Source organism: Phoenix dactylifera, chromosome 14 (genome assembly GCF_009389715.1).
Source record: "Phoenix dactylifera cultivar Barhee BC4 chromosome 14, palm_55x_up_171113_PBpolish2nd_filt_p, whole genome shotgun sequence".
NCBI classification, from domain to species: domain Eukaryota; kingdom Viridiplantae; phylum Streptophyta; class Magnoliopsida; order Arecales; family Arecaceae; genus Phoenix; species Phoenix dactylifera.
In genome coordinates, this window is record NC_052405.1 from 12,278,721 (window position 1) to 12,350,809 (window position 72,089).

At 40.6% G+C, this 72,089-nt stretch overlaps 3 protein-coding genes, 1 long non-coding RNA gene and 1 other non-coding gene across 6 annotated transcripts in view; 2 read left to right on the forward strand and 3 right to left on the reverse strand.

Moving 5' to 3' along the window:
- Positions 1-2,864, forward strand: part of LOC103717531 (thioredoxin-like protein 4B) — a 10,273-nt gene extending 7,409 nt beyond the window's left edge. The window contains 1 exon segment of the mRNA XM_039133745.1: positions 2,470-2,864. Within this exon segment, the coding sequence (XP_038989673.1) occupies positions 2,470-2,568 (99 nt within the window). The 3' untranslated portion in view covers positions 2,569-2,864.
- Positions 2,865-10,443: 7,579 nt separating this feature from the next.
- On the reverse strand, positions 10,444-14,963 carry LOC103717533 (AP2-like ethylene-responsive transcription factor BBM). The gene is made up of 9 exons (XM_008805970.4): positions 14,460-14,963; positions 13,674-14,367; positions 12,808-12,890; positions 12,642-12,650; positions 12,398-12,486; positions 12,190-12,263; positions 12,057-12,107; positions 11,827-11,903; positions 10,444-11,680 (listed from the first exon to the last, which is right to left on the reverse strand). Exons 1-9 carry the CDS (start codon positions 14,686-14,688, stop codon positions 10,788-10,790), a joined length of 2,199 nt encoding a protein of 732 aa, XP_008804192.3. The 5' UTR covers positions 14,689-14,963; the 3' UTR covers positions 10,444-10,787.
- Positions 14,964-31,292: 16,329 nt separating this feature from the next.
- Positions 31,293-32,963, forward strand: LOC120113136. The gene has a single exon (XM_039133957.1). It carries the CDS (start codon positions 31,293-31,295, stop codon positions 32,961-32,963), a length of 1,671 nt encoding a protein of 556 aa, XP_038989885.1.
- A 5,509-nt stretch (positions 32,964-38,472) lies between these two features.
- LOC113463414 lies at positions 38,473-38,574 on the reverse strand. Its single transcript, XR_003387596.2, has one exon. It is a non-coding gene; the product is annotated as a U6 spliceosomal RNA (small nuclear RNA).
- Positions 38,575-40,654: 2,080 nt separating this feature from the next.
- On the reverse strand, positions 40,655-52,370 carry LOC103717535. Of its 2 annotated transcripts, XR_605682.4 has the most exons (5): positions 51,970-52,370; positions 49,444-49,504; positions 41,463-41,518; positions 41,318-41,371; positions 40,655-41,033 (listed from the first exon to the last, which is right to left on the reverse strand). It is a non-coding gene; the product is annotated as an uncharacterized LOC103717535 (long non-coding RNA). The 2 variants fall into 2 exon arrangements; XR_005514892.1 differs by having other exon boundaries at positions 40,675-41,371; positions 51,970-52,362.
- Between the last annotated feature and the right edge of the window lie 19,719 nt (positions 52,371-72,089).

A 72,089-nucleotide genomic window follows, 5' to 3' on the forward strand; every position in this document is an offset into this window, starting at 1 on the left:
TTGTGCAATTGTTTTCTGGCTTCTAGTTTTTCTTCTCTATCCATATTGGTTTGTGATCAGAAGGCAAATATCAGATCTCAATATAAGTGGTCAAATGTGATGATTCAGTGCAAACCCAAATTTAACAGGGTATTGGGTGATCAGATATAAATGAAGCCAGTTAGTTTACTTTCTGAGACTGGAACTGCTGGACAAAGTGATTCAAGAATTTGGAGGTTCACCACGTCACCTATTGTGTTATCTTTACTGTTTAAAATCTTTTTATAGATCGTTCAATAATGATGGTGTGCTATGCGGTTTTGCTAAGTTATTGTGTGTTTCCAGGTGAGTTGAAAGCAAGAATATTTAATTGCTTAACAATAGATGATAGAGTTCTGACTTTAGACAATTTACATAGGAGAGGTCCCATTGGGAGGTACCCACTGTTTCTTTTGAAGGCAGGCCAAAGAAACTGAAGTCACCTATTTCTCCACAGCGATTTTGCCTATATGTGTTTGGAACTTTTACGAGTAGATTTTTGGGATAAAGGGAAGACCTGCAACTCTCCTTCTGTTATGGACAAAATGTCAGGGATAAGAAAGTTGGATCAGTTTTTTAAAGGAAGGATTGGGCCTTTTTAGCTTTTTATTTTATGAAAGTTGAGGTTATAGATGAATTATTCTAATAATGCGACTAGTCATCAGCAATTTACTATATTTGGGGATCAGTGGGCGATTGATATTTGTTATGCTAAAAGTCTACTAAAAAGTCAATTCTTCCAGATCTTGAAGATGCTGGCTACTGGGAACAACTCCTGCCGGTTTCCTACTTCTGATCAGCATGATTAAGGGAAGCTGGTGTTCTCTTTTTTTGTTATGTAATTTGTGTTTTGCTGTGTTAGAGAGCTGATTTCTTTGCATCGTTCCGGTTGGTTTTCCTTGTCTTTCTGTTTCTTTAGGCAGGATTTCTGTTTTTTTCTCTCTTTTTAGTTTTTTTCCTCCTCCCTCCATGCTTGGTTGAGTTAAACTCTTGTACCGCTAGCCTCTTTTTCTGAATGCTGTACCGATCCAACCAAACCCCTCATCCCCTGTTGGATGGCTTTCTCACAAGTCTGGGAAGTAACTTCCACCATGCTTTCCATATACTGTCTGTGAGGATCCGTGCGGGCGTGTATTTAGTCCCACATCGGTTTATTCGCTGGGTAGATCTTGGGTACTTATACAGGATCAAGGAATCCAAATAATACCTTCCGGTTAGCCATTTTGGGTGAGGTCCTGAGTTGTAATAAATGGTATCAGAGCGGACCCGACCTATAACCTCTATGGACAAGGGAACACTGCCAGCACGGATCCATTGGGGCTGAGGCCCGCAGTAGAGAGGGAAGCAGTGACTGTAAGCTAAAAGTGTCCAACTTGCTTCAGTCAAATCTAAGTCAGTATCAAGACGCTAAAAGATAGAAAAGATTCTACACAAAGTCGTCCACCAGGGGATGCTGTCATCAGCGGCATCGGAATCGGATAAAGAGCGCTTCGTGATTTCGTGATTAGGTGGTTAACGCTCTATACGCCTAAGCAGTCTTTGGTTACCAGTCCCCCTACAGATCAATCGTGGTATTTGTGATTAGATTTGATGGATTTGAATCCTTAGCCTGACGAGGACGTGAGAGCTTGAACGGGGGAGTATGTGAGAACTCGTGCGGGCATGTGTTTAGTCCCACATCGGTTATTTGCTGGGTAGATCTTGGGTACTTATACAGGATCAAGAAACCCAAATAATACCTTCTGGCTAGCCATTTTGGGTAAGGTCCTGGATTATTACAAATGGTATCAGAGCAGACCCGGCCAATAACCTATGTGGACTAGGGGACACTGCAGCACGGATCCATTGGAGCTGACCATGGGCCGATCATGGTATTTTTTATTAGATTTGAATAGATTTAAACCCTTAGCCTGACGACGACGTCAGAGCTTAAACGGGGGGAGTATGTGAGGATCCGTGCGGGCGTGTGTTTAGTCCCACATCAGTTATTCGCTGGGTAGATCTTGGGTATTTATACAGGATCAAAGAATCTAAATAAATACCTTCCGGCTAGCCATTTTGGGTGAGGTCCTGGGTTGTTACACTGTCAGTATTTTATATTCTTTTTTGCTGTGTGATGTGTTTGCTTCCACTTTATTGTTGTCGGGCATTCCTTCAGGTAAAATTATGTCTCCAAAAGCAGTTATCTTGCAAATATAATTTATATTATAAATCTTTGCATATCTCAAATATGAGACTTACAGCTGATAATGTTTAACCACGTGGTGTATTGAGTCAGTTATTGCTTTTTTATTTTATTTCTTTTACTGAATGTTTGTTTGCTTTTGGAATTAATCTTTGTTACAATGTAATTTTATTCTGTTTCCTTTTATTTATTTATTTATATATTTCGTATGTGAGGTATTCTATGGAAAGGATTTCAAACTTTGCATTCTGTTATTCTGTTTGCAGGCCATATTTAGAGGGGCGATGAAGGGTAAGCTGATCGTGACCTGTCCACTTCCACCAGAGAGGATACCCAGATTCCAGCTACTCTTTAAGGACTTGTGATACAAACAAGCAGTGTATATATTGCGAAGGGCAATGGTATGAAACTTACCACTCGATGGACTGCCATTAGTTTGGATGAGCAAGTGTATGGCAGATTACAGCCGGTGACTAGTAATATTTCTATAACTATTCCATAACTAATATTTCTATAACCATTCCATAACCATGTTGGCTTGTGTTATCATATAGATATGTATATATTAAATATTAGAAATATCCAAATATTCCATAGACTTTCTTGTTTATGTATGTGGATGCCTATATTGCAAGTGTATGATAAACAGCTGGATGGTTTGCCACCAAGGTGGTTGAGGCGATGATGATGATGATGTTGGCAATGTGACTGATGGTGATGCCGAATGGTGGTGTTGATTAGCAGTTCAATGGTTGGGCCATCGGCCAGCTGCGGTGATGGTGATGCCGAATGGTGGTTTCCATTAATTTGTCATGCAGGTTGCAGAATTCGTGCACTTCAGTTAGTTGGACAGTTAGATGAGGAAATGGAACACAAGCCAAGGATTGTTTCCCTGTAGCTTGGATGTGCAGTGATGGATTAAGATGTTTCAGAAGACCTTGATAGGGTTGTGGTGCTCGTCAGTTTAACCTTGTTGTCAAGTCTGGATGCGGAGACACTGATGTAAAGTTTAGATGAGGATGAGAACATTGATGACAAAATGATATGTACATGGAGATGGAGGATATGAGTCTCGGGTATTGGTCCTGCTGCACCTCCTAAGGAGTTTCAGGTACAAACCCAAATATACAACTCTTGGATAAGTTTTAAAGGAAGGTAAGATGGGGTCATCCTTAGACTGGAGTTGATAATATGACAAATCTCAACTTTATTTCTGATAAGGTTCATTTTGGTTTTTTTGAACAGGATACCAGCCGTAGAGCTGCCATTGAACTCTTGTTCTTGCGATTAAAGGTTATACTCTGCTTTTTTCATCTTAATTCAGATACTTTTAGACAATCATAAGTGATGCATAGAATCTTGACGCATAGGCTGGTCTGGAGTAATAATTACTGTGTAAAGATTGTGATTAAGGGATCTCCTTTGAACCTTCTGCTGACAGGACTTGCATGAAGTTACTACCTCTCAGTCACTGCTGAATCTTATTTTCTTTAGGGATTTATGCTGGTACCCAAAACAAGGAGAACAAGAACCTCTTGACCCAGTTGGGACGATCCCCAACATATCATGTTCCTGACGTTGGTGACTTGGAAGTTGTTCCACGTAGCGTAGTAGTTTTTCTCATAAAAATTGTAGCTCTCTCTTTTCCCAGATCAAATGGGCCGATGGCACGTACATCCAGAGCCAGATCGTTCATACCACCAAATTTTGAGCTTGTCACACCAGGACAACTCAACTGTGCCATTTTTTAATGAGCTTTGCGCAGGGAAAGCCATTAATAAATTGCACACAACATGCTTTCAACTCATGGCATTCAAAGGAGAGCAAGGCAGCAACCAACCCTGTATTAGAAACAGTGTTATCTGCACAAGTATCTAGGAAAGGTCAGGCCAATGGTTATTGGCTTATCTACACAGCTTTAAGGCTGTCCATTTATGAATTAGTGCTGATTGCTTTTCCGTTGTTAGAATCAAGCCATAACTTTATTTACATCATTGGTTGCTCTGTAAAGCAATATTCAGGAGATAATTGATTACCCGTCCACCGTTTCTCGAAGAAAATGGCAGTCTAGCTTAATATGCTATGTTTGAGCATGAAATATTGGATTTAAGGCTGCGTTGGGTTGTGGCAATGGAAATAAATTTTGGGAATAAGAAAAGGTTATTTGGATAGTATAGAGGTTTGAAACTTATTCCATGGAATAAGGATTTGTCCTTTAAAGAAGACAAAGTGCAAGGAATGCAATGTATTTGATATGCGTTGGATTTTGAAATGATTTGGATGTCATCACAAGAATAAAATTAGTGTCCCACTTTTTTGTATATTCGAAGAGTGCATAGGGGCTGGAGAATAACTGGAGGACAATATGGTCCTTATTCTGCCTAATTTAGGGGAATAAGTCTGTCTGAGCTCAGAGCTGGAATAAGGCTTAACGCAAGTGAGAGGGATATTCCTCGTGGCGGTATAGGGATGGTATAAGACTATTTTGTAGGCATCAAATATTGTTTGGCAGATTGAATAGGAGAAGCGCCAGGGTTACCCCCATTTATTCTGCAACCAAAAATTACCTAAGACAATTTTTTTGTACTTGATTGTCACACTGAATAACAACATGGGGTATGGGTAATACAAGTTCAAAATGAAGATGTCTATGCCAAGTTAATTCACAAGATGTGGATTTTGTAGCATGATGATTGGTAATTTATTTTGCTTCATCGATATCCGACCTGGTCTGACCCTACCCTAATAGGGAGGGCTTTGCTTGACCCGTAGCGGATTCGAGATAGGTACAGGTAATGATAAAATTCTCTTAGAATCTGATCCAAATATATATTACTCTTCACAAATTCCCTCCTTTAAGGCAAAAAAAAAAAAAGTATAAACAAAATTAATTTTTGTAGTAATGGGTCCGTGCAGCCTACCTTATCTAACTCACCCCATCTTGCCTCGAGGCTCTACCCATCTTGAGCCAAATATGAGTCAGGTATAGATAATGGCCTACCTGATCCATACCCGACCCATTACTAACCCTACATATTGACTGATCTTTTCTATAGCAATAAATAAGAAAGCCTCAAAAGAGTTTCAATGCCTCTTGCTCAGGTTCCATCTAAATAGGCATCTTGTTCAAGGGATTCGAGCCCATAGCATAAAATAGTACTCTAGTTATTCAGTTTGAATATGATGTGAGCCAAATTCGAGTCAAATTTCAAGCTGAATACAATCTCTTCACGTTCAGTTTGCTCGTTTGATCGATCTTCTACGTTACCCAGAACGTTGTCACAAATTTAAAATTCCCCACTAGTGATTATTTAAGGGGAACTTCAGCACACCCGGCCTCTCGAGTAAGGTCCAAAGCCTCAGGGGACCACCCCAAACAACCAAATATATACATTCGTCTATCACATCAGTCTAGAATCCCTGCACAACAAAAATATTTTGACTTGTTCTTCTTGTACACTTTAAACATCTTGGACAACTGGGACCAGAACTTAGACAAAGCTCATGGGGTCCTGTCATAACTGGGCAACCAGCTCCATGAGATCTTCCAAACTAGTCCATGCACACGATTGAAAATGACTTTTAGCCCCCAGAGAGTCTGCCATAGGGGCTTGGGTCATGGTCTGCTGTGCCTCACCATACCACTCGGTACGGAGCATACAATACTATACCGAAAGAAAATCGGTACGTAATTTAGCTTTAAGTCGGTACAAGCCCTATATTGTCTGTATCGAGATGTACTAATATCTCATTCCAAGATATACTGACCTGTACCAAAAACATACCGAGCTATGTACCGGTTCGAAGGCATACAGACTTGTATCGAAGTGTACCGAGATGAAAAATTTAAAAAATGGCTTGAGAAATATTTTAGTGCAAGAATGTATCATGCCATATGAAACTAATATGGTATCTGGTACCAAGATTGCGGATCTTGGTTTGGGTTGTATCTTTCGTGCAAAAAGAATGATTTATCATCAATCGTTGGATCGCACAATAGCCACTTCAAGATCTATACAGATGAACGAAAGTAAGAGTTCAGAATGCTTTGAGAGCTATGCGAGTTGCGATCCAACGATTGACATTGCGAAAGAAAATCAATCATTCTTTCGTGCGAAAGTTACAACCCAATCCCCACCATGAAGTCAAACACTGAAGGCGTATTAAATCTAAAGTCCCTGGCAGCCAGGTGCAAAGAGATCAGTAAAATTTGAGAGAAAGATTGATCTAAGAACCCAAGCGATTTTACTAGAAATAGGAAGATTAAATTGAATAAGAATAATAAGAAACTACAAGGAAACATTAACATACAAGGTTTAAAATGACAGATGCTGTAATCTTATTATTCTCATTTTAACTGTTCTTGGGGCCGATTTTATGTTATATACATGCATAAGATATATGTACATAATGGGAAATATTTATCTATTAATTGTTATCATATAATGAGAATAATGACTTAAACCACCCGGAAACTTTAGCACAAGGCTTAAAATAACAGATTCTATAATGTTATAACTCAATCTGATGGTCTATAGGGCCCACATTATGTTATATACATCTCTAATAACAACTTATATATGGCGTGGTTGACATTAAGCCATTAATGGATACAATATATAGTGACAATAATGACTATTGTTTTACTTTTACACTATGGATCGAAAAATTATTATTTTAGACTCAAATCTGCAGTCATTTTATAAACCAATACTATATTTTGTTACAGTGATATATCAAATATGCTGTTATATTTATTGGTTTGGGCCGTTTGGCTTACTTTTTGTCTCTTCTAATTATTAATAAGGGATGTTATAATAATAGCTGTTCTTTGACTACAAAGACCTTATTGGTGCTAACAGTGCTATAGCTCAATGTTTCCATCCAAAGGAGGCTCTCCAACATTTTGCAAGTATACTTCCGAATGTTTGATATGTGTATCATATCCTTTATATATATATATATCCTTTTTTTTGCCAAAAGAAAGGTGTCAAACGACTTCATTGAGCTAATATAATTGTTATTTCTGTTATTATTAATAACTATTAACAATCGAACAAGAGGTTCATCCAAAGGTCTTATGTCAGCCGGTTGCATTGGCACCCCTCTCTTCAAAGAATCTCGAGTTTAATAAGATAGCGACGCTCCAATAATGTTTCTCAGAAGAATTAAAAATATAAATATAAATAATTTTAGCTGATCACCATGTAAAAACTCCTAAAGACTAGTTTATTTTGTGATTAGCCTACCTGGTTTTCTTCTCATTTCCCAGCAGTTTCGTCCAGTTCTGGTAGCACTCCTTTTCACACTATTTTCTTTTGCCGCTCTCCTCCCTTCACTTATTTATTTTTTCCTATTCCATAGCATCTCATATGAACAACTTGAGATGCGTCCCTTAGATACCAAACACTTCCCCAAAAAAAATAATAAAAGCGTGGGCCAGGAAATGGAAAGTGTCTCATCAGCTAGATCAGATCAAATCAAATCAATCAACCACCATGCGACATGCAATAGAAAAACTACATATATAACGCAAAAAAACAATCACATCTCACTACCAACCTCTGGCTCCTGCTGCCGCAGAGCCAGTGCTCCTACTAAAATCTAATGTCTGCCACGCAGTTGCCGGCAGTCAGGCCTCCCAATTGGGAGCCCAAGCGGTGCATGGCTGTTCTCTTTCTGCACCAAAAAGCTACAGGGAGAGAGGGAGGGTGGTGGTGGTGGGGTCCAGGGCTGTCTTTTGGTGTCAGAGATGGGGCCGACACAGCTCTGCACGGCCGAGGAATTCTCGTCGTTTTCCCCGGGACACCCCGCGCCACCCTCGAGGTTAATTCATGTCTGGCGTTCCCGAGGCGGGCGTGGCCGAGAATAGAATACCACAAGGTGGCAGGGAGATAGATGGACACAGGAATTCCGTATTATTTATGTAATTATAACCTCTACTGCTACTTCCTACCACTGCTATAGAATTAGGATAGATAGACGTCTACGTGCTCTGAAAACCCTAAAAAGCTAGCTAGTTTTAGAATATTTAAGGTTTTATGCATATAGAGTTTTGTTATTTGGGGTGGGTGCTGCTTCCATGGAATCAGCTTCGTTGGCCGCGACTCCAATTCTTCTCTTCACTCGGTACCCTCGTTTGCTGCAAGGGTTGAGGTGGCATGTCTAAAGAAGTACAGTAGACTCATTGTTGGGCTGCAACAATTGGTATTCCCTAAAGATGATCGTGTTTATATATACACACAAACACGCGCGCGCGAGCAAACATGCATGCACAACTGAGCCAGGGGCTCAAATCTCTTTATAGTTTAGGCTGAGAATAAGCGACATTAATTTCACACTAACAAAGTTTTCGTTTTGTTTGAAAACCACCTGGTTGTTTTGGATGACGCGCAGCAAACTATGACCTATCAGGCAAGCTCGGAAAAGCAGATTTGGTTATGCTCTTGGTAGTTCTCAACCTTGAAATCTTTCTCGATTACGAGGGCTTAGGGACAAGAGATGGAAGTGTTTTTTTAGTGAAAACCTCGATAAGTATATGTTCTTTTCTCTGCTACTTTAGTGATTAAACCGCGCCTCCAGTTAAGGTTATGGATGTGGGGTGGAAAACTCAAGCTACACTAATAGGTGAACTACAAGTAGAAGAACTTCCAAATATGAGCACCGAGACCGAGGTAATAAATAGTTCCCTGGAAGTTGGTTGTTTCTAAAGATTATTTTTATGAAATCAAGTCACAAGTTGTGGATCGTCGTACTATGTTATGGAAGAAACTATTAATCAAGCGTTGATTAGCAGGTAAAGCTCTAGAATAGAGCAGCAGGAGCTTCCCCCAGTCAAGACCAGCACATTACTTTTGCTAGGGACTGGAAGGACTTGCACTCTTCTTGACTGGGAAAAAGCTTGCATAGTCTGGGCAACACAAAAAGACATGGACCAAGATAAAAGCTTTTTATTGAAGCAGATGATTTCTAGTTCTACTGTGGTTATAGAAATTGAAATCATACTTCCAAAGTATCTGCATGAGACTAGAATCGTATTGTATAACTTGGCATGAACAGAGAGTAAGACGAGGTATGCAAGACACTATGTAAGTTAAATATCTCGGGGATCCTTTTAGCTCAGGTGTTCTTTTGTGGGAGTTATAGCGATATGCAAACAAAAAATGAGTTGCACCCATTTTAATGTACGTGAACAGGTCATCCTACATGAGGCCTTGAAAGTATCCTCTTCTTATACCATACAAAGTTCATCGATGCATCAGATTTGTTCTTTGTAACACATGTCAATTCCTCAACGATATAGAAAGAATCAACCTGCCACCCTCGTGTCTCAATCTACGAATATACGTTCACTATATTGTACTCTTCCCTAAGGAATTAATTCTAAGTTGGTGTGGGGGACCTCGATCTGTGTCTGCTCCCTTCTTTAGCATCTCTACTTCTAATACTGTCACCACTGTAGTGACAGTCAAAAACTTTCTGAATTGGATCATTAGCTCCTATATAAATTTGTAAAAGGTAGCTATCGTTCAAGGAATAATATCATATATATGTACGCAATGTGAATGGGATGCAAGTTCAAAAGAAAAAAATATGGATGACAGTGACTATCTTAATTAACTCTGAAGTCATTGCATGAAAAATAAGGGACAGAGATTCAGTCCAAGTCAATGATCCAAAGGTCTCTGCTACATATAATACAGAATTCGTGATTTAAACGTAAAGGTTGACTTGAATGACTGATCACATGCATGGGAAGAGAAAATTAAAAATGTGAAAGGGTACATGGGAAGCAATCTATCTAGCAACAATTAACTGCATGAGCATGCAGGCTCTTGAGCTTTAACTTCTAGGCTACTTCAATCTCCGAATAGTTTTCCAAAAATATTGCAAATATAAATGAACATTTAGAAAGTTTTTATCAAATAAATATCACTCGTCATATCAATAAGGTTTCTTCATAGAATTCCATCGAAGTGATTACTCGTGGCATGTAGTATAATTAAAACAAGGGGTGTAATTCAGATCGGTCAATACATTGTAACGGTGTTGAGTATGCGATCCCTCACTCTTATCATTTCAAAATCATGGAAAATATATAACAATTAGACAACCTACCATTATCATACCAAATCTCAGAAATCAGCATCCACGAGCACATGAACAATAGTAAATTTCTTCAAGATAAAATGGTAATCATGCACGAGAGGCTTGTAAGAAGAGAATCATCCACCTTTGAATGTGAGAAGAGATAAATCATGTTTCATTTCATGCAGTCATAATATTATTTGAATTTACAAAGCTCCTTGGTAAGGATTCATCCACCTGAAGTTCCCAAAATCAACAGCTAGTGAGAAATCATGATCACATCCACCAACTCTCAAAAGCCATCACCAATACTTCAGCAGAATCCTTGTGTTAGAAGAAGAGTTCATTGAAGTTCCTAAAGGAAAAACCATACAGAAAAAAAATTCAAAACTAGGAGCTAAGTTGCATGTGTGTTTCTTTTTTTTCTTTTTTCTCTATGACCACCATCCCTCCTGTTCATCACTCCTACCACTGCGCAGACCTTCTTATCTAACATCTAATCATCATTCCACACAGTGAAAAGAGGAGCTCCATGGCAAACACCCACATTGTTCGCCCTAGGTGCAATCGCCTGGACTGTAGGTTGCATCCAAGTGTTGCACCCACTACTCTGATCATACCCGTTCTCCTTCACAACCCCACCGGACGGCTGCTGCGAGAGGTAATACACACTCCTACTACCATAAGGATCGGTGGAGCCCAACATGTTCCCATAACCCATTGCCTTCACCTCATTGTCTCCAAAACTGCTGCTCCCTTGATTGTTCTGGCTTTGATCCACCACCATTGTGCTTATAGGCATCACATACCCGTCACTCACCCCAACAACACCTTGATAGCTTCCGCTACTCCCACCCATGCTCCCGTTGTAAATCACTGAGTTAGACCCCGTACTATGTTCCATCGGGGAGGAATCCATGCTCATGAGGTTGTGGATCCCAGATGGTTGGAAGAAGTTGTGAGTGTTGCTCCCCAAGTGGAGCTGCTGGAGATTCTGCAAGCTTTGGGCGGTGGCCACAATGCTGTCTTGTTCTTGCTTGCACCATCCACGCTGCTGACCGTAAGGGCAGTGCATGGCAAGAGGCTGTGCCTGCTGGAAGGCGAGGGGGGGCCAGCCGTGGTGGTGAGCATGGGCTCCATAGCTGCTGCTGATACCATCAGTGAGTTGGGAGGTGAGGTTGTCATCATCAGTCCTGCGCCCATCCACACTTGCCTCTGTGTGCTCGGAGACATCTTTAAGTCGCTTGGCAGCCCCGCCTATGGGGAGTGTACTGCTCTCGAGGATGCTCTTAACATCATATCGGCTCATGTCGAAGTTAGTAACGGCATTCAGGCCTCGGAATTTTATCGCAGCAATGTCATAGGCCTCTGCTGCTTCCTCTTGGGTACCTATATAAAAATGACAAAAGAAATGATAAAATGGGTACTTGCTGTCATTGGTTCCGATATTCTCATCAGTGATACTGAGCAATTCAAATGATCTTAAACTTTGAAAACATCTTCGGAGCAGTTAAATTAAAATCATAAAGACTTACTGAACGTGCCCAAGTAGAGATCCTTATTCCCTGCTACCCTTCCTATCCGTGCTTGCCACCTTCCATGTTGATGATGCCTGTCGAGATTATTAACCAAATATATAAACTTGTGCGGTTATAGTTGTTATTCTTATGAAAAAGCCGTTTGTTACAATATTTTGAATCTTCGAATATTCAGTGAAGAAATTTTTTCAGTCTATTTATGTGACAAAATTAGCATACTAACATACCTAGTCACTCCACGATAAATAGAGGCACCACGAGAAAATCCGCTGCTCTTTCTGCATTGAAAGTTATATCTTAATTCAAACGATAGTCTATTGTGTAACACTAAAGTACATAACATTAGAGATCAAAGGTTACCTTCTTAGTGATGCAACATACTCTTGCCTCGTCATGTGTTTCATCTCCTCTAACTCTTTTTCATAGTTACTAATCTGAGTATGTGCAGACACGAACATACATTTGAGCATTAATTGTAAAAGAAAGACATAGGAGAAATTGATGTCCGTAATGTATGATTATTAGTCATAATATCATCAAAAAGAAACGATCGAGAAAATTAGCTCACGGGAAAATTGGTTGTTGTAGTTGTACCCCAGTACTTGAGAGCAGCCAAATCATAAGCCCTAGCAGCCTTTTCTTCTTTGTCATATCCACCTGTTAAAATTTAAAAAGATGAAGAGAGAACAAGAGAACGAATTCATGATTCTCTGAGCCCATCAGTTGAATTATGCTGAAGGAAAGAGAAGCCTGTTATTGATCAAAAGATCTATATACTGAACAATGGTGAAAGGACAGCATGTTTTGCTTACCCAAATAGACTGTGCATGCAATTGAAACAAGACCGATTTCCACAACACGACAATGCCCCAAAGGAAAAGAGAGAACGAAGAGAGTCAGAACAAATGCAAAAATTAGGAGTAGTAAAGCAAGTGTCAGAAAGAATATGAAACATATAGATAACGCAGCTTAATGTACCTTGTCTACCCTTTCGAGTTTGACCTTCTCTTCTGCAACTGTTATCCCATAGATGCGCCTCATACCTTCCAGTCCATCTATGTCTGTTCGGAAAAAAAAAATCAGAAGAATTAGACCTTCAAAAAAAAAGAGAAAAGAACGAAGTTAAACAAAGAAGAACAAAGGCAAATAAAATCTCGATCCATTTGCATATGACAATTATACATATGGGTATGTTTTTATATGCTATGCAAACAAATCTCAATGTGCACACATTCAAGATTGGCCATTTAGATTCTGCTTCACCACAGTTTCCTATCTGAAGATGATGAATATAGCCGATCTTTTCTAAAAGCTAAAATGTCATTTTATGAGATCTATCCGACAAACTAAGAAAAAATAATTATAACAATCAATAAGTATTTTTTAGATTTGTAACCACAAACATCCCACAAATGATCACTTTGGCCAGTGCTTAGAGAAGGAAATCATATTTAAAAACGTTTGCTTGAAATGGTAAAAGCGATCTTCACAGTTCCAATCTTATAAGAACTAGAAAAGAAATAAGAACAGAACATGCTCCGGCGTCAACATTCTCTACAATAATTAATCATTATGTAAATTCTATTTGCTTTGATAACTTGAACTGCATGTTATGAATATAATCCCTGGGCGATTTAGGCTTTTCAAAGAAAGAACATCCGCATAAATCAACAGAACCATTATAAGGACTCCAACATATCATCAATCTCTCAAATGGTCCTTTAGGGTTTTGGTTTGCATACGGGTTGATGGAAAAAGTATCTGTGGATCATCGAAATGTGATGATATCATCGATAACAAACACAATGTTAGAAATAAAATATTCTTTAGAGGAGACGTCGAACCTGGTCACGCCCCGGTAAATGGAGGTCCTTTGCCCAAACGTATCGATCGACTTCCTCGGCACTGCTTCTATTGCACCACTCTGCCCATCAAGACCACTCCCAATACCCTTCTGCTTGTTCTCCGAAGATGAGCTCTCCCCTCCCCCACTAGCAGCTGTTGCCAATAGTGGCAGCGCGGAGTTCGACTGTGAACCCGTGCTCATGGAGAGCGACAAGCTCTGCGTACTAGACATCGGCCCCCCAACACTTCCCACCAATGCGCCACCACCGCGGTTACTAGTCCCAGCTGAGTCGTTGTTGTTGTTGTTGCCGCCTTCTGGCTGCTGTGGTGGGGCAGGCTGGTTGCGCAGCCAAGTCTTGATCATCGAAAGCCCGATGGTGTTACTGCTACTGCCGGCGCCATTGTTGCTCACCAGCCCACCATTATTCCCATCATTGGAGGCCATCGCCGCTGCTGCCGGGAGCTGGAGGGAGCAGTTGGAGAATATGTAGTCACCCGAATTATCGTACGGCCCGGGAATCGAGCTGCACCCCGGTGGGAGCTTCTGATCATGATCAGCAAACGAGTGTCCACCAAGAAAGTCTTCGAGCTTTGGCTCGTGATCATCCATGTTGTTCTGATTGCTACTCGATCCCACCAGTATAGATAGCTCTGAAGAGCTTCCTTTGAAGTCCAAACTCTTCATGCTCCAATCTTTAGATGGAATAAAAAAAAAGAGAAATATAAGAAATACAAAGTGAATAGGATTATCGAATCCAAAATGCGCAAATAAAAAGCAACCTGACCTTGGGTCTGAGTGTTAGGTCGGTTGAGGGCCTCCAAAATGCCAAAAGAGCCATCTGGCCTTAGGGTTGGTATGCCAAGGGGCGGAGCCGATGTGGAGTCGGCGGAGAGACCATAGCAATCGGCGGAGACCTCGTCGCCAGAGATAAGGGTGGGGGGCTGGTGAGGCTGTGAATGTGGAAGCTCTTGGGGAGAGAGAGAGAAGCCTAACCAGTTGTTCATAGAGGCCATTAAATGGGTGGGATGAGGACACACTGGCTATTATAGATTGGAGAGAGGAAGAGCCGGGAGGTGGGGTTTGTCGTTTTGTGGACAGTCTTTTCTCTATGGAAGGAGGGGGAGGGGGGGTTGAGGGGTCAGAGGCTTGGGAGGGTGCAAGGAGAGAGAGGTGCCATCAGGGAAGAGAGAGAGAGGGGAAGGAGAAGAAGAGAAGAAGGGGATCGTGTTCTGATATGGGAGTCACAGAAGAGGCAGTGCCTTGGGGTTTGGAAGAGAAGAGGAAAGGTCAGAAGAACCTGAAAGAAAGTAACATTTCAAACATAAGCAAACAGAGTTGCTTTATATATCTCTGCAACCGAACAATGCCAGGTTGTTGATGGTAGCCTGGTAGATGGCAGGCTTGCTAAATAGCTAGGAAAAGCGGATAATAATAACTATGTAAAATATAATGATGATAAGTTACTATTTGTCAGTTCGCTAAGCTTTGGAGATATGGTTACACTGCATCCGTGCCAAGAATATTAGCATATATCCATAAGGCTGCTAGGTACTTTGGTTGGCTTTTGCTAACTTTTTTGACCAGTGCGTTAACCCATGTGAACAAGAAAAGTAAGTAGTTTAACTCTTTATGGAGTCCATAGAAATATGACCTTTGCGACGGTTCATTCCTTTTATTTCAAAGGTAAAAGTTGAACGACTCCTGAGTCCCAACCTTCAGAGTTAATTTTCTCTCTATTCACACCTGCAGAAGTTGATCTCTGGCAAAGTGTAACAGGAATACACACACACACACACACACACACACACACATATATACATATATACATATATATATATATACATACATATATATATATATATATATATATATATATATATATATATATATATATATATATATATTGATATAAACGGTCTCCTCGCAACCCCTCATCTACACTCATTTATTCAAGTCCAGTTGGCCATGTCGTAGCGTGCCAGCATATCTCTCTCTTGCTCACACAGAAATGCCGTCAAAGCCCATCACTTCATTTCTATATCCTTCATCCAGACTATTATTTTTGGAACTACCCCCTTGTCCTAATCATCTGACTCTCTCTCTCTCTCCCGCACTATTCGGGCCCTCCCACTCTACCCATTTCGCTCAAGAAGAGGAACCATCGCCCCTTAAAAATAAGAAAGTTGAACAATAAAAGGAAAATAAGACCGGAGAGTGAGGGGAGAGGTAAAAGAGATGGGTTAGAACTGTACCCAATGCGAGGATGCGAACCCTTGTCTTCCGGGCCTTGATCTTATTTCATTCTCAAAACCTTTCAAACCAAATTTGAAGGTTAGACCACTACCCCAATGTCACCAGAGGAATTTGATCACTTGCTCAAACCCAACTCCACTTCTCTCCCTCCCCCCCTCGTTATTTATTACAGTACGGCCAAGAGTAAACAACTTTGTTTTCTCTCCCACCGGGAAACAGAAGAGAGAGAAAAGGAGGGGGAGGGGGCTAAGATAAGTGTAGTTTTTATCTCGGTGGATGCACAGCTTGTTGAAAGTTTGACCGTGAAGAAAGGAATCGAATATGGTAAAACACATGGCTTCACATACTCTCTCTCCCCTATATTATTATACAAAGCCTGCTCTGTAAAAATAAATGCCTCTCGGTAATCTAATCATAATCATACCCCAACCAAGAGAGAGAGAGAAAGAGAAAGAGGAGTACTTACTAAGAAGGCTCCAAGAAGCCAAAACCAAAAAATGGAGGCCGCTCTGATCTCTGCGCTTCCACCATAGACTTTTGTACGGGGGCGCGGCACACGCGCACACTGTTCCCACGTGGGCACGTGCCATGGTACTTGTCTTGTGTCTCTGTGCCTGCGTGTACCAACCTCCTACCATTTCCTGTTCCATCTACGGAACCACCCTCCACGGTAGTGCACTCATGAAAAGCATGAATCCATGGATCCATTCCCCACCCCATTTTTTGTCCCCATCGCACGTGTATAGCCCATCACCATTCCAGGAAAAGGCGTGCATGTGCGACTCACACGTGCATCGGCTTTCACGTAGGTACATGCATGCACGAGCCATGCATGCATGCATGCATGCATGGTCGCTGATCCGCGTTAAGCTGCGTGCTTCCTCATGGATATCTTTTCTAGACATTTATATTCATGAATCTTTCGGTAACAAAGTATAAATGCGCATTTGTTTCCACTCAAAAAGAAAAAAAAATTACAAGTGGGAACAAGGGGTTAACGGGAAGTTGACCTCCATGTTGGTAGAGCACCATCATCCTTCTCCCTGCCGTTTGATGCAATGGGACCCATAATTCTTTAGCTAGATATTAAGGTATGGTCGTATTGGAGATCAAATCATGGTTGAGAGAGAGAGAGAGAGAGGGCGGGGTGTAGAGGAAAGGCCGCGGTGTTTCATGGAGGGGACGCATCCATTGGTGGCGGAGGGAGGTTGGGGTGGGCGACCACGGACACGTGCCCGTTGGTCGGGCCCACCCAAACCAGTACCTCGAGAAGGAATGGTCATTATTAAAAAAAAAAAAAAAAGCCCTCTACCGCGAGTGGCCAGGAGATAACAACGTCCCTCCCAGGGAGAGTAAAACGCAAGCCTATATATATATATATATATATATATATATATACAAAGAACACTGATCTAAACTATTAAACTTTAGGCTGCATACGAACAAAAAGAAACAAAAATATTTAGATAAACCAGCACAACTAAGACATCCCATCCTTCCTGTCAAATATAATAATCCAAACTCTCAAGTCTTAAGATATATTAATTGGTAAACAGTGATAATGTAATTGGGGACGGTAAGGGAGGTAATTGGGGGCACGGGGTCCGAGAAGGAGGGGGTGGTGGTGGGGAACTATTCAAAAGCCCTAGGAACTGGCTCAGCCTGGGAGAAATCGGCGGAGGGCCCGTGCCTCCTCGGAATGAATACGTGAATATGGCCATGCACGAAAGCCAAGGAGAGAGAGAGAAGAAGCTTAAATACTCAAAAGAAGTAAAGGAGTTGGTGTTGGAGCGGAGGGAAGAGGCAAAAAGATCGTAACTCATGCAGCAACCATCGCTTTCCTTAGCCCGGGTTTTAGGAACTCGCTGGGGCTTAGCCACACCTTTTGTTATGGGCTCAAACCCGGATTTCTTAAAGTTTCAAAGAAGAGAAGGAGTTTGTCTTAGAGTGCAGGGAAGATGCAAAAAGATCACAAACTCATCCAGCATCCGTCCCTTTCCTTAGCCGGGGTTTTATGAACTAGCTAGGCTAGCTTAGCCAACTAGGGTGCAAAGACCTCATTTTAGGTTACAACATTTGCTGTTGGCTCGAATCCGGTTTTCATGAACTAGGCCTCAGGGTCCATTCTCATTCTCTTGCTTGCTTTAGTTTGCCGGATGGGGGTAGAGAGAGAGAGAGAGAGAGAGAGAGGAAGAGAGAGATTAGGGGTGGGGGGAGATTAGTTTAATAGAGGCCTGTCTAGGTTTGTCTCACATAGACCCGCCCCATTTTCCAAATCGAATCCTTCTAAACCCTATGAATGCTTATCTCAATTAGTTTATTCCATTGCTTCCAAAAGGCTTAGTAGACAATCATAACAAAACAATACGTGCTAACAGGGGGATTGGGATGCAAGCCTTTTGACCTAGAAGACTTCCCATGTTAAGAAGGGGGAGTGGGGAGTGGGGAAAAGAGAGAATGGTGAGTGGGGCATGAACCCTAATTGTAGAGATCCCCAAGTCATAATGGGTGTGCATTCCTCGAACCCACGAGCCTATGTTGATCCGCCTGCATTACCGGCATGTGGGCTTGTGGGAGGAAATGAGGGCCAGCACACGTGTGCATGGAAGCACATCATTCCTGTTGCAGTCCTCTTGGGTGTATTTTTTTAATTTCAGAGGGGTTGAATCAATCCAAAACACATGCTTCTCTTGCTCCCTTTCTTTCTTGCAATTATAATCTCCCACATGCTCTTACAGCCTTTTCTTTGGCTGGGGAGAACGCTGGATATTAAGCAATGATAATTAAACAGTTATCTCCACTTTGGTTGCAAGTAACGTCAAGGAAGCTAAACCAAATGTGATTGATTTTTCAAGTTGATCGGAAGAATAATGACACTGCAATACATGCACAATGTTCCACACCAATCTCAAAGTTGCATGGCTCTAACTTGTTCTTTCACGTAGGTGCACAAGAACAATACGATATCATACTATTGTTAGATGTATGTCCTAGAAGCCAATTTGGCTGACACATTGTTGATTCTAGGGACATAATTTTGTACTTGACTGTTTATTATTGAATAAATAAAAGGCATCTTTTCATTCATATTATTTATGTGTCTATGAATCGTCCAAGGAATTAATAAGATGATGATACATATTCTCAAGAGTTGAGAATTTGAGCCATGCATCATTGGTGATTAATTTCTAAATGCTCCTGATCAATGGATCATCACGAGGACGGTGATCGATCCGATCAGTGCACAGATCACTTTCCTTCTGGATGGACGAGACTTGAGTCCACAGTGTAGGGACACTGAAGTGATAGTGCAGGTGCTTGTTAGAGAACAAGGGTACTGAGCGTGACCAAGACAAGAAGTCACTTGGATGTCTATCCACTCGTCAGTGACTTGCTTGATGTTGCAGTAGTGTGACTGGTCTTTTGACCTGCGGTGCTTCGGCTACTCACAGTGAGGTTATTGTAGTTTGACTGCACACATACATGGTCTCTAGCCATATGGGTCCATGCAGTGTAGATTGGCTGCAGTAAGTTCACTGTAGGAGTAGGGTATGCACCTATAAGGAATCTATCGACCTTGATAGAAGAGGAGTGATCCTATGTGATTTGTTAGACTGAGTTCTAAGACCTTGGCCAGGGCAGTAATATAAAGTGGAGAAAGAGTTTTCCACTATCGAACTCGAGTCAAATAAATCTTGACATATGACAGACGATGGGGTTTGACGAGTTGTCCATGACTTCCGTCCTGTAGGGATCCACGATAGTAGGACTGTATCACATGTTAACTGCACCTAGAGGTTCATCATTCCATTCTGCTGGGTAGCCACTACATGCTGCTAGGTGTCACTGGTGGATGGTGGGACTCACAGGGATTATCTCGATGATCGATAAACCCTAATGAGTTGAGTTGGAATCGTTCCAACCCATTGAAAGGAGTTTTCAATGATATTGAGATAGAGATCACAATATATCTCACTACCAGTCAGAATAGAACCTATGGGGTCACACACACTAGAAGTATTGACCGATCCGATGGTTGAAATCGTGATTAGGAATCACAAGTAATCAATTTGATTGATAAGAAGTTGAAGAAGGAACAAAGGGAATTAATTAATTGGACTTAAACACAAATCCTACTTCGAGTAGGATTCCTAGAGTCCTAATTGGATTAGGACTGGAATCCTAGTTGGAGTAGGACTGGGATTCCTACTTAGAATAGGATTCCTACAATCCTAATGAGATTAGGAATTTTGAATTAAAATTGGATTCCTACTTGGAGTAGGATTCCTAGAAATCCTAATTGGATTAGGACTTCGGATTCAAATAGATTCCTAATTGGATTAGGACTAAAATTAAATACATCCTAATTGGATTAGGATTCCTTAAGTCTAAATTAATTATTAATCTAATGAATCAACATGACTCCTAATTGGATTAGGATTGAAAAGTTCAATTGAGTCATGGTTCATTCAAGTCCTAATTGGATTAGGACTAGCCTAGATTGGATCCAAATTGGTTCACCCTTGGGCTAAGCCTAATTGGATTAAGGCTAAACCACATTAGGGCCACCCAATCCTCATTAGATGAGGATTAGGGCAACATGAGAGGGAGGGGCTCACGCCCCTCCTCCTTGGATCTCTTGGTGCGGCAACAAGAGGGGCCGGCGCCCCTCTTGGTAATACATCAAGGGCTCCTAACTTGTAGGAGCCCTAGATGTTATAAAAGGAGGACTCTTGGGGGCTGACCTAATGGATATAGGAATCCCCCTCCTCTCCATCACGTGGCCACCCTCTCCCTCCCTTGGTTCAGCCGCCAGCAAGAAGAAGGAAAAAAGAAGTCATGGCGCCCTCCTCTTCCTCCTTTCCTCCTTCCAACGCAGGGAAAAGAAAGTAGGCTGCAGGGGCCTTGCTTCTTCCTCTTCTTCTTCCTTCTTCTTCCTCCTCTCAAGTATATTCATGAGTTGAAAGAAAGAGAGGAGATCAGCCATCAAAAGTTATCTCTGCAAGGAAGCTAGCACCCCGGTGAGATAGAAAGCTTGGATCGGATCCTGCTTCGTGTGGATACCCGTAGAGGCCGGACGTTTGAACGGCTTCAAGCGAACCCTCTTCCAAAAACTACGAATTCAGATTTGCGGTGATCATCTACCCGCGCAAGGTGAAGATTTGATCTTCCTAATAGTTTTAAAAGTTTTAATTCTTACCTAATTACGAAAGGTCTCGAAACAACGTTCATGCGATGAACGTTGATCCCGCACATGCCCCCCTTTCCGCTGCCATCTGATTTTTGTTTTGAAATATCAGCGGCATGGGCGGGTTCCCAACAGTGGTATCATAGCCTAGGCTTCGTAGATTAAGGTAAGAATTAAATATCTAAAGGCTAATTAGATCTAAAAATTGAATGATCATGCATGCTGAAAAATTCTGCATGCAGATTTTTCAGGGGTGCTGATTTTTGCATGCTGATTTTTATGTGATAAAATGATGATTCTAATTACATTGTTAATGGGATTACAAAGTTTAGAATCATGATTAGCATGATCAGCGACCTATGTCATGATACAATCAGTTAGTTTTCAGATCTGAAATTTATAATTGTTGCATACGGTGATGATCATAGGATTCAAACCCTTTTGGTATCAAATGTAATGACCTGCGATGTGATCTGCGATGTCATGTAATTTTTCAGATGCTTGCATGCATCTTATTTGATGTTTTGAGAGGCCTGCGTGCCTCCTAAAAGGAGATGTAATTTAATTTTATTTTTATTTTACATCTGGTTGTATTTCTGTGATGTGATGTACATCAACGATCAAGTTGAAGCAAAGGCATGAGATGAAAGGTGATCTAAGCGGTTGATGGCGATGGGATCAAGAGTTGATCAAGGATCGAATCAAGGAGGCTTGGAACCAATTCAAGAGTTGAAGACCACTTGATCGATTGATGTGCATGTGCTTGTAATACGACCTAATTAGAATCCATAATCATCACCTAGTTAAAGTTTAGCTTTAATTTGATGCTGCGATTATAACTGCCTGTGATGTGCCGTTTGCATGTGATGTAAATGCGAGTTGGGTAGATAGGTTTACATGTGATGTAGCAAACCCAATTGAGACCTAAATCAAAATCTCCTCAATCAAGTCGAGAGTGAACCGACATGAGCAAGTCATATTAGATTAATTGATCTAATTGGTGTCTAGGAAAGCATGAAAGGTGGTTACTTAATTAGGACCTTACTCTCTGAGTAAGGGGAGCCTCCCACCTGCTTACCTGGCCAATTGTTCGATTACCTCTTATGAAGGGCTCAAGTTGCAAACACTAAGACCTGATTAACCAATATTAAGTCAATAGGTCTTCCACTGTAGTAGAGCTGCTAAGGCCTTTCTGATGTTGATTTGTCTCGGCTGGACACAGTGGTCAAGTTGCATCGGGGGGCTGGACCTCTCTATAGACATGAGATGTTGTAGGATAAAGGTGGGGTTGGGCACCAATAACTGTTAGGTGAGGACCCAATGACGACTTTATTCCTACGGTTATACGGTGGGTCTGACTTAACTAAGAAATGGGACCAATAACTGTTAGGTGAGGTCTTCATGGCTTAGAGACCAAGTTACACTGCAACATGCTTGAGAAGCATTGTACAAGAGTTGTACACTCATCCATCTATGTGTCACCAATAACTGTTAGGTGAGGTGGCATGTAAATTGGTGGGACCGCAGTACCCACTAGAAACCCTAGTCGTGTGGGATTTCCGTTTTTCTACCAGGGGAGTGTGAGGAATTCGAGAAAATAGTGGGAGTCACATTTGTTCTAAAAGACCTTAGAACAGATTAGGATCAAGTACAAAAGTCTAACTAGAATCTTTACTCTCTGCAGATACAATGTCAGCTTCAAACCCTTTGACCCGTATTCTTGAGACCAACCGACTGACCGGAACCAATTACAAGGACTGGCTTAGAAATCTCAAAATTGTTTTGGACTGTGAGAAAATAGGCTATATACTCGATTCTGATATCCCCACACTACCAGCACGTCCTACTGATGTTCAGCGTGAGATGCATAAAAAGTGGTTGGATGATGACATTAGAGTAAAATGCTATATGATGGCATCCATGTCTAATGAACTCCAATGCCAGCATGAAAATATAAAGACTGCTAGGGAGATACTAGCACACCTGCAAGAGTTGTATGGTGAGCAGAGTCGCACAGCTCGTTTTGAAGTGTCCAAGAGACTTTTCAAAGCGAAGATGCGCGAAGGGCAGTCTGTCCATGATCACGGTCTGACCATGATCAAGGACCTAGAGGAGCTTGAAAAGCTCGGTATGGACATGCACAAGGAATTACAAGTGGATTTGATCCTACAGTCACTTCCTGATTCATTTGGTCAGTTTATAGTAAACTACCACATGAATAAGATTGAATGCACTAAGACTGAACTCATAAACATGTTGATAACTGCTGAGGGAGCCTTGAAAGGTTCAAGGGACAATGTCCTTGCTGCTGAGTTGACTTCTGGTTCCAAGAGAAAGTCTACTTGGAAGAAAAAGAAGCCTGCTAAGAAGTAGAAGAAAGACAAGAAGCCCAAGAAGGAAGTTCAAAAGAAAAAGGCTAACGACAAAGGAAAATGTTTCCACTGCAATGTCGAAGGCCACTGGAAGAGAAACTGTCCTTCATACCTCGAGAGCCTGAAGAACAAGAAAGGTGACATACCTTCAGAAGGTATAGACTTGCTCATATTTGAAACTAATCTAACGGTTTCTTCTACTTCTAGTTGGGTTATAGATTCTGGTTCTAGTGCTCATTTGTGCACTACCATACAGGGTCTAAAGGAAAGTAGAAGGCTGGCGGAAGGTGCGGTAACCCTTCGGGTTGGCAACGGGGCAAAAGTTGCTGCTGTGGCTGTGGGCACCTACCATCTGCGACTACCGTCTGGATTTAGTTTAATACTTAGAGACTGCTATTATGTACCTGCTGCTAGCAGAAATTTGATTTATGTCTCTTGTCTAGCACAGGAAGGTCATGTTTTTACATTTGACAAAGACTGCTGTTCTATTTATTTGAGAAATAAAATAGTCGCACGTGGTTTCATGATTGACAGTCTCTATCATTTACATATGGATGTATCTGTGAATGTTACCGAGCAAGATGTGAGTGCCAAAGGATCCAAAAGATCCAGAGATGAGATAAACCAAAGATATTTGTGGCACCTCAGACTTGGCCATATTGGAGAGGATAGGATGAACAAAATGGATAAAGATGGGCTTCTCGGCTCATTGACTTCCGAGTCATATCCAGTTTGCGAGTCCTGTCTTCAAGAAAAAATGGCTAGACTGCCCTTTGTAGGACATGGGGAGAGGACCACTGAAATACTTACCCTAGTACATACAGATGTATGTGGCCCATTCGATGTGCTAACCAGGGGACGTTATTCTTACTTCATTACCTTTACCGATGATTATTCACGGTATGGGTATGTGTATCTTATGAGACACAAGTCTGAATCTTTTGAAAAGTTCAAAGAGTTCAAGAATGAAGTAGAAAAACAAACTGGAAAACCTCTTAAGGCTCTTCGATCAGATCGAGGAGGAGAATACCTTAGTGGGAAATTCCGGGACTATCTCAAAGAAAACGGCATAGTCTCACAATGGACACCTCCGGGTACACCTCAACTCAATGGGGTGTCAGAGAGGAGGAATCGGACCCTATTGGATATGGTCAGGTCCATGATGAGCTTCACTGATTTACCTATGTTCCTTTGGGGAGATGCCTTACTCACAGCGATTTATTTATTGAATAGAGTTCCCTCTAAATCCGTTTCTACCACACCGTATGAGATATGGCATGGTAAGAAACCAAGTCTGGGTCATCTCAAGATTTGGGGATGTCCGGCCCACGTCAAGAGACTAAGGCGGACAAGTTAGAGGCTAGGACCATAAGTGCTCGTTTTATAGGATATCCTAAAGAGTCATTAGGATACAATTTTTACGTCTCAGAGGATCACAATGTGTTTGTGAGCCGTCATGCCATCTTCTTGGAAAATCAGTTTATCCTTGATAGAGGCAGTGGGAGGAAAATTGAGCTTGAAGAGAAAGTCTCTGAAAAGCAACGAGTCATGGATCCTATTGAACCCATTCATACAGAGCCAGTACACGATGTCCCTCGACCACCTCGTAGATCTAGTAGGGTCTCCCATCCTCCCGATAGATACTTAGGTATACTAGAAGAGGATACCGAGGAAATGTTCCTAGTGGGAGATAGGGATCACATACAGGATCCCAAAACCTACAACGAGGCGATATCTGATATCGATTCCGAGAAATGGCTGGAAGCTATGAAGTCAGAGTTAGACTCCATGCATTCCAACCAAGTCTGGACCTTAGTAGATCCACCAGAAGGTATTGTACCTATTGGATGCAAATGGATGTACAAAAGGAAGATAGGTTCGGATGGAGAGGTAGAGACCTATAAGGCAAGGCTTGTGGCGAAAGGGTATAGTCAGCGCGAAGGCATTGACTATCAGGAGACCTTTTCACCTATAGCCATGCTAAAATCCATCCGAACATTGCTTGCCATTGCAGCATTTCATGATTATGAAATCTGGCAGATGGATGTGAAAACTGTTTTCCTGAATGGATATCCTGATGAAGATATCTATATGGAACAGCCTTTGGGTTTCACTTCCAGTGATGGAGATCACAAGGTCTGCAAGCTGCAAAGGTCCATCTATGGACTAAAGCAAGCATCTCGGAGTTGGAACACTCGTTTCGATGACGCAATCAAAACGTTTGATTTCATCAAAAACGAAGAGGAACCGTGTGTTTACAAAAAGGTTAGTGGGAGTGCTGTCGTTTTTCTCGTACTGTACGTAGATGACATTCTCCTGATTGGGAATGATATTCCCATGCTAACCTCGGTCAAGGTCTGGTTGTCAAAAGAATTCTCCATGAAAGACCTTGGGGAAGCATCCTATATTTTGGGAATAAAGGTCTATAGAGATAGATCTAAAAGGATGCTTGGCCTGTCACAGAAAATGTACATAGAGGAGGTGCTGAAGAGGTTCAGCATGGAAAACTCCAAGAGGGGTCTCTTACCCCTAAGGCATGGAATTCATCTCTCCAAGAAGATGTGCCCCAACACATCTGAAGAGATTCAACGCATGAGCAAGATACCCTATGCATCGGCAATAGGAAGCCTCATGTATGCCATGCTGTGTACACGACCTGATATAGCTCTTGCTGTGAGTGTCACAAGCAGATATCAGTCGGATCCAGGCAAGAAGCACTGGATAGCTGTGAAAGAACAGTCTTAAGTACTTGAGAAGAACTAAAGATTTGTTCTTGGTCTTTGGGAGAAGATCAGAGTTGAAGGTAGAAGGATGCACACATATTGATGATAGAAAGTCTACATCAGAATATGTGCAATTGTGGTTCAGTAAATTGGAAGAGTTCCAAACAACCGATCATTATAGATTCTACCTTAGAAGCTGAATGTTAAGCCGTATCTAAGGGTGCAGTGGAAACCTTCTGATTAAAAGTTAATTGCAGAGTTAGGTGTAATGTCATTAGATGCCATAACACTTTACTGCGATAACATTGGCACCATAGCACTAGCTATGGAGCCATGGTCTCATCAGAAGTCCAAGCACATAGAGCGGCGCTTCCATTTCATACGCGACTATGATGTAGAGGTGCAGAGAGTAGACTCCGCGGATAACGTGGCAGACCCGTTCACTAAGCAGCTGAGTCAGCAGAAGACTGAAGCCCACCTTGAGAAGATGGGCCTAAGATATATGACCAATTGGCTTTAGTGCAAGTGGGAGATTGTTAGATGTATGCCCTAGAAGCCAATTTGGCTGACACATTGTTGATTCTAGGGACATAATTTTGTACTTGACTGTTTATTATTGAATAAATAAAAGGCATCTTTTCATTCATATTATTTATGTGTCTATGAATCGTCCAAGGAATTAATAAGATGATGATACATATTCTCAAGAGTTGAGAATTTGAGCCATGTATCATTGGTGATTAATTTCTAAATGCTCCTGATCAATGGATCATCACGAGGACGGTGATCGATCCGATCAGTGCACAGATCACTTTCCTTCTGGATGGACGAGACTTGAGTCCACAGTGTAGGGACACTGAAGTGATAGTGCAGGTGCTTGTTAGAGAACAAGGGTACTGAGCGTGACCAAGACAAGAAGTCACTTGGATGTCTATCCACTCGTCAGTGACTTGCTTGATGTTGCAGTAGTGTGACTGGTCCTTTGACCTGCGGTGCTTCGGCTACTCACAGTGAGGTTATTGTAGTTTGACTGCACACATACATGGTCTCTAGCCATATGGGTCCATGCAGTGTAGATTGGCTGCAGTAAGTTCACTGTAGGAGTAGGGTATGCACCTATAAGGAATCTATCGACCTTGATAGAAGAGGAGTGATCCTATGTGATTTGTTAGACTGAGTTCTAAGACCTTGGCCAGGGCAGTAATATAAAGTGGAGAAAGAGTTTTCCACTATCGAACTCGAGTCAAATAAATCTTGACATATGACAGACGATGGGGTTTGACGAGTTGTCCATGACTTCCGTCCTGTTGGGATCCACGATAGTAGGACTGTATCACATGTTAACTGCACCTAGAGGTTCATCATTCCATTCTGCTGGGTAGCCACTACATGCTGCTAGGTGTCACTGGTGGATGGTGGGACTCACAGGGATTATCTCGATGATCGATAAACCCTAATGAGTTGAGTTGGAATCGTTCCAACCCATTGAAAGGAGTTTTCAATGATATTGAGATAGAGATCACAATATATCTCACTACCAGTCAGAATAGAACCTATGGGGTCACACACACTAGAAGTATTGACCGATCCGATGGTTGAAATCGTGATTAGGAATCACAAGTAATCAATTTGATTGATAAGAAGTTGAAGAAGGAACAAAGGGAATTAATTAATTGGACTTAAACACAAATCCTACTTCGAGTAGGATTCCTAGAGTCCTAATTGGATTAGGACTGGGAATCCTAGTTGGAGTAGGACTGGGATTCCTACTTAGAATAGGATTCCTACAATCCTAATGAGATTAGGAATTTTGAATTAAAATTGGATTCCTACTTGGAGTAGGATTCCTAGAAATCCTAATTGGATTAGGACTTCGGATTCAAATAGAGTCCTAATTGGATTAGGACTAAAATTAAATACATCCTAATTGGATTAGGATTCCTTAAGTCTAAATTAATTATTAATCTAATGAATCAACATGACTCCTAATTGGATTAGGATTGAAGAGTTCAATTGAGTCATGGTTCATTCAAGTCCTAATTGGATTAGGACTAGCCTAGATTGGATCCAAATTGGTTCACCCTTGGGCTAAGCCTAATTGGATTAAGGCTAAACCACATTAGGGCCACCCAATCCTCATTAGATGAGGATTAGGGCAACATGAGAGGGAGGGGCTCACGCCCCTCCTCCTTGGATCTCTTGGTGCGGCAACAAGAGGGGCCGGCGCCCCTCTTGGTAATACATCAAGGGCTCCTAACTTGTAGGAGCCCTAGATGTTATAAAAGGAGGACTCTTGGGGGCTGACCTAATGGATATAGGAATCCCCCTCCTCTCCATCACGTGGCCACCCTCTCCCTCCCTTGGTTCAGCCGCCAGCAAGAAGAAGGGAAAAAGAAGCCATGGCGCCCTCCTCTTCCTCCTTTCCTCCTTCCAACGCAGGGAAAAGAAAGTAGGCTGCAGGGGCCTTGCTTCTTCCTCTTCTTCTTCCTTCTTCTTCCTCCTCTCAAGTATATTCATGAGTTGAAAGAAAGAGAGGAGATCAGCCATCAAAAGTTATCTCTGCAAGGAAGCTAGCACCCCGGTGAGATAGAAAGCTTGGATCGGATCCTGCTTCGTGTGGATACCCGTAGAGGCCGGACGTTTGAACGGCTTCAAGCGAACCCTCTTCCAAAAACCACGAATTCAGATTTGCGGTGATCATCTACCCGCGCAAGGTGAAGATTTGATCTTCCTAATAGTTTTAAAAGTTTTAATTCTTACCTAATTACGAAGGGTCTCGAAACAACGTTCATGCGATGAACGTTGATCCCGCACATGCCCCCCTTTCCGCTGCCATCTGATTTTTGTTTTGAAATATCAGCGGCATGGGCGGGTTCCCAACAACTATATACAATGCATATAGGTGCTGCACCAGCTTCCTTAGCATCTCTTAGAAACTATATAAAGATGCCATTAGGTAATATGATACATAATGTGAGGTCCAATAGTCCCACATCGGAAAAACTCGTTCCAGAGCCTGGGCATATGAGGCGGGTGTCTACTAATCCTGCAGACGCGTTTTGGGTGGAAAACAAAACCGGGGAGGGGTGAAGGACGCTTGCGTGAAGCTCCGGAACCGGACAATATCTAACAGGGGAGCCCCGCGGTCCCTCCTCATGTGGCCCCCACGTGGGCACTGGGTGCCTCACGTGCCCCGCGCAGGCAGAGGCGTGACATTTGGTATCAGAGCCGAGGACGGCTTTTGTCCGATGGTGGGAAGGGTGTGAGGCCCAATAGTCCCACATCGGAAAGACTCGTTCCAGAGCCTGGGCATATGAGGCGGGTGTCTCTTAATCCTGCAGACGCGTTTTGGGTGGAAAACAAAATCGGAGAGGGGTGAAGGACGCTTGCGTGAAGCTCCGGAACCGGACAATATCTGACAGGGGAGCCCCGTGGTCCCTCCTCATGTGGCCCCCACGTGGGCACTGGGTGCCTCACGTGCCCCGCGCAGGCAGAGGCGTGACATTTGGTATCAGAGCCGAGGACGGCTCTTGTCCGATGGTGGGAAGGGTGTGAGGCCCAATAGTCTTATATCGGAAAGACTCGTTCTAGAGCCTGGGCATATGAGGCGGGTGTCTCCTAATCCTGCAGACGCATTTTGGGTGGAAAACAAAACTGGAGAGGGGTGAAGGACGCTTGCGTGAAGCTCCGGAACCGGACAATACTGGCAGGGGAGCCCCGCGGTCCCTCCTCATGTGGCCCCCATGTGGGCATTGGGTGCCTCACGTGCCCCACGCAGGCGGAGGCGTGACATTTGGTATCAGAGCCGAGGACGGCTCTTGTCCGATGGTGGGAAGGGTGTGAGGCCCAATAGTCCCACATCGGAAAGACTCGTTCATGAGCCTGGGCATATGAGGCGGATGTCTCCTAATCCTGCAGACGCGTTTTGGGTGGAAAACAAAACCGGGGAGGGGTGAAGGATGCTTGCGTGAAGCTTCGGAACCGGATAATATCTGGCAGGGGAGCCCCGCGGTCCCTCCTCATGTGGGCCCCACGTGGGCACTGGGTGCCTCACGTGCCCCGCACAGGCGGAGGCGTGACATTTGGTATCAGAGCCGAGGACGGCTCTTGTCCGATGGTGGGAAGGGTGTGAGGCCCAATAGTCCCACATCGGAAAGACTCGTTCCAGAGCCTAAGCATATGAGGCGGGTGTCTCCAAATCCTGCAGACGCGTTTTGGGTGGAAAACAAAACCGGAGAGGGGTGAAGGATGCTTGCGTGAAGCCCCAGAACCGAACAATATCTGGCAGGGGAGCTCCGTGTTCTCCCCTCATGTGGCCCCCACGTGGGCACTAGGTGCCTCACGTGCCTCGTAGAGGCGGGGGCGTGACATTGGTGTGAGGCCCAATAGTCCCACATTGAAAAGACTCGTTCAAGAGCCTGGGCATATAAGGCGGGTGTCTCCAAATCCTGCAGACGCGTTTTGGATGGAAAACAAAACCGGGGAGGGGTGAAGGATGCTTGCGTGAAGCCCCAGAACCGGACAATATCTGGCAGGGAAGCCCCGTATTCTCCCCTCATGTGGCCCCCACGTGGGCACTAGGTGCCTCACGTGCCTCGCAGAGGCGGGGGCGTGACATTTGGTATCAGAGCCGAGGACGACTCTTGTCCGATGGTGAGAAGGGTGTGAAGCCCAATAGTCCCACATTGGAAAGACTCGTTCTAGAGCCTGGGCATATGAGGCGGGTGTCTCCTAATCCTGCAGACGCGTTTTGGGTGGAAAACAAAACCGGGGAGGGGAGGTGACATTTAGTGGTATCAGAGCAATAGGTTTAATCAAGAGTAAAAAAAAAAATAGTAAGGGAAATGGGTAGTTAATCCTCGTTCAATTAAATTCGGCATATTCAAAAGAAAGAAAATTAATTAATTGAATTATGCTAATATTTTTGATAGGTGAAAATGAGGAATAGAGAGGAGGAAGTCTTGGCAAATATTGCAGCTCGGAGGAGAGGAGCAAGAGGGAGAGGACTTGCCAGGCAGCTAGCTGAGCAAACTCCGAACCCAGCTGCCACCTAGGCCGATTTTGCCAGAGCAAGTCAGATGATGACTCAGCTCCTTCAAATGCAGCAGGAGATGCAACAACAGATGCAGCAGCAGATACAGCAGCAGATGCAGATGCAGCAGCAGGTGCAGACCACTGCCCGACCTGCACAGTCCATTGAGTCCTACTATGAGCGATTCCGTAGGCTCAACCCACCTATGTTTGATGGTGGAGCTGACCCTCTGGTTGCTGAGACCTGGATTCGGGAGGTAGAGAAGATGTTCAAAGCCTTGCAATATCCCGAAGAAGTGAAGGTCAGATTGGCTATCTCTATGCTAAAAGGGAATGTAGAGTTCTGGTGGACGGCCATTGAAGCCGCACTCGAGGGTGAGGATGAGCTACCGACATGGGAGGAATTCAAGAAGATGTTTTATGACCAGTATTTTTCTGAGTCAGTCAGAATATCTAAAGAAAATGAATTTTTATCTCTGAGGCAGACAGATGATATGACTGTGCTAGAATATGCCAACAAATTTACTAAGCTGGGTCGGTTCTGCCCTCAGATGATAGAGATTAAGAGAAGCAAGGCTAAAAGATTTGAGCAAGGCTTGAGGGATAAAATTCGATCTCGATTGTCAGTTCTGATTTTTACCAGCTACGGAGAGGCCCTGGAGAGAGCACTGAAGGTAGAAGCAGATCTAAAGAAATCAGGGAAGGAAAGAGGTGAGCAGAAAAGGGCTGAGACGTCAAGAAATCTGATGAACCGACCAAGAAACTTTGAAGGCCCTCCTAACAAGAAGAAGAAATTTAAGGCTTGTTATTACTGTGACAAAATGCATTCTGGTCCTTGCTTGAAGAGGATGGGAGCCTGTTTTATATGTGGGCAGCCAGGACACATAGCCAGAGATTGCCCGAACAAAAAGAAGGTTGAGTCTGGACCTTCTAGACCAACTGATCAGATGCAGAGAGGAGCTGCACGGGTGTACGCACTGACACGACAGGATGCTAGTGCCAGTGACAGAGTTGTGGCAGGTATGATTCCCATCAACTCTGTTGATTCTTTAATACTATTTGATTCTGGCGCTACACATTCCTTTATATCCTCCAAGTTCTCTGCATCCTTGCATCTTATGCCTGATAAGTTAGATGAGCCTTTACTTGTTGCTACCCCTCTGAAGAAGACAGTAGTGGTGGATTCTGTTCATAAAAACTGCATAATTCAGATAGAGGACAGAAAATTATTGGTTAACTTAGTACTGTTAGACATGTATGATTTTGATGTCATCTTTGGTATGAATTGGCTGTCTAAATATCATGCTCACATTGATTGCTTTGGCAAGAGGGTAGTGTTTCAGATACCTGGTGAACAGGAAATCTTCTATCAGGGTGATGCACCCACTATGAATCCCTCTTTGCACATTATCTCTGCAATGAGTGCAAGGAAGGCCCTCAGAAAAGGGTGTCAGGCCTACCTAGCTTGTGTGGTAGACACTACAAAAGAAACAAGGCTAGAGGATATCCCTGTTGTGAGAGAGTATCTAGAAGTATTCCCTGATGATCTACCTGGATTACCTCCTGATCGGGAGATTGATTTTCGGATCGATCTCTTACCGGGTGTTGGGCCTATCTCGAAGGCTCCTTATCGGATGGCCCCGGCAGAGCTGAGAGAGTTGAAGGTTCAGCTGCAGGAACTTCTAGAGAAGAAATTCATCCGCCCGAGTGTTTCACCATGAGGAGCTCCTTTACTATTTGTCAAGCAGAAGGATGGAAGTATGCGGCTGTGTATTGATTACCGGGAGTTGAACAAGGTGACAGTGAAGAACAAATCTCCTCTGCCCCGGATTGATGATTTATTTGATCAGCTATAAGGTGCCCAGGTCTTCTCCAAGATAGATCTGCGATCTGAGTATCATCAATTGAAAATCCTAGCAGATGATGTGCCGAAGACTGCATTTCGAACCAGGTATGGGCACTATGAATTTTTAGTTATGCCATTTGGACTAACCAATGCGCCAGCTGTTTTTATGGATCTGATGAACAGGGTCTTTAAGCAGTATTTGGATCAGTTTGTTATTGTTTTCATTGATGATATACTGATCTATTCTAAGAGCAAAGAAGAACATGAAGATCACTTGAGAGTGGTATTACAGATTCTTCAGAAGAATAGATTATATGCCAAACTGAGCAAATGTGATTTCTGGCTGGATAGTATTGCATTTCTTGGTCATGTAATCTCTAAAGAAGGGGTATCAGTGGACCCAAAGAAAATAGAAGCAGTGGTAGATTGGCCTCGTCCTACTAATGTCACTGAAATCAGAAGCTTCTTTGGTTTGGCTGGTTATTATAGAAGATTTGTGGAAGGATTCTCTCGGATCCCTACTCCTTTGACTCGTTTAACCCAGAAACAAGCAAAGTTTGTATGGAGTGAAGATTGTGAGCAAAGTTTTCAAGAGCTAAAGCAAAGGCTGGTATCTGCTCCTATTCTTACTTTGCTAACCAGTACTGGGAGTTTCATCATCTATAGTGATGCCTCCAAGAAAGGATTGGGCTGTGTACTAATGCAGAATGATATGATAAAGTAGTAGCCTATGCCTCTAGACAGATGAAGCCCCAAAACCGGACAATATCTGGTAGGGGAGCCCTGTGTTCCCCCCTCATGTGGCCCCCACGTGGGCACTAGGTGCCTCACGTGCCTCGCAGAGGCGGGGGCGTGACATTTGGTATCAGAGCTGAGGACGGTTCTTGTCCGATGGTGGGAAGGATGTGAGGCCCAATAGTCCCACATCGGAAAGACTCGTTCCAGAGCCTGGGCATATGAGGCGGGTGTCTCCTAATCTTGCAGACGCATTTTGGGTGGAAAACAAAACCGGGGAGGGGTGAAGGACGCTTGCGTGAAGCTCCAGAACTGGATAATATCTGGCAGGGGAGCCCCGCGGTCCCTCCTCATGTGGCCCCCACGTGGGCACTGGGTGCCTCACGTGCCCCGCGCAGGCGGAGGCGTGACACATAAGCTATGCAAGGGGATCTGGATTTGTTTGTATGTTCCGCGTTATTTAGTTGCACGATTCTTGGAAAATGTTGATTGTTTGTAATTTAAGTATTAGAGACGGCTATAAAGGGGGTGGAAAAATACGGGATAAAAGTCCCTCAAAGCGGATTGGGGTAGTTGTGTTGGAGACATTTAGGAGGTCTTAAACCCCTCAGAGTGGATTATTATATCTTGGAGGAGTAAAGAAAAAAGACGGGATAAAAGTCCCATCAACATTTCATTAAGTCCATGAAATGTCAAAAGATACAGAGACAGAAAAGGAGCAATTAAATAGAAAAGCACATTTTCTGAGGGTGATGTCTTTGCATGGATTGTTTTTTACGACCAAACGGAGCCTAAAGCTTCCATAATCTTGAAATTCATTCAATTAAAAGGCCCACCATTCTAGCTTCAAATTCTGAAAATTCGAGAATTTCTCTCCTTCCCTTGCTTTGTAAAAGAACATCTCAAGAGAACATATGAAGCAGTTTCCGGAGTCTGATTAAGACACAAGATTGTGGACAAGTCCAATTCATTTTCTTTAAATTGTCAGTTGTTAAGATCTTACTTTTAGTTGCCTATCAGCTCCCTGTCAGATAATCCACCAAAATTTGAAAATATATAAAAAGAATTAATAGAAAAAACCTGACTAGCCATTTTGCCTTGTCTGAAGAATCTGAAGGTACAGCAGACTGTAACACATGATTAAGCTCATTAAACTCCATCAAATCCTGTTACGACAGGAAGGAAGAATAACGAAACAAGAAGAAAAATAAAAAAAAATAACAGCACATAATATTTATATGGTTCAGCCTATTGATCTACATTCACGAGTAGAGAAAACTGAATATTACAAAGTAAAAGTTTTCCACCCAAATCCTTGCCCTCAATCTATTCGAACTTTAAAATATTCAATTGTTGTCTTCTTTTAGGGTTACTGAAGATATATACAATAGAATAAGCCAATTAGAACTCGAACTAGTATTCTAAAATAATTAGGTTAGTCCGGCCTACTGGGGCTCCACCCCAGCACCCCGGCCATCTAATTATATGACCCATACAAAATAAGGATAACAACTCGAGAGGACCTTTTCCCCTCTGCTACAAGTGTAGTGGCTTGAGATGACCTTTTTCGCTCCGCTTCACTAGCTCCACTCCGGGAAAAAAGTCCCTATTTAGCTCTTTGGAGCTTATAAACTCAAGATCATGTACCTATCAAATCCTATAGCTGTAAATTTCTCTCAAAATCCAAATTCCAATCGGCAAGACCATGGAAGAAGAACCAAAAACAAACGCCACTAAAATATCCTGATCGGTAACCTTCTCAATTAGATTTAGAAATAAATCCTGTAGAGAAAATTCATCCAACCGTCTATCCTTCCAAAACCTGATAGTCCTGCCATTACCCTGTAAAAAAGAAATATAACAAAGAAAACTATATTTTGCAATAATAGCACCTTTTCCAACACATTGAGAACCTTGAGTCTGAGAATTCCAACTTTGAGTAACAAGTTCTGGTATCACAATCCAACACGTACAAAGGCTTGGTGCCATGCTATGGCAAATGTTGTAGCTAAGGTTGTCTAGTTGTGAGACTTGATAAATCTTGCATTCCTCTATCACCACATTGGCACTTTTTAGGTGATAGTTAAAGTGCCATTCAACGTGTTAATATCAAAGTTTTGCATAAGCAAACAAAACATAGATTTCTCACTAATTTGTTCCCCATTTTAACGAGGTTTCACATACAGTTGTGGGATCTTGTTTTCTCATTCACAAATTCTCAAATGTTGTCTATAATCAATCAAGATTTAGACAAGTGGGATTGGTTGTACGGATAAAAGTTGCATATGAATGCATGCAATTCTCTTGAGGCCTTGACTGGAGTAGGAGGAAGAGGAGGCCATGCCTATATTTCATGACTTGATAATCTAGGAGGATCACCAGATCTACTATGACACTTCATAGAGGTTCAGACAATGTTTTGGGACAAGATCTGCAATATCTAAAGTCAGTTTGTACACCAAAGCTTTTAAAGGGCATAATTATTATATAGGATGCCCATTTTCAGTATTTTTTTTGACATTGGATAACTTTTTGAAATTCATACTCATCAAGGGCAGAATGATATTCCTAATCTAAAACTATTTAGTGCTCTGTAGTGCCTAGTCAAACTGGACTTATTATTTATAGTAAAGCTGACTAGAGCATAACTCATAATTAATGAAAAAATTGATGATATAACAAAAGACAAACTTGATATAGAAACCAAGATCCAACCTCCAGACATTTTCAGTGATATTTGTATTATTATTTTTTGAAAAATTTCAACCGTTTGAAAAAAAGTAAATAAAGCAAAACCTATGTTCCACCTTACTACAAAAAAGCTCATGTTGGTACATTGTTTCTTTTATTTTGAAAGAGATTCAAGGGGATTGAAAGAAGCAAATCTTTCTCTATTTGGTTCAATTGAAAGTTGCCAGCTAGCGCTACCATGAGTAGAATGTGCAACAAAGAAAGGGGATAAAAGACGGACACACTAGGTGGAGCCAAACTCATGGGTGGAGACACACCTCCTTTGAGTTTGTATTATAAAAACTAGCATGTGCACATGCAATGCATGTAACTATGCATATAAAAGATATAGGAGAGCAATGGTTGGCGATTGATGGTCTTTAATTATGATTTTAAAGAATAGAAAAATTTTAGTAGAGTCGAACTTGGTGGAGTAATTGAACACCAAAATTTGTATTGCAATAAGAGATAAAGATATGCATTCCTCTATGGTTTATAGGCAACAAGACAGCCAAAAATGTACCAGTTCACGTTGGGCTTAAGCCTGAATATCGATATATCTCATTTCATCTAATCTTCTCCCATGGCTAATGCTTACCTGTCTATAGCATTGCCCATAGTTAAATATTGAGAACATCAAGAGATTAGACCTATGGTTTGTCTATAAATTTGATGTTGGTTGATTTTAGATCCTATATCTATCATGTTCTATTTTAATGGGGTAGAAACCAAAACTTCTTATGTGTCATTGTTGGTGAAATTAGGAGGCTAGGGTTCATCACCAACCCAAAGATCTATAAAACCAAATCCCAGCCTTATACAAGACCTCAATAATTTTAAGCACCCGTTTTCAAAGAGGAGAATCTACAACTAGGTTAAATAAAATCGAGAGAACCAAGTTACAAGTTTATCTCTACAGGTAAAATTCAGCTTAACTTAACTAAGTCTTAAATCCAAACTAGTTAGGGTCACCTACATGAATCCTTTTCCCCCATCTACATAGTTTAAAGCCTATACGTTAATGTTAAGATATCAAGTACTCCTTATTGTTTCATTCTATATAATTTTTGATCTACCTCTACTCATTTTCATTCCTTCTACATATATCAAATCGCCCCTTCATACTGATGCATCTCTCAGCCTATCTTTCACATATACAAACAATTTAAGTTGTCAGTTCTCAATTTATCCTCAATTGATTCTACCTCCATATTTTTAAGAATGACTTCAATTTTATTGTATCTTTTATTGTATTAACATACATTCATCTCAGTATTCTCATCTTGGTCATACTCATCTTGTGCGCATACTATTTTCTAGCTTTCCAATATTCTGTAAAATAAAGCATAGCTGATCATTTGGTCATCCTATAAGATTTTTTTCTTCAAATTAGCAAGTATCACATGATATCACATATATATTATCTTCCATTTTATCCAATTTGCTTTAATCTTGTGGATATTATTCTCTTAAATCTTTCCTTTCTTTTGAATATCCAACATAAATAATGAAAGTAATCACTCTTAGAAACTTTATAATCCTTAATTGTTATTTCACCTTCATTTTTATTTCTCATTTTAATAAACTATGTTACTTGTATTCTATCTTGGTCTTACTTAATCTAAAACTCTCAAGCAAACCATCAGTCTATTCCCTTGATCCATCAAGCAAACCATCAGTTTAGCTCCATAGGTCGCCATATAAAATTCCTTCACTTAAGTATGTTGAAGGTATTTACTTAGTTTACAACTATAGTAACATGATTTGAAATGGCTAGCTAGAATGTATTATTTGGGTTCTTTGATCCTATCTAAGTACCTAAAATCTTTCCGACGATTAACCGATGTGGAACTAAACATACACCCACACGGGTTCTCACATACTCCCCCCATTCAAGTCCTGGCGTCCTCGCTAGGTTAAGGGTTCAAATCTATTTCTTGATTTATGTGCATCATTCTTGCGCAGGAGCCATGTTAATCTTCTCTATATCGTTCCAATTTTATCGGTTTGGGTGAATTCCTGGGTTATTACACTTTATTTAAGATGCTCACATATGGTGTCTATTTGATTAAGGGTACGGTACTTACTAACCTAAACTTTTGAAAAATTTATAGCAAATATAAGCTTCATATTAAGGTTTGCATTTCCAAAATTCCCTGAGGACTCAACAGCCGACATCAAGACCATGTTTGGATTACTTTATAATTGTTAGCAAGTTGGGAGATTATTATGGTGTTTATTCACTTAGTCTTCTCAATGGTGAGGTTGTCGGCCATGGCAAGTTGATCTCCTACTTGACATTTGTCTTTTGGTGTTAATAGTAAGGGTGCATGTGGTAGTCATGATGTTACCTAAACATGCAACAAAGAATTTTAGATGAAGGCTGGTCCGGTTTCAAAAGAAAGTTTTTTCTCTGCTAAGATACCATCCTCACGCTCTCTTGTTTTCTTTTTTTTTTTATGTTAAGGTACTGCTTCTGCTTTGAGCGTTCCGAAGTTTGACCGGTCTCTAGCGTGAAAAAGTTAGGGGTCACGTGACATTGTAGTTTCTTTGCCTTTCCAAGCGGAGAAAAGGACAAAAGTTATGGCTCGTCAATGTTGCGAATAAAGCTGAGATTCTGAGCTGGGGTTTGCATGAAAGATTTGGTTATAAGAAAGGCTCCTTTCTGCCTTGTCTCACATGGAATCCATTCTTAAATTCTATATTCTACATGAAGCTTACTAAAGTATTATCCCAAGAAGGGGGTCTTAAGTAAACTTCAATCCAATTGATATGAACATGTTGCCAAGGTCTAACCTGTAACTTCTATGGAACTATTTAACACCTTTTTATTCAGTGCATATGGGAGAGATGAAAGGAAATTGCATTGATGTAACTATTTACACTTTTTTTATTGAGTAATTGCTCTTGTTGGGCTAGTAGAAGACAGCTTAACCTGACATGGTCTCAACTCTGGCAGTATTGGAATGGATCACCAGCTAGAGGCCCTAAATGACCTGGAGATTCCCCCCTGCAACATCATTTGAACTATGTCTTAATGCACCAATAAACGTCATCCATCACATGCATCAACCATATGATACTGGCGAACCACCATATCATCCGGCATGGATCAAACCAGCTCCCTTATGTATAAGCTGTAAGCTAAAATGTCTACTGTTATGACACTAGCTTCCTGGATTGGAAGGCATTGCTTACATTTCCACTCTCATCCGTAGACTATCATTTTTTGGACAGATATGCCGCTATGTTTAGAATTTTGCCCTCTCATCGATTAAAAGAAATGGACCAATCAAAGGTGAAATCATACTTACCAAATTATTTCATAAAAATGTTTCGAGAAAAAAATATATCTAGACAAGCAATAAGCTGAACTTATGCATGTTTAAGCTATGGAGACGGGAAAACATCCAGTGCAAGAAACATTTTTTTTTTTCCTTTTAATATTTTTCTTGAAAAAACTAATGTCAAACGACAAATATGCATCCATTTTTGATGATACAGCTCCTCTGTATGACCAACTAAAGCCATATCAGCCACCACAATAAAAAAAAAAAATTACCTCTACATGCAAAGCCGTGTATCGAACCCATGAGAAGTCCCCTCAGTTCAATTTTACTAACTGGTAACTTCCACTTAGTCCCTTGTCTGTTGATATCGCTTGAATTTTCTGCAGCAAAATACACATTCGGACCCTCATTTTCGTTGGTACCTCTACCATCCAAGCGCCAAAACCTCTCGTGTCAGATATAGCTCCAGCCTCTATGGCTGATCCATGAATTATTGATAACATTAGTAACCTACCACAACCAGAGGAGGCAAGTTGTAACAATAAAAAGGGAGTTTTTAAAAGCATTGAAATTGGTTGGATATATAGTTCTCTGTCTGAGGAATGTTTTACAGTGTCAATCTTATTGTATGTCGGAGTAGAAAATCTGAAGCCTAGATCAGAAATTTCAGGGCCTGTTTGATACAGTCGTCGTTTTTGTGTTTTTCTTTCCCTACGAATTAGCGAAGTACCACATGGTGTTTGATGTTGGAGACAGCAGTTGCACTAAACTTCTTCCATTCCTTGCTTTTATCTTCGCTTTCTTGAAAGCCATAAAATTTTTCAACCAAAATTAAGTACTTAAATTTATACAGACAATTTAAAACATAAAAACATTTTGGGATACATGTTTGTCTAGTCTAGTTCAATTTTCTTCTTGAATTCTTGAAAACAAAACCAGAAAACAAAAGCAAAATACAAAACAAGACCTAAACTTTTTTCTGATTAGTATCGCTTTCTGGAGAGGAACCACTGTTTCGGACATATGGCCTGTGGACTGTCCCTTTACCACCTTAACAATAACTGGAAAAATTAACATAGAATCGCTTTCTGGATAGGAACCACTGTTTCGGACATATGGCCTGTGGACTGTCCCTTTACCACCTTAACCACTGTTTCTTACAATATTGATCACTTTGAGATTCATTGTCACTGTCACAAAAGTTACGAAATAATTAATTTCCTAAAATTAACCTGAATAGATATTATTTGAACAAATATTTAAGAGAGCCTAGTGTACATAAAACACAAATTGAGACCCCTAAGCTTGTACACATTTTGGAAGCAGAAGTCCAGAGTTCTGCAACTATCACTAGAAAGAGAAGAAAGCCATTCTTGAATGCAATTCACAAGATTGACAGCAACACTGAAAATTTTGTGTTTAAAAGTCAACGGAATAAGTTAAGCCAAGACGAATGTAGTGTGAATCCTCTCACCTCAGAAGACCATAGCAGGTCATCTGCTTTACGAGGAATTATGTGGAAATGAGCCTGCAATTAATATATATTACATGAGATGCATCAAATAGATGAAAGATTTACTAAATATGTCATGCAAACTGAATTTGATGATATAACATACATGAAATATTACTTGTCCTGTAGCTAATCCGTTGTTGATTGGCAAATTGAAAGAATCTGCAAAATCACGCAACCAATTGAAGAAAAACCGAACTTTGAAAAACAAGCAATTGTTTGATATAAAAAAGAATTTAATTCAGGACAGTCCATAGTCCATACAGTTTTCCCTTTTAATTTAACCAATTTCCTAAGCAAATGGATTTAGGAGAGGCATTATGGTGTTCCTAAGATTTTGAAGAACTTGTTCAACCAAAGCTGGGGTGCTGCATCTCACTACCACTTCTACATGATTTCTAAAGTTTTCATTAAGGATAGTTGGTCTACAATCTACATATAGTGTCATTTAAATAAGATCGCATAGAAGAACAAGAGTGACAAGAACAACCAATAATCTAATTCAATGCGAAGAAAAAGAAATAGCCAAATAGAAGAAATTTTGTCCCTTGAGAGTTAAAACAAACAATCTCAGAGAAGAGATGGAAGAAACATAGCTTACGAGCCTATAAAATATAAAATAAAAAATTTATCCGGTAGGGAAACCAAATAACAACTTAATATAAAATAGTGAAAATGTTAGAAGGAGACCGAAAGAGGGGATCAAGAGACCTCAAAACACCTGGTTGTTGTCCAAAAAAATTATTAGGGCTTGTGGCTTCGTCAGGCTTATAACAAGAGATCTGATGGTTATGGAGCTTAGCTCTCTCAGAAGTCATAATAAAGAAGAAAAGTTGCAAGGATTCTGGTAAGATCTAAAGTGGTCCAGATTGCTCGATGAGCGAAACCACATTATGCACCAAGCAAGCCAGGTGGACATCAGTCCCTATCTTCCTAGGCTCTAAGTTCATCAATACTTGGAAAATCTTGTGTAACCTTCAAAAGAAAAGGTCAATACTGAAATTTAATGGTCTTTCCAATACTGGCCAGCATGATTGAATATCCAAATTCCAGAAAATTTCAACAAGATATTGACAGTATTGTAATTTAGGAAATACAAGTCACATGCAATTCTAGATATTGGGTAATAATGAGCTGATATACCATAATATATATAATCAGTCTCCAGTTGACGCTACTGCACCTGTATTGTCATGATACAACGAAACAAAGTAGCAAAGGCGAACTAGTTGCAGGCATGCAATAAAAGTACACTAATGAGAGCAGAAGTTTTAGGATACAAAGTACATATCATGTACAAACTAAGAGAGTAAAACCATAGTTGTTATGGGTGGTAGATGGGCCTTCAAAAGCTTAGCTGACCCTCAAGCCTCGCCTGTCTGAGAAAGCACAATAGTCACACGGGCATACAAGTGTCCGTCTGTCCGTTTCTCTCTTTTTGTATGGTAAGTATATATTTATGTATACAAGCAATCTTTCTTTTATTTGGTCCAATATGACCTCGTTCATTAGCACCCATTGTACCAAGCTGGATTACAAGGACAAATCATTACATTAGAAAAAGAACAATAATTTTAAGTTCTGAGCAACTGATACCCATAGGTCTTCACTCAAAACAATAGATCTGAAACCCAAACTCCAACAAGTCAGACAACCAAAGATGCTTGAAAATATCCACTATTCAATGAAAAATATGTTATTACTCCCTTTCTTTTATAAGTTTACAGAAAATTCTAAAAGGCATAGTATAGGCTGAAGCACTCTTAATTGTTAACAAGGATTTATGTAAAATTTTCAGTTTCTATTACTTAAGGAATGTTAAAATGTTATTAACAAAAAACCACATTTGTCAATAGAAAGAAGCAGATGAATCAAATGATGGTTGAGTAACTTATATGTCAAGCCAAATGCCTGGGCAATTGTAACAACCCAGGATCTCACCAAAATGGCTAGCCGGAAGGTATTATTTGGATTTCTTGATCTTGTATAAGTACCCAAGATCTACCAAGCAAATAACCGATGTGGGACTAAACACATGCCCGCACGAGTCCTCACATACCCCCCCCCCGGTTCAAGCCCTGACGTCCTCGTCAGGCTAATGGTTCAAATCCATCAAATTTAATAACAAATATCACGATCGATCCGTGGTCAGCTCTAATGGATCTGTGCTGCAGTATTTCCTAGTCCACATAGGTTATAGGCTGGGTCCGCTCTAATACCATTTGTAACAACCCAGGATCTCACCAAAATGGCTAGCCGGAAGATATTATTTGGATTTCTTGATCCTATATAAGTACCCAAGATCTACCCAGCAAATAACCGATGTGGGACTAAACACATGCCCGCACGAATCCTCACAGCAATACGTCATTGTGAAGGGCTGCTTGGGCAGTTCGACAACCATCAGCATAATATGACAATATGACTTAGCAATAAAGACATCATTTACATCATTCTCTTTGTTTACAAAGAACCTAAAATTTTCCTATCATAATGTTTTTATAATAATTAAAAACAATATTATAATTAAATTATTCGTATATTATTATAAAGATAATTACTAGTAATTATATCACTATAAAATAATTTGATGTTATATATAGATTATAATAAGAATGATTATGGTACAATAGAAATCATAAAAATAATATTTATTTTATTAACATTAAAATAATAATTACCATACTGATATAATAATACTATAAAATCATAAAATAATTTTATATAAATATTTGATGTAATATAATAATATTATATCATACTAATATAATATTATAAAATTTATTCGATATTATAAGAATTATATTATTATAATAAATTTATATTTTTATAATATATTTACTAAAATAAGTAATATATTTAGTATGTCAAGATTAAAAACATTAGATGTCAATAGTTGGAGATTGGTGAGGGGACACATTTGAGTTTCTAATGGCAACAAATCTTATTTAGAACCAAGGCCAATCAATTTTGTATACGATTCCAATTACAAGATTTGGGCCCTTTTTTGCACACTACAAGAAAAAAAAGATTTGGCGACGCTTTTTAAGGCCTTTACCAACGCTTATAAGCGTCGGTCTGTTTCCTTTTGACGCTTTTAAAAGCATTACCAAAGGGTCGGCTATGTCAGAGTGGAAAAAAGAATTGCCGACGCTTCTAAAAAGCGTCACTAAGGTGGTTTTTAGCGACGCTTTTAAGCGTCGCTAAAAATCCAGTTAGCGGCGCTTTAAAGCGTTGTTATAAATATTTTTTTAAAAAAAATATTTTAAAAATTATTTTGCATCAGAGCCTCATTTCCTCGATTCCTCCCTAATGTCCACCTCCGCGCTCCTCCACCGCCGCCTGCCGGAAAATCCCCACATCCACTGCCCCCGTTACCATATGATATCCTCTCATCTTCATATTATGCCGTTTCTGGCGGGCGAGAGCGCGGAGGCAGGGGAGGGCCTCGGCGATGCCGCCAGAGCCGTGCTCCATGTCGACGACCACGTAGTCGTAGCCGGCGATCTCGGCGAGGGTCGAGGAGGAGCGCAGGAGGAAGAGGCCGTAGAGGGTCTCGCCGGCGATGAGGCGGGACTTGAGGATCCGCGGTTCGAGGGAGAGGGGGCGGAGTCGTGATCCGGAATAGAGCTTCTTCTGGAGCTTGGGAGGGCGGTAGTCGGCCGGGGGCTTGAACGCTGGGTTCCGGCGGATGAGCTGGGAGATGATTTCCTGCCGCTCCTTCGTCAGCCGCTCCCTTGCTCGATACTCCCGAGTATTGATCCTGATACCCATGTTGTCGTAGATTGGCTCCGGGGAGGGAGACCGGGCGCCCTCTGGCCGGTCATCGAGGGGCATACCGGATTGAAGAAGCCGGTTGATTTCAAGAAGCCTTAAGTTGAGCGCCTAGACTTCGGGGTCGAGGTCGGCGGCGAACTCCTTCATGAAGTCAGGGAGCTGGACGACCGGCTTGGGCTCCTCATCGGCCCACCGGGTCTTCCGCTTCCGGCCACCAGAAGACCCATCGCCAGAGCTGTCGCCGGACACCAGAGGGTCCCAGCGACTGTGGCGGCGGCGGCTATTGATCTCCTCCTCCCCGCCGAACACATCCTTGTCGGTGCCACTGTGGGTCACGGCAGCCAGGCCGTTCTCGGAGACCGGCGGGCTCTCGGCCGCAGTGGCGAGAGTCTGGCCGTCGGCTTGGTCGGGCGGGGGGGTTAGGAGGTGGGTTTTCAGGGGGAGGGAGAGGGGGGAGGTGGTCGCAGTAGTCGAGGGTTTCGGAAGGAGGAGGAGGATCTAGGGTTTGAGGCGACGGATTGGAGGGTTAAATAGATGCTTGCATACCGTTTTCTCTTCAATCTCTGGAATGGGTTGAGGGAGGAGGGATGAGAGAGAGAGGGCGGTGGCTTCCGACGATTTAGCCTGATGCTGATGGAATGATCACCTTTTGGGAGCCCGTTGGCTTCCGACGACGCTTTTTAGTGTCATCGGCAACTACACCGACCCTTATTAGCGTCGTCTGTTGCCGACGCTTGTAAAACGCGTCGGCAACTTTTGACGCTAGACCGAAAATTGCCGATGCTTGTAAAAAGCGTCGGCAAAAAAGCGTCGGTAAAACCGACTTTTCCTATAGTGGCAGTTCAACAATGCAGCTCTGTAGTTGCAATTGTAGGGATCCAAAAGATAACTATAATTCAATTACAATAGCTGCAACTGCAAACTTGTCCAATTACATGCAAAACAAAGAGCCTCTAATATATATATACATATATATTGAAGATCTAAGGCAATTCAGCAGTGGACATGACAAACAATTAGTAGTGGGATGACCCATAGATGGATAAGGGGCGCGTATCTCTAGAAAATCTACTCTAAAATTAGTATATCTAGTTCAATGGGGATTTAGTCATGCATATGATCTTTGGAATGATGATTTGAGAGACCAACAAGCTCAAGGGCCCACAGACAGTTATGACGAATCCTTCTAAATTCTAATTAACAAAATGCATCTTAAAGAGAAGAAATTCATATAAGGAAGACAAAAATATTATGCCTAATAAAGGTCAACTTTGAGATATTGTTTTAAGGAAAAGACTTTGATCCACAAATGCTGAACTAAGGTGACTCCAAGACCAGAACAGGCACTTGATTAGAACTGTGGACCATGAGAAATTGCAATTCTTAAGATAAAAGCCATGATTTCCCAATAAATATGATGCCAGCTGGGTTTATATCTATAAAATGGAGGTTCCAGTGATATTATAAAAACTTCATGGAACTATCCCAATTATCTTTTCCAATAAGTATATTTTGTCATGACTTGATCATAATAATATGTATGTTTTACTAGAGGTTTCCTCCTATTCGAAACTTTTTGTAATCCATTAGCTCATTGACAAATTTATATGCATTTGTTACTTCAAGAAAAGTTCAAGAAGGCATGCCACCCTAAATTTTGACCCATTAAAAATATCCTAGTCACCGGCATCTTACCTTGTTCAAAACATTCCAACTTCATTAGCTTGTCAAACTAAAAGAGGTCAAACACAATATGGAGGAGCAATGTAACTCCTAGCAAGTATAAATCAATGAAAAAGAGCAAACTGTCCATCATGTTTTTAATCAATTATCAACATGAAGACTAGCCTTAAGGCGAAGCAGAGAATAAAACCTCTTTGCTCGTCACCTTTGTTTATAGAGCAGAACTTATATCCAATATGACCTAGAAGCTTGTTACAATTAACTCTTTTACAAAAGACTAGCCCTCTTTTCAACAACAATTAGAAGAAGTATAGCTGAAAAGCAAGCCTGACCACATTATCTCCATAGTAATTTCATGAGCTGCCACCACTGTTACAGCAGGAAAATCCAAACTGCAGCACATAGGCCTTGTAGCTACTGATGCTGCAATGGCACATCAAGAAGCCTTATTCAGTGACATGATAATCAACAACTTAAGACTCCATGGAACTGCAGATATCACAGGTAATATGCTCTCTCTCCAAAAGCCTCACATGCTAATCTACTGCATTTTATAATATGGATGCTACTTGAGGACTAATAAGGAGTAGGTCGTGAAACCTTCACCTCCAAGCATCTTGTCTCCTCGATGTTGAGCAAAATCATGAGAAGTCTAAGAGAATAGAAAGGAGATCTCATCTAGAGGAGTCATCATAAGCCAGAGTGCAATCTTGATCAATTAAAATCTAGCTTTAGGGTCTCATTTTATAAATTAACAATTTAACATCCATCAGTCAACAAAAGAAGAGATAAAAGTCCAAATAATTAGCTTGACACAACTATATCATATATGACATATTTTTTCACTAGCATAAAAACTTTTAACCTGCTAAAATCCCTATCACATTCTTGTTGCCTAACCTTTTTGAAATATCTTCCTTACTTCGTTTAGAACAAAATCTGCTTATCTTGTTAGAAATTGCATGTTTTAATATTGAAATCTATACTTAAGGTTCAACCAAAATTTCAAGCACGTAGGTATGTACAAACATACACGTATAGGAAGGTAGGTAGGTATGTCCATGTTTTCACCTATACAACTTAGGTGGCAACTAAATATTCTCCTCAACTAGGCTGATTAAAGATAGAAAAGCTTGAGACATCATCATCCTAACTACTGTTTGCCTTCATTTAGTTAATCTGGCTGCTAGAGAAGCTAGTCTGTCAAGTAAAGATATTGATAGTACATCAGGATTTCTTTTCTATGTAGATATTAGTTAATTATGAGAAGTATATAACAGGGTCCAGCAGCATAAGGAGGTGGTATCCATGTAGATACAGGCAGAAAGAGAATAAATGATAGTTGGAGAGAGTCCATTTACTGTTGTACTTAGAAAATGATGAAGAAATTCGACATGATTTTCTCTTTTTTCAATAGCATACTTGATGAAAGCATATAAAACTCAATTACTGTCTTGTCCAACCTCCTACAAGAGGTTAGTTTCATATTTTGTATGAAATTCTCGCAAGTGAAAAGTTGAAATAGTCACAAAAAATTTAATATTGTGAACAGATAGGTATAGCAACAAGCAAGCTTTGATATGAATTAGTGGACAAGACTCATAGGAGAAGGAGTTGCTTCAAGCAAAGGAAATTGTGATTTTGGAATGATAAGAGAGTGCCAACAAAAAGAAATGCAAGGAGAAATCAAGAAACGATATCACAACAAGTAGAGATTCCATTAGTTTTCAGATATTAGAAAACAAATCAACCAAGTTTATAGTGCATATTTCCCTTTTTCATGACTTGATACTTCTACTATCAAAATTGATTCATGCTTGGTTGTTTGGCTCTCCGAAGTAATGAAAATAAACTAAAAATAAGTTTTAGATGCTGTGGCTAATTCTCATAAAGAGTTACAATTCAACAACATGAGCAATAACAAGAACAAAATCTGTGTCCCAGCCAACTTACCCCTTCCCTTCCTCTTTTCGTTAACTGATAGTCCAGGTTTTCGAAAGAAAAACTGATTGATGCTTACAATACCCATAAACTTATGCTAAAATTTCCAAGTCCACCTTTAACATGATAAACAAGCCCTGTACCATCAATTAAGGACTGAGAAGAAAATTCTGAAGGGAAAACTATTATACCAATCATTTATATATATATATATATATATATATATATATATATATATATATAATGTGTGTGGAAAAGGAGGGGGAGAGCCCCACCTAAACTTCACTAAGATAACAGGAGTATAAAGAAATAAAAAAAGAAAAGAGATAATTACAAGAGAACAGGGGGGCAAAGACCCCCAAGATTCAAATTCAAACCAATCATATAAAGATTAAAATATTGTACATGTTACTAAAAAAATAAGAGTTTATGATACATACAGAAGAAGCATATAATTTATGATGTTATCATGTTTTGAATTATTCCTTATAGATCCAACATGAAATGTTTTTCCTGATTTTATAATGAGGAAATGAAGAATGACCATAAGACAGCACCAAAAATATCATGTTTCACTTAGTAAAGGGTTTCCAATGCCTTTCAACAATAATGCTAGATTGACCTCCAAGTCACTTATCTTGCATTTTTCAAAAATAAAAATTCTAAACTAATAAGCTAGAAAGTACCTTAACCATAATTCAATGGATTGGAATCCAAAATGCATAGGCATACATCATCTTCATAAGGCTGCAAATGGAAAATTTTAGTAATCAATCAGTATTAATATCATCAATCATTGCTGAAATATACCAATATCTAAATAAAAAATTATTAGTCCATCATCTGACAATGCAAACTGAAGATATGGAATCCTAAGAATGTCCGCATAGCACATAATGATAAGAAATTTTAGACACGGGCGAAAAAAGATTTAATGGTGAACAAAAGAAAGAAATAAAAGAAAAAGTTAACTACATGACTACAAATCTTGAATAAAAAGAAGTTAAATTATATAATTTTCCTAAATATATTATATTATATAGTTGATCATTCCCACTATTTATGATCATATATATGTGTTTGTGTGTATGGGAAGGTGGGTGGGATTATTTATGTATGTATTTGGAACACACTTTCATATCGACTCCTTGAAAAGGAGTTAATGATTCAAAACCAATAACGGATTATCCAGATTCAAGATCTAAACCATTGAATATGATCCACTCTACAAAAAATATTAGAAACCAAAATTCATGTGTTTTGGTGTTCTAACCTATCCATCAAATAAGTGTTCAAATGGATGGTTTTAATAGCATGGTACTATGTTTTATTATAATCTAATCATCAAACCTAGTGAATCTAAATCTACCAATGTTTTAAGATGTGTAGATCATGATCCATAAAGTATATTTTCAATACACATGCCTTATCATGAATTTTACTGCATTAATATAATTGATACTAATCATTTTAGTACCAACTTGATGCATAGGTTAGAGACCATCATAATAAGTGAACATTATTTATAGGCACTTTTTTCAGTAAAGATCATATTCAATGGTTTGGATCTTCAATTTGGATGGCCCATCGTTATTTTTAAAATTGTTAACTCCTTTTAAAAAGAACATAAAATGTGTCGTCGAACTATATGTATACATACATACATACATACATACACATAAACATTTTTATGATGTGAACTTGCAAGTCTGGCAAGCTAACACATTTTCTGCTTAAGGATAAATGCCATCTCTTCTTATTTTAAATAGGCACCTAGAATCCAAGTATTGTTGGTTCTTCATGCATGGTTGTCCATCATCTAATCCTCAATTTTCACAATGCCAAAATGCTTCTTCTAGTTCTCTCACATCCAACCATCATTTAAAATATTGGTAGCTGCTACCATTTTGGTTTTAGCATGTCTTAACTGGTATAAAGCAGAATGTTTTCAGCGGATGGTGGTTGTAACCAAAACAAGCTTAAATTGATCTAAATCAAGATGTTTCTTTCACGATGTTTCACCTAGAATAGCAATAATTCAGACAAACAACTTTGGACTAGCATAATGGGTTTCTCATGAATAAACCACAAACTATCGCAAAATGGTCCAATGTTACTTTGGCAAGGTTTTTGGGTTATCAAGGATTAGAATGCTTTCTGAGCTGGTTGGCATGAACTATCATATGTTGTGTCTGTGCATTGTTCTAGTGCATTCCCAACACCTGCAGGAAATGGCACATACCGTGCCAATAGCAATCTGAGATTGCACTAGCATACAACACTTAAACCCTTGTATGATCTCTAGAATTAGAAATATCGACGCCCGGAGCTAGCATCCATATGAACACAAGCCCGCCAACGGGTATAAAGTTGGTAGACAAAACAAAAATCTTTGTCGATTATGAACATGGGGCCTACCGTGGGTATAAAGTAGCTGTAGCATGAATATCTGTGAGCAATATTTTAAACTATGATATGGCTAAGTGGCATAAGGATGATTTATAAATTTATTTATAAAATAAGCTTGGAACCATATGTATGAAATATGAATAATTTATGCATACATGATTGGCTTTATGACTTATTTTAATATATTGTTCTATGAAATACTTTATTTTGTAATATCTATTTTTTTCTTAAATAATGCATTGACATGAAAAAAATTATGCTTGATCCGATAAGATAGAGTAAGATTTACTTACTAAACTATGTCGCTCGTATATCTCTATTTTTATTTTTCTCTCTCTAGACGAATAGGATCGATAGGAACGAAGAATGGTACAGGCTTGGAGTTTACACTAACAAACTTGATGATTTTGTAGAAGAATTTTAGTATTTTAAATTGATTATGAATTTGTAGTTAATGATTTTCTGAATATCGAGGATTATGGGTTTAGTATTTATGTCTGAATTTAAACGTTCTGATACCATTTAGTGTAACGCCCCAAATCCAGAATATAACACGGTCATGCTATGTAGAGAAACAAGCCACGATAACATGAAGCCAAACATTTTATTTAACTTTCAAATTTTTCTTAAACAAAATATAATAAATAAAAGTCTAAATTTACTATCCATTAAATGCAACCAATACTGGTTAGAGAACAGCATGAACCCTAATTTCATTATCCATTAAAGAACTACCGTTTTAACTAAAACTCGCATTAAATATAGTAAGAATCAACCATAGAAGAGAGCAGCAGGGCGGATACCTTGCAAGCAGGGGATTCACCTCGAATGATCTCACAGAAGACGCAGCGCTTCTTCCCGCCCCCTTCCTCCCCGCCCGCCTCGCCTCTGCCCGCACGGCAGCAAGAAGCGGAGACCGCGGGCGGCTCGGAGGAGCGCCGCCATCGGCGCGGCGGCAGCGGGCGGGCGGAGGTGGGAGCAGATGACGGTGAGGCGGCGCTCCGCCGTCTAGACAAGATCGCGGCCGCCTCTGGCCATTAGAAAAGAAGCCTGGTTTATTTTTTATTCCCGTTCTACAAAGAGCGAGTTGTTGAAATATCTTGCACGGAGAACGGCGTCAAACCGTTATTCCGAGTTTTGCTAGTTTGGGCCTTCTTTTTTTGCCGTTTATGGTCTCTGGATTTTTATCCTCTTATTCCATCTCTGGCAAGCACCGAAATGGTCATGGGTTGCACAGTGGCCAAGCCCATCTGACTGGTTATGGCAGCCCTTGTTGACCCTAACAATAATTATGATGATCATTAGTTTCCTACAAATGTAGTTTGGAAACCTTTGGTATTAAAATAACAACTGTTGCAACATTATTTGTAAATGAAAAAAAATAGTAGTTTTATTTAAAAGACTATATGAAATTTATGAATTATTTAAAAGAAATTATCAAATCAAAATTATGTAAATACCATGCACCTATGACGATAAATAGTAAGTGATTCAAAAGACTATATGAATTAATATTTTATTTGCACCATGTAAAAGATATTTATTTTGTATCATAGATTTACACGGTTCTTCTATTATATATATGCAAAAATAGAGACTTAGCTTGTATATATTGCTTCATTCGCATTGTAGATACCGGTATTAATATGTTCGGTCATCATTAAAGTTAATTTCTTAATATATGATAGATATGCTTATATAGAGTTTTCCATGTTGATATTAGAATTAATATGCTCGGCTATCATTAAAATTTATTGTTGTAATAGAAACTTGGCTATGAAAGTATCTATTACAATTTGTTATATTATTATATTACATTTTAAGAACAGAAAAAAGAGAAAACGCCGCATCCCATGCATTGTGCAGGGTTGTATTAATGATGCTTGTGTTAAATGATGGTGTTGGAATGGACTCACCAAAAGAGTTCGAGTCTTCTGCGCAAGTCAAGGAGAAGCCCAATCCAAGAAATTTATAGCTGTCATAACAGCTGTAAATTTGAATTTCAAATTCATTCAAATTTGAATTTCGAATTCATTCAAATTTGGACTCACCAGAAGAGAAATTCTTAGCTGTCATAATAGCTGCCAAATTTGGACTCAACGGAAAAGAAATTCTTAGCTGTCCTAATAGCTGAAAATTTGAATTTCAAATTCATTCAAATTTAAATTTTGAATATGCTATACTTGTATAAATATTTAAACATGATAATGTATAATGATGTGAAAATAAAAAGTTCTCTCTCTCAACTCTCATCTTGAATTTCTTTAAATAGAAATTGTTACATGGAGGCTCTTGTATATAGTTTTCCCTTCACTATATGGATGCTGGATGGGAGTTTCTGCTCGGTCATCATTAAAGTTTATTATTTAATAGCTTAGCTTGTGCAGATTTCTCTTTTCACCATGTAGAGATCAATATTAATGATAGAAGTTTCTGCGTGGAGGCTCAGCATGTGTAAAATTTTCCATTCGTCGTACAAATACCGGTATTAATGACAAAAGTTTCTGCTTAATACGCAATAGTAATTTGGCTATTGAAGCCTTTTATCAATTATAATTTGTAACATTTTCATATAGCATTTCAAGAATAATTGAAAAAGAGAAATAACTGTACTTTGTGCCATTTATGTGACGAGTATTAATGATGAAAGTTTTTACATGGAGACTTAGCTTGTGCAAAATTTTCCATTTATCCTATGAATTGTATTAATAATGCCAGTATCAATAACTGGAGTTTTTACTTGACCATCATTAAAGTCCATTATTTAATGTATAACAGAAATTTAGCTATTGAAGTTTTTTATTTATTATAACTTCGCATTGGTATATTGTAGTTTCAAGAATAGTTAGAAAAGAAGAGAAAAATTGTACACCATGCACCGTGCTTGTTTTAATCCTAGATACTTTGCAAAAAGTCACTACAACGATAAAGGGTTTTGGCGACTCTATATTGCTGACGCTACATAAAAGCGTCGGCAAAATTTTTCTAAAAAAAATGTTCCGCCGACGCTGGAAAAAATACGACGACGCTTATAAGCGTCGTCGGACTTTACTCCTCCCCTCCACAAAACCCCATCGACCCCCTTCCTCCACAGCCCACAGCCCTAAATCCCTAACTCATGGCGACCGACCCTCTCCGTCCTCAACCCTTTTCACCGATCTCAGCCAATCTCCTCCGACGAACGATCCCAAATCGTGTTCCTCCGCCGCATCTCCTTCCCCTCCTCCCCCTCTCCATTGGCCTCCTCTTCGTGGACGACTTCCTCCTCCTCCGCCGCAGAGCACTCACACGGCGTTTGAAGTTTGGAGCCGGCAAGGACAAGGACAAGGCCGGGTTTGGGATCTTCTTTTCTTGCTTCGATCATAGGATTGTAATCGCTGCGATGGCAGCTCTGACATTGTTTCTTAGCATGGATGGCATGTAGGGTGGTTATCCCTCTGGATCTGCTCATTTGGTTCGGTGGTTGATGAGATAAGTAAATTTGCAGGATTGAAGAGAACAACTGCAGGATCCGCTTCTCCCCCGGCTCCGCCCGCTCTGCTCTCAACCGGATCCGCTTCCTCTTCGACTGCTTCTCCAATCTCGACGCCACCCTCCTCCTCCGAGAAGATCCCGGCTCTCGCCCTCCTCCTCCTCCGAGGAGATCCCGTCCGAGTCCTCTGCGCCATCTTGAAGGATGTAAATCTGTTTTCAAACATAATCTTGGAACTACTTTGCTCGAATTTGGTTCGGTGGTTGATGAGATAAGTAAATTTGCAGGATTGAAGAGAACAACTGCAGGATCCGCTTCTCCCCCGGCTCTCGCCTACTCCTCCTCCGAGGAGATCCCGTCCGAGTCCCTTGCACTATCTTGAAGGATGTAAATCTGTTTTCAAACATAATCTTGGAACTACTTTGCTCGAATTTGTCGTTTCTTTTTTTTTCTTGAGTCACCATGTTTTCTTGAATGCTTTTCTTAGTGGAATATTGGAAAGCTCTGCTACGAATTCGACAGAGCCATACTCGCTCGCCTGGGATAAACAAGTCAAAGTGAGTTATTCATATTGGATTTGCCTCACTTTTTTTTTCAGGCAAAAAAAAGCAAGAAAGATTTGGCCTTTTCCTGGCTTTTCTTCTCATTAATGATATCTTGCAATTGTACTTGTAGGATTTTGCCTCTCTATCTGGAATCGAGGTGTTCTCCCCTGTGAGCCATACTCTCTTTTTTTTTTGGTCAAAACGGCAAATTATATAGCTTTAAAGTGAGTACATCCTGCCAGATCACAATAAAGTAAGGAGTACAGATCAGAAGAAATATCTCCTATAGATGTCCAAAGGAACTCCCCAGAATGCCGTGCGACGAAAGAGGCGACCCAGTCTGCTGCCCTGTTCGCCTCCCGAAACACGTGGGCTACCTGGAAGCCACCAAACTCCTGAGCCAGTCTCCGAATCTCTCTAATGAGGGGATGACCATCCCCATATCTATCCACACCTCGGATCCAATCAACCACCACAGAGGAATCCCCCTCAAGAAGCACCCACTCGGCACCGAGGACTCTCTTCGCAAAAGACAATCCCTCCCATGCAGCTCGAAGCTCAGCCCCAACAACTGAAAGACCCGTCGTGCGCTGACCCCCTGCTGCCACCATCCTACCCCAGGAATCCCTGATCACAAATCCAACCCCTCCAAATCCACCATCCACCAACATACTCCCGTCGAAATTCACTTTGAGATGACCAAGGGGTGGGGGCACCCAAGAGACGAGGGCGAACCTGGGCGCTGTAAAAGCGGGTAAAGTGCCCCAGATGTCCCTAGCCATCTCACTAGTGAATACCGCAGAGGCTGCAATAACCTCCCCATACTGTAATAAAGCTCTGTCAACCACCATCCTCGGTGACATCCTCCGACCCTCAAAAATGCCAGCATTCCTGTCCAACCAGATATGGTAAGCCAGATATGCTCTAAGAATACCCTCCTCACAAAATCTGGAACTCCGCATGGATGCTCTCAATAACATAAATAGGGCCTGAGCCGACTCCACCGACTGGGGCAAGGGAACCGGCGATCTACTCCAAATCTCTCTCGCCCTCGGGCACTGCACAAGAACATGATCAATAGTCTCCTCTGCATCCGCACACACCATGCAACACTCCGTGACCCGTACTCCTCGCCGAACTAGTACACTTCTGGTAGGTAGGCATTCCCATGCCACCTTCCAGATGAACAGCGCCACACGCGGGTGAACCCGCATCCTCCAAATCCATCCTCCCTCTATCTGCCGTCCGGACTTCTTCCTGAACAGGGGAAAAAGATCCCTAGCTCGTACCCGCGTCCGTCCCGACGGTACCACCACAAAACCTTTATCTTCTTTAACGGGCAATGTCTGCCGTTGCTTTCTTGTTTGTACCGCTGCTACCTCAACTTCATGTACAACTGGGGACAAGACCGTAACTTCATCAGGCACTGATGGTCTGCTCCTCGGAGAATGCGGTCCAAATCTGTTTTCAGATGTTTGAGAAGGCGACGCCTCCTCATTGTCAGCCTTAAGGTATATTCCTGCCTCGGTAGAAGACGACGGGGAAGATCGAAACCATTCGGAAGCTGAGACTGGGGAAACAGATATAGCCCCAACGGTTGCAACTGGAGGGTTTCGGAGGTTGGCATCATTGTGATTCGGCAGTGGCTGGGTTTCGATCATGGTCGTTGGGCTTCCTTGATTGTCATATTTCAACTCACCCCTGGAAATTCTTTCATGAAAAATATATGGCAGGGCATTGCAATAAGACGTCCCATGATTCAACCTTCGATGGTATCTACAATAACGAGAACTCAACTCATCACCGGGCTGAGTCTGAGAATGAGTTTCCGGCAGAGTCAGTGTCCCGTTCGCCAGCATCACATCGAACCATCTCTCCGTATCTCAGAGATAAAAATCGTACTTCTTCTTCCTATTCCTCCAATGCTTGTCTCTCCTTGGGTTAGTAAATCGGCCAGGGTTGCTATTGTTATTATCATCATTCCGGACTTCAGCGACATAAGCCTCAGCCACTTGTCCAGAGGTCCGCTTCGATGCCACAGGGAAAACTTTCTCTCTCGCGATCTATTCTAACTCTAACGCTCGCTCGAGTTGTTGGGTGAACGATGTAATCCCAGCAGGGATCAGTGCATAGCGGAGCTCAATGTTGAGCCCACGGATACAGATCGGCACGAGCTTGTCTTCAACGATAGACTCCTCAAGCTGAAGAGCGAGGGTCCCGCGAAAGAGAATCTTCAAACTTCTAATTCCTCTCCTGCCTACATCGACGCAAATCCTCAATAGTAACTGATTTCTTGATTGCATGGAACCTTTTTTTTTTTTAATAGGTAAGACATTTGTTCCCAGGACGACACCGATCCTGGAGCTCAATTGGTGTACCAAGTAAACGCCGTTTTCGTCAAGGAAGAAGGGCCTTAACAGGAGCTTCCAATTGGCTGCAGTATCTCCACACTGAGACTCAAATCTGGCTAAATGTTCTTTAGGATCGTCCATCAAAGAGCTGGAAGCTTGGGACCGTGTATCCCTGAGGATACGGTTCTTTATCTACAGCAGCGCTGTGCGATCTCCTGTAAACCAGATAAGGCTGTTTCTGAAGTTTATCCTGCTTCGCCAAGACTCCTTGAATAAAAACCTCCAACTGTTCAGGGGTTTGTAGAGTCGGATTGGTCTGATCGTTTCTGAGTTGAGGGTCGCCTAAGAAGTCTCTTACTGTACTGGGGACCGGTTGGTTGGGCCAGGAAGTCCAAGTCATGGGATTGGTTCGTTCTTCAGAAGACGTAATGAAACACTTGTCCCACCCACTACGTAGTGATGCCTCTACCTGATCTGAAGCCGTGGGACGATTGAAAGACTTGTTCTTGCGCCCCGTTATCTATAACCACAAAACCACAATCCTGCAGTTGTTATAGAAAAGGTAGTCCCTAGCTCTTGTACTATCAATTATTATTAGCAGACTCATCAAAAAAAAGGAGTATTACTTGAGGTAAGACTAAAGTTGTGTTATTGGTTCCAATATGGCAATCGATAGGGGGTGGTATTGACAACCAACAATGAAAGTATTGGGTGGTAGTGGTCAGTGCCGGCAGCTATAGTTGCCAGAGAATGGTTACATGTGGTATCAGATAGTTGTAATATATAGGTTCATGATGGTGGTTGTGAGTGGTTAAGGAAAGAAGAGGTCAGGAAACGTAGAGTTGATCCATGGTAAATATAGAAGATAAATGTGATAAATTATTAAGTTTTAGTGGAAATATAGAAGGTACTAACGAGATTAAATTTTTTTTAAATAAAAGTTTTGTGTTTATAGATTCGGATGAAGTTAATGTGATTTTAGGAATGGAAGTAATAAAACAAAGTGATGCATCTAGTTCAATCCAATCACATTATAATGAAAGAATATTAAGAAAATTTAATTTCTTTGATTGTGAGCCTAGTGTAGCACCAATTGGTCCTCATCATAAAGGTAAACCTGTTAAACAAAAAGAATATGAAAAGACTACACAGTTTAATAAATGTGACCTAATATCTCATATGATGTTGCTAGGTTATGTAGATTTACAAAGTAAACCTAATAAAGAATATTGGAAAAGGCTTACTAGAGTTATGAGATATTTGAAATGCACCACGAATTATACTTTGCATTATAAGTATACTTGGCATGTTTTGGAATGTTATAGTGATACTGGTAGAGATAGTTCTAAATTTGCTAATGGCTATTTATTTTCTTTGGTACGAGGCATAGTTGTGTGGTCTCCCATGAAGCAATCATACGTTGCCTTTTCTTTTATAGAAGCCAAGTACATTACTATGTCTCTTGCCCTCGAGCAATTTTTATGGATGAGATGTTTCTTACAAGGTATTCCTTTTATTGATATGCCTAAAGACGTGTTGCGGGGACGACCTTCGGCCGGAGCCTCGCGCAACAGCCTAGCCCACATTAAGCTAGCAGAGAAAGAGGACCGCGTTCCTCCCAAGGTATTGTCCGCTTTGGGGGTCGAGCGTACCCGGAGCCCTCCTCACGGTTTTGTCCCACAAAAGGGCCCTCGAGAGGAAAGGATTTCCACCCCCCATTTAAGGCACGAAACCTTTCCGCTACTAGCCGATGTGGGACTAAATTCAAGGCCCCCTCCCCCCCACAACATAGCCCCCCAGCGGGAAGGTTCCGACCAGGTTTTACCCCAACGGGCCCCCACAGTCCTGGAGGGTAGTCAATGGAGAGAGGAGGCGCCCCTACCTGGCGCGCCATCTGTTGCGGGGACGACCTTCGGCCGGAGCCTCGCGCAACAGCCTAGCCCACATTAAGCTAGCAGAGAAAGAGGATCGCGTTCCTCCCGAGGTATTGTCCGCTTTGGGGGTCGAGCGTACCCGGAGCCCTCCTCACGGTTTTGTCCCACAAAAGGGCCATCGAAAGGAAAGGATTTCCACCCCCCATTTAAGGCACGGAACCTTTCCGCCACTAGCCGATGTGGGACTAAATTCAAGGCCCCCTCCCCCCCCCCCAAGACGCAATCATCACTGTCTATTATGATAATTTATTTCTTATATATATGTTTCCAAAAATAAAAACCTTACCGGCAGTAGTAAACATAATACTATAATAGAAAGCTTGTACAGAAATGTAAAGTAATTCTTGAATATCTAAAATGTCTGCAGATGCTTTAACAACAAAATCATTATAATTTGGTGAAAAGATGTATAACATAGAGAGATATGGAGCCATTACCGATCACATAGAGATGTTCCTAGCTGAATCCCACTCTACAATTGAGATGTAATTCTATAAAATACCTTTATAAATTGAAAACCTAATGAACAGAGTTCAAGGAAACTTAACCAAAGATCTTTCAAAAAATATTAAGTAGGTAGTATTTCAAGTGCAATTGTCTATTATTAGAATAATGGGTGAGTGCTTTCATCTCCGAGATCCTTAGAGCCGTTAGAGACCTTCAAAGTGTTAGATGTGATATCCTGGAGATAGAATCTCGAAGAGAGAAATATATCCAAAACTTTTGTGGTCTGATCTGAAGACTTATCCAAAACAATGCTAAATCTTAAAATTCAACTGATGGGAGGAAACACAATTCAAATACTTCGTTATCTGTTTTCCTGTCTATTGCTCTGTTTTTCCTGATACGCCTGACAGTCCACTGATACGCCACTGTAGATGCTGATGTGGACTGTTGCAGGGAGCTGGAACTGAGCTGGAGCTAGCGTGGCAAAGGAAGAAGCTACCTAGCAACTGAATTCAGTTAGTTGGTTGAGTTAACTGAATTCAGTTGATGAATCTTGTATACACTATGAACAGTAGTAGTAAGTTTATAAATAGGGACTCGATGGGTGTAATGTAATCAGTTTTTTGGAATGAAATAAGAAACAAGTTTTCTCTTCTGCTATCACTTCTTTTATCTCTTGCGTGATCTAAATTCAGGAACCTTTCAGTTCTTGATAATCCACCTTTCTTGATCATCTGCAGCTTCTTGAACAAGAAGCTACTTACTTTGATATGCTTCTTTGAGTTGAAGCTACTTCATTTTGATATGGTATCAGAGCAAGTATCCATGGCTAATGCTGCAACAAACTCTGTTCATTCATTGTTTTCTTCAAGTGCTTCGGATGAACAATCAAGCCCATACTTCCTACACCATGGAGACAATCCAGGTACCATATTAGTCTCACAAACATTGTCTGGGGAGAACTACCCAAGTTGGTCCAGATCAATGGAGATGGCCTTGAGTGCAAAAAATAAAATTGCATTCATTGATGGGTCATTACCTAAACCAGATCCATCTGATCCATTACTCCCAGTATGGATTCGTTGTAATGACATGGTCACTTCATGGATCCTCAATTCAATTTCAAAAGAGCTAGCCGACAGTGTCTTATACATCAATTCGGCTAGAGAAATTTGGAATGACCTATGTGAGAGGTTTTCACAAGGCAATGGACCAAGAATCTTTCAGATTCAGAAGGCTATTGCTTCTTTGACACAGGATCAATCCAATGTCAGTTCATACTTCACCAAACTTAAGGGTTTTTGGGAAGAATTATGGAATTACAGACCAAATCCTGTATGTTCTTGTGGAGCAATGAAACGTTTGATAGAATATCAAAATCAAGAATGCACCATGCAATTCTTAATGGGATTAAATGACAGTTACTCCCATATCCGAGGCCAGATTCTCTTGATAGAGCCTCTGCCTCCCATAAACAAAGTGTTCTCCCTGGTGCTACAAGAAGAAAGACAAAGAGAAATCACAACCTCTGTTGATCCAAACATGAACACAGCAGCGTTCTTAAGTAGATCAACCAACAACCACAATGCAACCTCTTCAACTAAACCTGGAGCAGAAGCAGGTCAGTTCCAAAGAAGGGATCGACCAGTGTGTGGTCATTGTGGCATAATTGGGCATACAAAAGACAAATGCTACAAATTGCATGGATATCCGCGAGGATATAAATTTAAGAACAGAAGTAATCAGAGTTCTGTGAATCAGGCATCATCAGAAATGGAATCAAAACAAATCAATGGTGCTCCACAGCTTCCTTTCACAGTGAAACAGTGTCAACAACTGCTAGCACTGATCAATCCTTTGTCTTCATCAGATGATGGTCAAAGCGGGAATTCTAAAGCTCCTCAGACATCTGGTTATTCCTTATCTGGCTCATCTAATACCTCTGGCTCAAAGATAGAGGGATCTAAAATCAACATGGCAGGTATATCTCATCATCTCTTTGCTTGTGCCTCTGGCCCAATCACTGAACAATGGATAATTGATACTGGTGCTACCGATCACATGGTACATTCAGCCTCTATGCTAATAGAAATTAATTCCTTGGTTTCCACATTTGTTAGCCTTCCAAATGGAATCTCTGTTCCTGTAACTCACACAGGAACGGTGAAACTCTCAAAGCATATCACTCTTACCAATGTTTTGGTTGTTCCCTCATTTTCTTTCAATTTGATTTCCGCCAGCTCTTTACTTAAACAGAAGTCATGCTGTTTAATTCTCCTATCTGATCATCTCTTCATTCAGGACCAGTACACCTGGACAACGATTGGTTTGGCTAAGGAAAGAAATGGCTTATACTACATGGTTCAAGATCATGAGTTCAATAAGGATAAATCTTGTAAAGCCTCTGTTCATGCAGTCTCTGCCGACTTGTGGCATTGTAGGTTAGGACACCCATCTCCATCTAGAATGCAACTTTTACATGAGTATATTCCTGAACTAGCAAGATCCAGCTTACAGCACTGTACAGTTTGTCCATTGGCCAAACAGCATAGATTGTCTTTTCCAGTTTCAATGAATAAAACTGAATCTCCTTTCGAACTCATTCATTGCGATGTGTGGGGGCCTTTTTCGGTTCCATCACATGATAATTCTCGATATTTTTTAACTGTGGTTGATGACTTCAGTAGATCCACTTGGGTATTCCTAATGAGCTCCAAATCACAAACACAGTCCCTTATCCGGTCATTTTTTAATCTTATAGAGACTCAATTTGGTGCCAATATCAAGGCTGTACGCACTGATAATGGTGCTGAATTCAACCTTCAAGAGTTTTTTGCTTCTAAGGGAGTTCTTCATCAGCATTCATGCGTTGAAACTCCACAGCAAAATGGCACGGTGGAAAGAAAACACCAACACCTTCTCAACGTTGCTAGATCGTTGAGATTTCAATCAGATGTTCCCCTCAAATTCTGGGGTGAATGTGTGCTCACAGCTGCTTACCTTATCAACAGAATGCCTTCTCCTTTGTTGTCAAATCGATCTCCCTGTGAAGTGTTGTTTTCATCAAAACAGACACCGAAACTTACATATGATCATCTCAGGGCATTCGGATGTTTATGTTATGTTTCTACTCTCACACGGCACCGAAACAAATTTGATTCCCGGGCTGAGCCAGCTGTTTTCCTTGGTTATCCTTATGGAGTGAAAGGATACAAAGTTTACAACTTGAAGTCCAAAACCATTTCCATTTTCCGAAATGTTATCTTTCATGAACATATTTTTCCATTCAAGCAATTCCCTTCTTTAGCTTCTGAACACACAGATTCCCATAGTATAATTCCGAATGCCATTCCTGATGAAAGTTCATATCCAGATAACATTTTGCACACTCCTGCTGCATCCGTTCCATCTAACCTTTCTCTTCAGAACCTTTCAGATTCTTCACCATGTATAGAAGATGGTATAGAGGACACTCCCATATATTCACAGCCCATGCTTGAATCACCCCAACCAGTTAGAAGGTCAACTAGAACCAAGAAACGACCAACCTACCTTGAACAATATCATTGCCAATTGGCCACTAACCTTTCTACTTCACCATCAAAATCCATGGTGACTGGTACTGGGTGTAACATCTCTCATTTTCTCGACTATAATAAACTTTCCTTATCCCACAAAACCTTTGTCCTAGCTGTTAGCAATGAGATTGAACCTACCTCATACAAGCAAGCAGTTCAGTGCCCGGGATGGAGGGAAGCAATGACAAAAGAGATTGCTGCCCTTGAAGAAAATAATACCTGGACTATCACTGATCTACCACCCGAAAAGGAAGCTATTGACTGTAAATGGTGCTACAAAATTAAATTCAACTCTGATGGCACCATAGAACGCAAGAAGGCCCGTTTAGTTGCAAAAGGATACACTCAACGGGAAGGTTTTGATTACTTTGAAACCTTTTCACCAGTGGTAAAAATGACTACCATCAGAACACTCCTTGCTGTTGCTGCAGTAAACAATTGGCACCTTCATCAACTCGATGTGAACAACGCCTTTCCTTCACGGTGATCTAAATGAAGAGATTTACATGAAAATTCCTCCTGGTTTTGCTGGAAAGGGGGAGTCCAAAGTATGTAGACTTAATAAGTCTTTATATGGTCTGAAACAAGCCTCAAGGCAGTGGTTCTTCAAGCTCTCCCAATTCCTTTTGGAAACCGGGTTTATGCAATCCAAAGCTGATTATTCCCTCTTCACAAAACAATTTGGTTCATCATTCATAGCACTCTTGGTTTATGTTGATGATATTGTATTGGCTAGTAATAACCTTGCTGCAATTGAAGATTTCAAGACTGTCATAGATCAGAAGTTCAAAATCAAAGACTTGGGGAAGCTTAAATATTTTCTGGGAATTGAGGTTGCGAGATCAAAAGCAGGAATTTCCATCTGTCAACGCAAGTTCACCCTTGACATTCTCTCAGACACCGGATTCCTCGGTGCTAAACCAGCTAAAACACCCATGGAACAGAATCTAAGGTTGATTAGGGATACAAATTCGCCTCTTGCTGATCCCACTATGTACAGACGACTCATTGGGAAGCTTTTATACCTCACCATCACAAGACCCGATCTCTCCTATTGTTTGCAAGTCCTTAGCCAATTCATGGACAAGCCACATCAATCTCATCTTGAGGCTGCTCATCGGGTACTTAGGTATCTTAAAGCTTCTCCCGGCTAAGGTTTATTCTTCTCATCATCCTCACAGCTACTTATTAAAGCGTATTCAGATTCTGATTGGGCTGGTTGCCTAGAAACAAGAAGATCAGTTACAGGATACTGTGTATTTCTTGGTGATTCCTTAATCTCATAGAAGTCCAAGAAGCAGTCAACTGTTTCTAGATCTTCGGCTGAAGCTGAATACAGGGCAATAGCAACGACCTGTTGTGAGATAACCTGGATTAAATATATTCTAACGGATCTTCAAGTTTCTCATAATGCACCTGCTTTGTTATTCTGTGATAATAAAGCAGCTTTAGCCATAGCTGCAAATCCTGTTCACCATGAAAGAACAAAGCACATTGAGCTGGATTGTCATCTAATTCGAGAGAAAATACAATCTGGCATCATTCATACTTCACATGTTCCTTCACAGTGTCAGCTGGCTAACATCCTCACCAAAGGACTTAGCTCCACTCAGTTCCATTCTCTTCTGTCCAAGATGAGCATTCACAACATTCATTGCTCCTCTTGAGGGGGAGTCTTAAAATTCAACTGATGGGAGGAAACACAATTCAAATACTTTGTTATCTGTTTTCCTGTCTATTGCTCTGTTTTTCCTGATACGCCTGACAGTCCACTGATACGCCACTGTAGATGCTGATGTGGACTGTTGCAGGGAGCTGGAACTGAGCTGGAGCTTGCGTGGCAAAGGAAGAAGCTAGCTAGCAACTGAATTCAGTTAGTTGGTTGAGTTAACTGAATTCAGTTGATGAATCTTGTATACACTATGAACAGTAGTAGTAAGTTTATAAATAGGGACTCGATGGGTGTAATGTAATCAGTTTTTTGGAATGAAATAAGAAACAAGTTTTCTCTTCTGCTATCACTTCTTCTATCTCTTGCGTGATCTAAATTCAGGAACCTTTCAGTTCTTGATAATCCACCTTTCTTGATCATCTGCAGCTTCTTGAACAAGAAGCTACTTACTTTGATATGCTTCTTTGGGTTGAAGCTACTTCATTTTGATACTAAATCAAGTCTATGCTAAATTTTATAATAGTAATTTATAAATTCAAGAAATTACTGCTTAATTTATAATAGTATCAAAAAAAAGGGATCATGCAAAATGATCTGTAAGATCAATTAATGACTCAAAGCTTAATGCATGATTCCCTGTTTTTTTGAACCATATTTTCACTGTCATTAATATAAGGATCCGTTGATCCAAAATGTACTTCTTTGTCCTTTGTTTTTCCATTTTTACTTTATCATAGGTGCATATAACATAGTAGTATCAAATTTCTACTATATAAAAGAGCCTAAACGATGTATGAAAGAGGGCACAACGTCTGTCCACCCTAGAGACCAGACGGTAATCAAAACATGGTGAGAGATTAATTAATATTAAAGGCAGGAAAACCGAATGGCAGAAAATATTTTCAATAAAAAATGTCGCTTGTTTTGTGAAAAAAGACAGGTACTCTATTCTCCGGCAAAATCTCAAAAAATAAAGCATATATATTTTTTGGTAAAATGCCCCTTATCTTTTTCTGCAAAATTTAAAAGGAAGGAGAAAAAAGAGGAAGAAGAATGAGGAGAAGAAAAGAGAAGAAGGAGGAGGAGAAGACGGCAGAGGAAAGGCAACTCAATATTCTTGAATCTCAATCTCAATAATATAAAACTTGTGCTCTCAAGTATATGTTAATGTATTTATATCGACCCAAAATCCCAATAAGAGTCCATATAGAAATAATATAATGGAGTCTAGTTGTAGAGTCCAGATAAAAAATAAAATTTTATAATTTTTAAATAAAAAAATTTTGAATAAAGTTTTTTAATTTGTATATTTACGCCTAATAGAATTGCGTATAGATCTCCTATAGAACAGTCTTTCATCATAACGTTATTACTTAACCAAGAACCTCAGAGTTACAACGTCACAAAAAAGGTATGGTTAATTGAATAAAAATATATTTTTGTGTCCGCCCACTATTTTGCTGCAAGTAGTAGTCCAATACATGCCATCCGGCAATTGTCTACATGCTTGTATTATTGTTTGTACTTTATCAAAACTTAGCAATGATCCAACTTTAGCTAGATAGACCTCATGTAGTTCATAATGTAAGCTTCATGAAATATGGAAGCTTAGCTCTTACACCTTGTTAGGAAACCACCAATTTGTCATATGCAGAATTATTGAATACCAATAAGGAAGATATAGAGCCGTTGGAAACTAACAAAGAAGATGCAGAGTTATTGGAAACAAATCATCAATCATGCAATTCCCTCCAACAAAGGAAACCACCAATCTATCAAATGCTATTGAAGATGTAGAGATTTGAAAATCAATAAGGAAGATATAGAGCCGTTGGAAACTAATAAGGAAGATACAGAGTTGTTGGAAACAAAGAAGAAATCTTTCCAATATTCTAATTGAGTTGTTAAAATCTTTATAATTACTTTTTTTCCCATTTTATTGTTGTAAGTTTTCCTATTTATAATCAAATACAATCACCTCTCAAATTAAGAAGAGTTTCACCCAAAAAAACCATTAGCTAAATCTTTCTTCATCGTATCAGAGCCTGCCTATTGCGAAATCTTCGGTTTTTTTCCTCTTCCTCTATCCCTATCCCATAGGTATAGCGTGCTCTCAAAAAAAAACCATCATCCGATCCACAAAAATCCACTCTTCCACTCAATTTTGTGCAACTTTCCTTATTAGAAGAAGAATTTCCATGGCTTCTACAACAATTGCTGTCGGTAACTTTGTTACCCTCCGCCTGAAATCAGATAACTACCCTCTTTGGAGGGAGCAAATTCTGATCCTTGCCGCAAGCCAAGATTTGCTTGGCTATCTCGATGGCGACACACCAGAACCCACACGAATTATTGCTGGGTCAGGATCATCCAACACTAGCTTCATTCCCAACCCCGAACACGCCAAGTGGAAGAAGAATGATCTTCTTTTAAGAGAGTGGATCATTGGAAGCTTAACTGAAGAAGCCCTCAGTCTTGTTATTGGACTGGAATCAGCCGCCAAGGTCTGGAGTGCTCTTCAAGAGGCGTATGCCCAACCTTCCCAAGAGAGGCAGTTTATGCTTTTGCATCAGTTGAATTCTCTTTACAAAACTTCTGAGATGGCACTTGATGATTATATTCGTGAGTTTAAGCGAATTTCCGATAGCCTTGCTGTTGTGGGACGACCTGTCTCTGACAAAGAAAAGGTTTTTTCTATCTTAAATGGCTTAGGTGCTCAATATGAACCTTTTGTTTCTTCTATGCTTAAACCACCTACTCCATTCTATGGTGAGATAATTCCTTTACTTCAATCCTTCGAAATTCGTACTAACACCAACAAACACCACTCCCATAGCTATGCTGCATTTTTTAGTCAACAGAACAAAGGCAACAAAAACAAAGGTGCATTCTATGGTCATAGCAAAAATTATTCGGCAAAGGTAAAGAACCCACTCCTTCAAATAAGCCTGCAAATCGTAATGCTGCTCCACTAACCAAACCACCTGGATCCAAGACCTCGGGTCACTCCTCCAATGCAACTGTTCGTTGTCAAATTTGTAAAAGGCACGGACATGAAGCCCCTGTGTGCTGGTTTCGCTATGATCAGTCCAATGATGACACCCCAAATCAAGAGGCGTTTACTGCTTTGCAAATCCGTGATGCTTTAGAAGACCAGGAGTGGACAACTGACACGAGAGCATAATCTCACATGATGTCAAATGCTAGTATGTTGCGTAATCTCAAACCTTATAGAGGCACTGATCATGTGATGGTTGGTAATAGTATGATGTTACCTATTACGCATATTGGCCAAGCTATTTTGCATCATAAATCACATACTCTTATTCTTGACAATGTCTTGCTTGTTCCAAATTTAGAACGACATCTTTTATCTGTAGGACAACTAACTAGTGATTATCCTATAAATTATGAATTTGATGATGTTGGCTTTGCTATTAAGGAAAGGGGGACAAACAGGATCCTTCTAAGAGGAATCAAGAGGGGTAATTTGTACACAATCAAGACATCGCCAGAGGCCCCCTTTTCAGTACGTTTTCAGGTGGTGAACAGTGAAGTTTGGCACCAACGACTTGGCCATTCACAAGCTGCTGTTGTTCAAGCTTTGCATTCCAAAGGACTTCTTCAATTGTGAGGAAAAAATAAATTTCGCGTTTGTGAAAGTTGTCAGTTAGGCAAACTTAGCAAATTACCATTTTTACTTATTTGAATAATGACTATGGTCTATTTGAAAAATTTCATTGTGATTTTTGGGGACTTGCACCTATTAGTTCCAATGATAATTTTTTATACTATTAGTTCATGATCATAGTAGGTATATGTGGCTTGTTCCCTTGCAAAAAAAATCTAAATTTTTTAACTATTTTCGTGCCTTTGTTGCTTATATTGAGTGACAATTTTCTCGTAAGATCAAAATTTTGCAAAGTGATGGTGGGGGTGAGTTTGTTAGCAATGCTTTGACTAATTATTTGCAGGAGCTTAGTATAGTCCATCAATTGTCATGCCCACACACTCCGGAACAAAATGGTGTCGTTGAACGTCGTCACTGAACCATTCGTGAGCTTGGCCTTACTATGCTGTATCACTGTGGTATGCCAAAAAATTTTTGGGTGGAGGCCTTTTCCACCGCTATCTTTTTAATTAATCGTTTACCATCTCTTGCACATCATAGTGAATCTCCTTTTTATACAGTCTATGGAAAACATCCTGATTATCCATCCTTTAGAGTTTTCGGCTGTAAATGTTATCCTTACACCTGGCACACCAAATCTAATAAGTTTGATCCCAAAACTGTGCCATGCATTTTTATGGGTTACAACCAAAAACATAAAGGATACAAATGTTTTTCTCCCCAATCAAAGAACATGTTTGTCTCTAGACATGTGGTGTTTGATGAAGAGACTTTTCCTTACAAAACCCAAAGCACACTTCATCTAACCTCCCACGACACACAAAATATTACATCCTTTTCAGATTGGCTTGATGAGCAGCCCTCTATACCTACATCTGCATCCCCTATGATGTCTCCAATTGAATCACCCTCATACATTATCGAGCTTCCCACTTTGGACGTAATAGCCAACCTGAGCACAAATACCACTGCGCCACAGAAACCTTCTATTGTGGATCACTTCTCCGAGATGTCATCTAGTCCTCTTATGGCCTCGGCTTCCGGCATGTCTTTAGAACACATTCATCCTATGGTCACACGGGGTAAGGCAGGTATTTATAAACCCAATCCCAAGTACGCCCATCTTTATAGTGTTACCTCCATCCCTCCGATACCAAAAACTATTAAAACTGCTTTAAAACATGAGGGATGGGTCAATGCTATGAAAGATGAATGACATGCTCTAAGTAAAAATGAAACCTGGAGTTTAGTTCCTCGAGAGCCTCACATGCATGTCATTGGCAATAAATGGGTTTACAAACCTAAACTCAATTCTGATGGTACCTTAGAACGCCTAAAGGCTCGTTTGGTTGCAAAAGGGTATCATCAAGTTGATAGCATCGATTACCATGACACTTTCTCTATGGTAATCAAATAAGGTACCATAAGACTTGTGCTCTCTATTGCTCTTTCAAAAAACTGGGACATTCGACAACTTGATGTTAAAAATGTTTTCTTACATAGTTCTCTCCAAAAAACTATTTTTATGGAACAACCTTCCGGTTTCATTGATTCTCACTTTCCACATCATGTTTGCAAATTATACAAAGCATTATATGGTCTCAAACAAGCACCACGTGCATGGTTTGCTTGTTTTACCTCTTTTTTTATAAAATTTGGCTTCTTCTGTAGCATTGCTGACCCTTCACTCTTTGTTTACAAAAAACAGAGTGACACTTTAATGCTCCTTCTCTATGTTGATGATATTCTTTTGACAGGGTCTAATCCTACCCTTTTACAAAATTTTATTCTTGATCTTCATAAAGAATTCGATATGAAGGATCTTGGATTTCTTCATTACTTCCTTGGTGTTCAAATTACACGTACTCCTAATGGTTTGCTCTTGTCACAGTCCAAGTATGCTTTAGACATTCTTCAACGAGCTCAAATGGAGGGGTGTAAGCCTGTGAACACCCCCATGTCTTCCAAGGACAAGGCCTCCACGGACACCATGCCATTTTCTGATCCTACTCACTATCGGAGTATAGTTGGCGCTTTACAATATCTAACATTTACTAGACCTGACCTCTCGTTTAGTGTGAATTTTGTCTCGCAGTTTATGCATTCTCCAACGCAAAGACATTATCAACTTGTCAAAAGGATCCTCAGGTATGTGCATGGCACCATCACTCTTGGACTTCACCTTCGCCGCCACTCGGCTCTTAACATTTATGGCTTTTCTGACTCCGATTGGGCCGGTTGTAAGGAGACTCGACGATCTACCTCAGGATATTGCACCTCCCTTGGTTGCAATATCATCTCTTGGTCAGCCAAAAAACAGTCTTCTGTCTCCCATTCCAGCTCCGAAGCAAAATACAAATCATTGTCCAATGCTGCCGCTGAATTACTTTGGTTATCCTACATTCTACATGATATTGGCATTCCTCTACAACGCCCTCCTCTCCTCCTAACTAACAATCAAAGTGCTATTTGCATGGCAGCCAATCCTGTTTTTCATGCCCGTAGTAAGCATATCGAAATTGATTTTCATTTCGTTCGAGAAAAAGTCCAACAAGATTTACTCCGCATGAAGCATGTTCCATCCAAACTCCAAACAACTGATATTTTTTCCAAACCATTGGATCGACCAGCATATGAGTTCAATCGCTGCAAATTAAGCCTCATCTCGCAGCTTCATTTGAGGGGGGGATATTAGGAAACCACCAATTTGTCATATGCAGAATTATTGAATACAATAAGGAAGATACAGAGCCGTTGGAAACTAATAAGGAAGATGCAGAGTTGTTGGAAACAAATTATCAATCATGCAATTCCCTCCAAGAAAGGAAACCACCAATCTATCAAATGCTATTGAAGATGTAGAGATTTGAAAATCAATAAAAAAGATATAGAGCCGTTGGAAACTAATAAGGAAGATGCAGAGTTGTTGGAAATAAAGAAGAAATTTTTCCAACATTCTAATTGAGTTGTTAAAATCTTTGTAATTACTTTTCTTCCCATTCTATTGTTGTAAGCTTTCCTATTTATGATCAAATATAATCACCTCTCAAATTAAGGAGAGTTTCACCCAAAAAAACCATTAGCTAAATCTTTCTTCACACATGAGAGTTTTGCATATGTGTGTGTAATAAGTTTTTTATATATTAAAAATGACATAAGAGAAAAAAAGATGGGAGCCTACATTTTTTGAAATCAAGTAAAGATGAATGCAAATCAGAAGTTGCAAGTATTCCATTTTAATACTGAATTTTTTTTTGAAGTAATATCTCAAGCTATACCATTAATGTTGGCAT

Coding starts and splice junctions, on each gene's coding strand:
- LOC103717533 (XM_008805970.4), bottom strand. CDS start 14,688: ATGGCCTCTATGAACAACTGGTTAGGCTTCTCTCTCTCTCCCCAAGAG. Junction 12,891..13,673: donor ATTTACCGGGGCGTGACCAG/GTTCGACGTCTC, acceptor TTTTCCGAACAG/ACATAGATGGACTGGAAGGT. Junction 12,108..12,189: donor TATGTTGCATCACTAAGAAG/GTAACCTTTGAT, acceptor CTTTCAATGCAG/AAAGAGCAGCGGATTTTCTC.
- LOC120113136 (XM_039133957.1), top strand. CDS start 31,293: ATGACTCAGCTCCTTCAAATGCAGCAGGAGATGCAACAACAGATGCAG.